This window comes from Jatropha curcas, chromosome 9, assembly GCF_041381405.1.
Source record: "Jatropha curcas cultivar XTBG-Jc1 chromosome 9, XTBG_Jcur_1.0, whole genome shotgun sequence".
Taxonomy (NCBI): domain Eukaryota; kingdom Viridiplantae; phylum Streptophyta; class Magnoliopsida; order Malpighiales; family Euphorbiaceae; genus Jatropha; species Jatropha curcas.
In genome coordinates this window covers 6712509-6784597 of record NC_143159.1, presented here as the reverse complement: position 1 = coordinate 6784597, position 72089 = coordinate 6712509, and the positions used below count along the sequence as shown (strand labels likewise).

The 72089-nt window shown below is 32.7% G+C and overlaps 7 protein-coding genes and 1 long non-coding RNA gene across 12 annotated transcripts in view; 2 read left to right on the top strand and 6 right to left on the bottom strand.

Moving 5' to 3' along the window:
- Positions 1 to 1005, bottom strand: part of LOC105638967 (metal transporter Nramp7.2) — a 4105-nt gene extending 3100 nt beyond the window's left edge. Inside the window, exons 1-3 of the mRNA XM_037636377.2 lie at positions 809 to 1005; positions 593 to 671; positions 118 to 158 (exon numbers count right to left, since the gene is read on the bottom strand). Coding sequence (XP_037492305.1) covers positions 118 to 158; positions 593 to 671; positions 809 to 940 — 252 coding nt within the window. The 5' untranslated portion in view covers positions 941 to 1005. The remainder of the gene's footprint in view (positions 1 to 117; positions 159 to 592; positions 672 to 808) is intronic.
- A 16488-nt stretch (positions 1006 to 17493) lies between these two features.
- LOC105638966 (Pentatricopeptide repeat (PPR) superfamily protein) lies at positions 17494 to 24571 on the bottom strand. Of its 2 annotated transcripts, XM_089725637.1 has the most exons (3): positions 22850 to 24571; positions 22595 to 22741; positions 17494 to 18225 (listed from the first exon to the last, which is right to left on the bottom strand). In XM_089725637.1, exon 1 carries the CDS (start codon positions 24365 to 24367, stop codon positions 23024 to 23026), a length of 1344 nt encoding a protein of 447 aa, XP_089581763.1. In that variant the 5' UTR covers positions 24368 to 24571; the 3' UTR covers positions 17494 to 18225; positions 22595 to 22741; positions 22850 to 23023. The 2 variants fall into 2 exon arrangements, with proteins under 2 accessions (XP_089581763.1, XP_089581762.1); XM_089725636.1 differs by lacking the exon at positions 17494 to 18225 and having other exon boundaries at positions 22316 to 22741.
- A 756-nt stretch (positions 24572 to 25327) lies between these two features.
- LOC105638965 (hydroxyproline-rich glycoprotein family protein) lies at positions 25328 to 26259 on the bottom strand. The gene has a single exon (XM_012222885.4). The coding sequence runs from the start codon at positions 26191 to 26193 to the stop codon at positions 25636 to 25638; it is 558 nt and encodes a 185-aa protein (XP_012078275.1). The 5' UTR covers positions 26194 to 26259; the 3' UTR covers positions 25328 to 25635.
- A 1129-nt stretch (positions 26260 to 27388) lies between these two features.
- On the bottom strand, positions 27389 to 32251 carry EMB1968 (ATPase family associated with various cellular activities (AAA)). Of its 4 annotated transcripts, none has more exons than XM_012222883.4 (11): positions 32103 to 32251; positions 31924 to 32002; positions 31709 to 31788; positions 31178 to 31303; positions 30958 to 31101; positions 29642 to 29762; positions 29488 to 29550; positions 28807 to 28866; positions 28294 to 28419; positions 28127 to 28210; positions 27389 to 27690 (listed from the first exon to the last, which is right to left on the bottom strand). In XM_012222883.4, exons 1-11 carry the CDS (start codon positions 32144 to 32146, stop codon positions 27586 to 27588), a joined length of 1032 nt encoding a protein of 343 aa, XP_012078273.1. In that variant the 5' UTR covers positions 32147 to 32251; the 3' UTR covers positions 27389 to 27585. The 4 variants fall into 4 exon arrangements, with proteins under 4 accessions (XP_012078273.1, XP_037492310.1, XP_012078274.1 ...); XM_037636382.2 differs by having other exon boundaries at positions 28127 to 28197; XM_012222884.4 differs by having other exon boundaries at positions 31178 to 31282.
- Positions 32252 to 49105: 16854 nt separating this feature from the next.
- On the bottom strand, positions 49106 to 50763 carry LOC105639036 (F-box/FBD/LRR-repeat protein At3g26920). The gene is made up of 3 exons (XM_012222973.3): positions 49969 to 50763; positions 49730 to 49870; positions 49106 to 49405 (listed from the first exon to the last, which is right to left on the bottom strand). Exons 1-3 carry the CDS (start codon positions 50761 to 50763, stop codon positions 49106 to 49108), a joined length of 1236 nt encoding a protein of 411 aa, XP_012078363.2.
- Positions 50764 to 60550: 9787 nt separating this feature from the next.
- LOC105638962 (cyclin-A1-1) lies at positions 60551 to 64435 on the top strand. Its single transcript, XM_012222882.4, has 11 exons — positions 60551 to 60972; positions 61770 to 62133; positions 62272 to 62408; positions 62603 to 62695; positions 62782 to 62915; positions 63030 to 63105; positions 63179 to 63255; positions 63346 to 63379; positions 63633 to 63782; positions 63869 to 64003; positions 64088 to 64435. Exons 1-11 carry the CDS (start codon positions 60757 to 60759, stop codon positions 64154 to 64156), a joined length of 1485 nt encoding a protein of 494 aa, XP_012078272.1. The 5' UTR covers positions 60551 to 60756; the 3' UTR covers positions 64157 to 64435.
- Positions 64436 to 69235: 4800 nt separating this feature from the next.
- Positions 69236 to 70841, top strand: LOC110010034 (uncharacterized). Its single transcript, XR_005177209.2, has 6 exons — positions 69236 to 69347; positions 69462 to 69538; positions 69807 to 69843; positions 70147 to 70291; positions 70374 to 70508; positions 70603 to 70841. It is a non-coding gene; the product is annotated as an uncharacterized LOC110010034 (long non-coding RNA).
- Positions 70842 to 71008: 167 nt separating this feature from the next.
- Positions 71009 to 72089, bottom strand: part of LOC105638961 (uncharacterized) — a 2363-nt gene continuing 1282 nt past the window's right edge. The window contains exon 1 of the mRNA XM_012222881.4: positions 71009 to 72089. This exon is cut by the window's right edge and continues 1282 nt beyond it. Coding sequence (XP_012078271.1) covers positions 71131 to 72089 — 959 coding nt within the window. The 3' untranslated portion in view covers positions 71009 to 71130.

The window sequence follows — 72089 nt, the reverse complement described above, 5'->3', positions numbered from 1 at the left end:
TGAAAATTATCAATACTTTAGTCTTTGCATGTATTATTATTAATAATAATTCAAAAAACTATGAAGATATAAAGTCCTTCTTTCTTTTGAAGATTCTACTTTTTATTCTCTTTTTACCTCATATCCATGATTAGCTCCTGCTTGCAGATCAGTTTCCACTGTACATATTATATGTATATATATATATAAAAAGATTAGTAAGCTTTTATTTTAATTATTTTTAAATACCTGTGAGAAAAAGTTTCAATTTTTTGTTGTGTTTGAGAGCATGTGATAAGTAGGTGTTAATTAATTAAGTTAAAAATCAAATTTAATTATTCATGAAAGAAAATAATTTATCTTAAATTGATAAAAAAGGTACTGAAAGAGGTTGACAATAATTTTGTTCATGTTCAGTAAAATTGACTATTTTAATAGTCGATAACTGTTTTAATAATGGTCAATTTTTTTAAAAACTATTATAGACTTTACATGAGATTTGTTATAGATCGAAGGGAAAAAGTTGATAGCAAACCTTATGTTAATTAAATTGAAACTCTAATCAGTTATTTTAATTTTTAAAAATTTGTTATCTACCAAAAGAAATACTTACAGTTGCCAGGGTCAAGATAGGCCAATGAAACCAGAAAACCAGGTCCTACGTATGATAGAAACTTTCTCCATCCAGGTTTCTGATCATCAATATTAATTAATACTGATAAGATCAAAACTGTGTGCATATATATAAAATTAAAACTTCATGTATATATATTAACACCCATGGACAAGAACTACAGAAAACTGTGTGTGTTTATATATATATGTATACCTGGTGGCTTCGATCCTCATTGTCGTTTTGATGACCGGTAGGTTGCGGTTTGCCCTCAATACTAACAGCAGCAATGCGGTTGCTAGGTCCTTCCCATGAAGTTGGGACTATATCAGTCATTTCCCTCTTCATCTTCTTTCTCTGGTTTGTGTATACCTGATAGTGCTCTTGTGTATTTATAGATAGGTCACATGGGTTACGATAGAGGAAGATAAACAATGATCACTCGTCTCTTATTTTGGAGATGAATAATAATTAGCAGTCCATCTAATTACCTACCTAATTGACCCGTACTGAACACGTCACTTTCTCCTTTTCAACTCCCAATAACAATAGTTTTTCCGTGTAAACCAAGCGGTATCTGAATCCTAAGTACAAGGGACCGTATATTCCGACTTGAAATTGAGTCACCGTTAAAACTTTTCACCCCTCTCTGCAGATGTGTTTAGTAGGGATTGAATATGAGAACTCTTCACACATGCTAAGCATGAGTTGTCACTTGAACCACAACACGGAGGTTCTTAATAATAATATTAATAATATAAAAAACATACCATATAGTTTTTTATTCTTTTCTTGCAGAAAGAATTGATATCTTGTTGATTCCTATTTTATATGTTATACAATTAGGAATTTTTTCGGAATTATTACTAATATTATTGGATTGGAAGAATATTATAGGTTATACAAAAGGCTTGGCCTGCTTTTAGCATTTTGACTGGTCAAAATGCTAGTTAAAATACTAAATGTTATTTTTGTAGTGTTCGATAATATAACATTTGAACTAACTTAGGTTAATATAGCATTTTATAAAAAGTTAACTCATGTAACGTTTAATTTTTAACGTGTTATGAAATGCTACTAAAATAGCTAACAGCTATCAAAACAACTAATTTTATTAATTATACCCTACATAAAGATCTATAATTGCTTTTTATAGTAAACAAGATTCAAACCTGATAGCTTCTCACTCTAAACATTTTTTATAGGACATGAAAAAATAAATTTGATCATGACTGATTGGCAAACTGACTGATTCCGTTGCTGCCATGATCATGAGCAACAAAAGAATTTCTGGACATCTCAATTGCATTTAACTGATTCCATTAATGGAAATTCAACGGAGGTTCAAATTAAAACGTCTCACTTCTAAAAATTATATATCCAGATTGGTACTATTGAATTAGAAATTATCAGAGAAATTCAAATGGGAATTTAATTCATATTCCTCTACAAATAATATTTTCAAGATATTTTATAAATAATTGATTATAGGAGCATGGATAAGATTTCCTTTCTTTTTCTAGGTTTTAATTTTTTTTCCCCATAGTACTTTATGTTTGATGGTGCCCATGGTTGGCAATAATACACCTGAAGAATTTATCTGAAGCATTTTCTCCGAACAACTTTAAAAAGAATCAAAATTTTCTTTTCAGGAATTATCTCATCAGTAGAGTTTTATAAGTCTATAAGGGTCAGTTTATTTTTAGAAAATAATTTTTCTATAAAATATTTTTCAGGTTTTCTAATATCTAGGATGCTTAAAAAATTCAATTAAAAGATAAAATTAAGCCAATTTAAAAGAAAATGACATTATATTCAAAACGGAAAAACGTTTCTAAATATTGATATTTTTTTAAAAAGAGAATATATATAAACTTATTATAGATTTCTAAAAACCTATATATCAATTCATTTGATCACTACTAGCCACTACAAGTAGTTGCGACAACCAATTAATGGCACTATCACAACTTGTTATTTTTAATGCAATTTCATTTAAAATTTAATTCACTTTCATATTTTAATAAAAGTTTCTAAGATATAAAATTCCGATATTTTATATATTATTGTAGTTTTATAAATTAAAAATTCTAATGTTTTCTAATATTACAACTAAAAAATAAAAATATATTATTTGAAAAATATTTTTTAACAAAATTAGAACATAAGTTATTAAATCCTCTTGCAAACTGAGCTAATGACATGTTTGGTTTAGCGATTCGTACCAGTTGATAGCTTGTGACTAATAGTCATTAGCATAATGAATATTGATATTTGATAAAATTTTGATAACGATTACTGTTAAAATGTAAAGTGACTATTATGGTTTTTATATATTGCGGCGTATATAATAAATATATATATATTAAATAAATAAAACATAGTAATTAAAATTTTAATAATATTTAATAGAAAGTTATTAATCTGGATGGGTAGCGCAATAATAAAAAACACTCGTGGAGTTGATCATCATAATTTAGGTCATGAACTCGATTTAATGAAGTCTAAATATAAAATAAATACAAGTTAGCTATTAACTGATACGAAAAAGCTTAATATATATTTACCCTTCACAATTATTTTATTATTTAACATATGTCCTATCGGAAAGTGATAATTTTTTTTTTTTTAAAATGATAAGTTGATAATCTCCTGTCAATAATTGATTACAAAAGGATGATATTGATTTGGAGTTTTTTCTTTATCTTTTCTTAGACAGGATCAGAGGTTGTCCAAACAATCTTTTTTTTTTTTTTTTTTTGTTCTAATATAAAAAATTAGTCTAAAGAATATTAAAATCTTATTTTGTAAGACTATAAAAAAGTTTAGAAATATAAAATATAAGAAAATATACATAAAATAATAAATTATAATAGTCAGTTGTAGTGGTGACCAATAATGATTAGAAGTAATATAGCACAGTGATTGTTAGTCATCAACGAGTTCATAAATATAAAATTCATAAATTTTCAATTCTGAATATATTTTTTCTTTTAAAATAACATTTTTTAGTCAAAAAATTAATTTCTATTAACTAATTTTCTCTAACATCTTAAACATCATAGAACGTAAAAAATATAATTTTTCGACTAAGTTAGAAACAAACAGACATATCTAAAAAAAAACATTTAATTTGATTATGAACTTAATTAAAATCTTAAAATGAAATTGCAATTAATTTATGGGAAAAAATTAACATAGAGTCACTTTCATTAAAAAAAAAAAAAACAAACGACTAGGCAAATGTAGACTGACATAACATGAATTGAAGTCAATTAAAATTCAACATTTAAAAAAAAAAAATAAATAGTAAGCAAATGGCATGACGAGGGTGCCATTTGTTTTCTCATCCACAAAAACGACTAAGCAAATAACAAAATTAAGGTGTGGACAGCAATGAATAATGTCACACTCCATAGATGCAATTATTGTCATTCCTCAATTATTTTTTTTTATATTTTTTAATTTTTGTAACACAATGGAATTATTCTTAGAATAATGAAAAGGATTGTTAAGGTTGCACTCCTGATTTAGTAACTATTTCACTATTAAATTACCATTCCAATTCTTCTCCACAAGAAGTTATTGGCTCAAGGGTCAAATTTTAATCTCGGAATTTTGATGATTAAAACAAAATAAATAAATTTAAATTATATTATTTGTGCTAATATTATGCAGAAATCTTATGGAAAGAAAACGAACAAGGCAAGTCCTACATTAAATGTGAAGATATCCGAAGACCCTAGTGATTAGGTATTTAGAATGCATTGTAGGATAGAAAGAAAATTCATCTATAAACACATAAACTAATTTTTCTCTCATTCAAAATATTTTTCGGAAATTAGTTTCTTCAAAATAATTTCTTTCGTAAAAAATTCTGTTTTCGAAAATATGCTTTAAGAATCGAAATGATTTAATTACCTAAAACTAAAGAGATTTTGTCTATAAACAATTTTGGTAATAAATCATACACTTTTTTTCCGGAAATACCTTTTGAAGATCTAAAGAATTTCAACTTATTCTCTTACCTAAAACGAAGGAAGATTGTATCTTTTTCGTTTTTAGCAAGTGGTATCTTATTCGAAAAATATTTTCCAAATAAAAATGCTTTCGAAAATCTTTTCGTTTAAAGGAAAGATCATCTTTTATTCTCTTACCAAAAATGATAAAATAAATTTTTGGTAACTAAGATTTTCGTATCTTCTAAATAAGGAAAGCAAATATTCTGATTTCAAAATGAAATTTCCACTTTCCAAAAGCAAGAGACACGAAGCTCTCTATAAAAATGAGCTTTCACGTTTTGAGTTATGAGGAAGTAAGAGTTTTCGTTTTAAGAGCATTCTTTCATTGATCACATCTTTATCTCTCAAAACTTACTCTTTACCCCCCATTTTTCTTTTCATCTTTACACTTCACGTTTTTATCTTTAAAGAGAAAAGAATTTTTATAACTACTTTCGAAAAACGGTTCTGTGTTCTAAATGATTTTCTAATCTGATAAACTGTTTTTTCTATACTTATATGTGCATTTCTTTCTGTCTATTTAGATTCTGTAATCTTTAGTAGACATGTTTTTATTTGATAAACATTTGTGTAATAGCTTAGGTGAAAAGCTATTGGAAAAGAGGTTATCAAGCAACCTTCTCCGTGAGAGAGATTCTAATGTCTTGAATTGAGTTTCTGTACTCTGCCAAAAACAGAAAGGGTTGAGGTTTACTAAAACCTTTGGAAAATCTAGTGGGATAAAGGGTAGATCTACGTGTTGATCTATTACCTTGTACTGTTGGTTTGTCTCTTACCCTTGAAAAGAGATAACATAGTTGAGGATCTCAAGATGAGTCTTGGGGAGTGGATGTAGGCGAGTTAGTGCCGAACCACTATAAATTACTGTGTTGATCTTTTCTAATTTCTGAAGTTTTGCTTGATACTGCTTTACTTACACTTTTGTTTATATTTTAGAAATGCCAAAGTTGTTAATGATTCTAATATTCTAAAATTGGAATAAGTCTTATCTTCTCTGAATATTAGAACTCTGGAATTCTGATAAGTGAATATACCAAGTTCTAACTGTTCTTCTATTTACAGTATATTTCACTACTTGGGTTTCTAATTAAATTTCTAAACTTTATGAAGAAGTTCTAATTACAATAGCTTGCTATCATAAAGTAGTTCTAATACTTGATTAAGACTTTGTGAAGCAGTTCTAATTTCAATAACTGTCTCTGATACAGTCTTATATGATTTTCTAAACTTTATGAGGAAGTTCTAATTTCAATAGTTTTCCTTCATAAAGCATTCTGATATTGGATAAGACATTGTGAAGCAGTTCTAATCAATAGCTGCACTTTGCATAGTCTTTCTATTTTTCATGAATAGAACATTGTGAGGAAGTTCTAATCTATAACTTATCCTTACAAGTTCTTTGCCTTTCCGCTGCACTTAGAATTCTATATTTTGTTTTAAAATTCTAAAATTTATATCTGTTTTTAGAAAATTCAATTCACCCCGCTCTTGAGTTGTGTCATACATATACAGGACCCACAGAAGTGAGACAGTGTTGGCTCAAGGGTCAAAATGCTTATCTCGGATTTTGATGATTATTACAAAATAAATAAATTTAAATTATATTATTTGTGCTAATTTTATTTTATGCAGAATTTCTTTGGAAAGAAATTATACAAGGCAAGTCCTACATTGAGAGTGAAGATTTCGAAGATCCTAGTAATCTAGGCATTTAGGAAACTTTGTAGGATAGAGAGAAAGTTACATATGAGCACAAAAATCTTTTTCTCTCTCAAAAGTATTTTCGGAAATTAGATTTTTTCAAAATAAATTCTTTTATTTTATTTTTTCGAAAATATTTCTTTAAATCGAAAAGATTTATTTTCCTAAAACTAAAGAGATTTTCTTTCTAATGTTTTGGGTAATAAAATCATTCTCCTTTTCGGAAAATTTTTTGAAAGATCTAAAGTACTTAAAATTATATTTTTTTTCTTACCTAAAAATGAAATATCTTTCGGTTTTAGTAAGAACATCTTTTCCGCAAATAATTCTTTCCAAAATAAACGCTGTCGAAAATCTTTTCTAAAGGAAAGTGAAAATCGGGTTTTATTCTCTTACCAAAAAGGGATAAAATAATTTTTGGTAACAAAGATTTTCACATCTTCTAAAATAAGGAAAGAAGATATTCCGATCTCTTTCCAAAAGGTGACAGCTCCTTTGTTTCCTATATAAAGGAACATTCACGCCTTAAACATTTTGGTGAAGTAAGAGTAATTGTTTTTAAGAGCACTCTCTCTCATTGAACGAATCTTTTTTTCTCAAAACTTACTCTACCCCCATTTTCTTTTCATCTCTATACCTTAACGTTTTCATATTTAAAGAAGAAAAGAATTTTTACAGTTACATTTTGAAAAATAGTTCTGTTTTCTAATCGACCTTCTAATCTGATAAAACTGTTTTTCCTGTGCTTATATGGACGTTTCTTTCTGTCTATTTAGATTGTGTAATCTATAGTAGACAGGCTCTTTATTTGTTAAACTTTTGTGTGTAATAGCTTAGGTTAGAAGCTATTGAGATAGAGGTTATCAAGCGACCTTCTCCATGTGTGCGATAGTAATGTCTTGAATTGAGTTTTCTGCACTCTACCAAAAACAGAAAAGGGTTGAGGTTTACTAGAACCTTTGAAAAATCTAGTGGGACAAAAAGGGTAGATCTAGGTGTTGATCTATTTGCCTTGTACTGTTGGTTTGTCTCTTACCCTTGAAAAGAGATAACATAGTTGAGGATCTCAAGATGCGTCTTGGGGAGTGGATGTAGGCGAGTTAGTGCTGAACCACTATAAATCTCTGTGTTGATCTTTTCTAATTTCTGAAGTTTGCTTGATATTGTCTTCATTGCACTTCTGTTTAATTTAGAAACGCTAAAACTGTTAATGTTTCAGATGTTCTAAAACGATGATAAGCTTTATTTTTTCTGAACATTAGAACTCTGGTATTCTAATAAAGTGAATATACAATGTTCTAACTGTTGTTCTATTCCCAGTATATTTCACTGATTGGGTTTCTAGTTAATGTTCTAAACTTTATGAGGACGTTCTATTCTTGATAGCTCTTCATTATAAAGTTGTTTTGATATTTGATTAAGGCTCTGTGAAGAAGTTCTGAATTCAATAACTTTCTTTCACATAACCTTATATGATTTTCTAAATACTTTATGAGGAAGTTCTAATTTCTATAACTTTCCTTCATAAAGAAGTTCTGATAATGTATAAGTCAGTGAGAAGTTGTTCTAATCAATAGCTGTACTTCGCACAGACTTTCTATCTTTTATAATTAGAACATTGTGAGGATATTCTAATCCATATTCTATTCTCACAAAGTTCTGTGTGTTTTTTTCGCTGTGCTTAAAATTCTAATTCTTGTTTAGAATTTCTAAAATTTATTTCAGTTTTTAGAAAATCCAATTCACCCCCCTCTTGGGTTGTGCCATATATATTCGGGACCCACAGACAGTTAGTAGAAGATGACTGTATTAGGATCAACAAGCCTTCTCAGATTCTATTTAGTTGTTCTGTTTGGAAAGTTATAATCTTATCCCTGTAATTTATCAAAGTTAATTAATCTGTCCTTATTTTTTAAAATACACTACTTTATTAATATATTTTTTACCATTATACTATTGTTCTTTCATAAAAAAAATTTTTTAATTTTTCCATTAAGTGAATTGTGAAAAGATATCAATCTTTCGATTCCTCTTAAATTTGCGTTTGCCGTCAAATTTAAATAAAATTGAAAGAAAATTTTTTAAAAAAAAGGAGTTAATTGCATTTGAAATAACATGTAACTATCATATACAAGACCTAGAAAGAATTTATGAAAATGAAATGAAAAATAACAACAAACATATGCGTTATAAAATGAAAATCATTCTTAATTTATACGGTAATTGAAATAATCTACACATAAAAATTTTAATTTAATTATTTTAATAGAATTGAATTTTTTTAAAAAATATAATTCATTAATATTAATATCAAGAATTACAAATAATCATATAGATCAGACATAGAGCTTTACTATTAATAGCTAGCTAACAGAGCTCGTTGATCTTCTAACAAAGCCAAAGAATTCATATTCTTTGAATAATAAAACTAAAATTAATACAAATGAGTTTTCAACGTTATGCATCAATAACATTAATGTAAAAATATGCCGCATTATCAGGTTCCATTGATCGAAGATTCACACCTATAAATCAATATAAAGTCTCCAATCAAATAAAATCAAATATCATAATTTTATCTAGTAATAAATCCTTACAAAGAAAGGATACAAAAACTCTAAATATGAAGAGAAACCTAATATATATTAGTTTATTAAAGCAAAAAAAAAAGCGGAAGATAGAATAAAAAGTATGAAATATGGCTACTTGAACTGAATTTTTACATATGAATATTTCCAAACCGAGTCTAAGTATTTCCAGTATAATAAACTAGATGTCATTTGCTATTTAATTACCTTCATCTCATTTCAAGTGTCACTTTAGAATTTTTTGTTGTCCCACAGCCATTTAATTTAGAGAATTAATAGACATTCTTGTTGCTATATCTGTTTCAGAATACTTGTCACATTTGAAATTTCATGTCTCTTAAGAAAAGCATTAATTTATCTAGGTTACAATAAATTATTAAGTAAATTGTCTATATTACCCTTAATTTAATACTAATTCTCTAAGAAAATCATTAAATTAAAGTAATATTATCTCTGTTCTATAATATTTGTTATATTTGGAATTTCAGATTCCTTAAGAAACCAATAAATGTGTCTAAGTTACAATAATTATCGAGTAAATTGACTATATTATTCTTAATTTAATAGTAATTTTTCAAAAAAAATCATTAAATTGAAGTAATAATTATTGGTCATATACAAAGGGTAAATATGGAAAAAAACACTTATTACTCCTTGAAATCACAAATGTGACAAGTATTTTAGAATTATTTTCTCAAATGCGACAAGCATTATGGAACAGAAGTAATAATTCTTAGCCATATACAAAGGGTAAATATGAAAAAAAAAATTACTATTTATTGAAACCACAAATGTGATAAATGTTTTGGAACAAACTATTTTCTCAAATGTGACAAGTATTATGGATCGAAGATAGTACTTCTTCCGTTCTATTTTAATAGTAACATTTTACCTTTTCACAAGGATTAAGAAAATGATTAGAATTTATTGATTTTCTAAAAAAACTTGTTACAATGTCTAAATGTAAAGTCGGAAAAAAAACAAATCAATGTAGCCTGCAAATCCTAAATGAGCATTTAGAGTGGAACAAGGTAAAATGTCTATTTCTTGCTATTAAAGTGAAACCGACGGAGTATTTTTTTTTTTTTTTTTTTTTTGAACTTCACTCTTATTACCTCTATTCCATAATACTTATCACATTTGAGAAAATTGTTTGTTACAAAATACTTGTCACATTTGTGGTTTCAAGGAGTAATAAATATTTTTTTATGTTTATCCTTTGTTATTACTAATAATTAATACTTCAATTTAATGGTTTTCTTAGAGAATTAGTATTAAATTAAGAGTAATATAGTTAATATACTCGATAATTAATTGTAACTTAGACAAATTTAATGATTTTTTTAAAGAATGTGAAATTCTAAATGTGACAAGTATTATGAAACGGAGGTAGTATCTCTTTTGGTAGCTCCACTGAATAGAGAATTAAAAAATATAGATCAATTAATTACAACTATAATTTTTAGGAGTGAAATTATTTAAAGATATCTTTTATACTTGTATAATTATGTTAAACGACTGAGTTTGTATACATTGATGGAAGCAAGGGTGATTCGTGAAGCCCATGTCCCTTCTGACTCCAAAATTTTTCAAATCTTTAGGAGTAATAAATAAAGAAGCAATATTCAATTACTCACTTAAGAAAAAGACATTATTAACCCTTGAGGAAAAATATCTTGGATACTTTATATATATATATATATATATATATATAGCTAAAAACGCCTTGAGCTAGCATACAAGAGAACCCAGCTATAAATTGCTTATGTAAACAAATGGGCGGCGAGGAGATCCATGCCTTCTCCAATGCTGCGTTGCATGGACATAGAAATGATTCATGCCTCCTATCTATAGAATTCTCTCCATGTCATCAATCATAATTAAAATTAATTATTAATTATATATATAATATATGATAACATGTTGATGATTGGAAATATTATTATTTTTGATATTTGTCAACATAGAGAGGAAAGTAGTTAAGATATGCTTGATTGCACATGAATGATCATTTAGTTTAATCTATCAATTAGTGTATATAAAATCCAAATAAAATAATTCAGTGGTAAAAAATATTTGCAAAGTTGATCGTCATGACTGAAGTAATAGTCGGCCCTCCGCAATATAAACTTCCTTCAAATTAACCTTTTTGTCTCCGAAAGCGCGAGCGAGTATTAATTGGATTTTCCATATACGGTAAAAATGGTCAAGGGTCTGAACACCTCGTGAAAATATCCAAAAAGATTAGTGTTTATAAATAGTAGTTTTTTTTTTCTTGATTAATGAGGAAGGAGATTTTGAACCTAAATCAATTGTTAAATCGTATATGTATTTACCACTGAATTATGTTTCGGGTGTGCATAAACAGTAGGTTCAATTATTTAGTTAATGTATCTTTAATGTACCAACCATAATTATTTAAAATTGAAAGTGTATTGCGTCGTCAGTTTATGATTTGTTTGGATCTGTTACATTTCCTAGAATTTAGGGATTAGGTACTTACATGTGGAAGCATGAAAGAAAGAAAGTGACTTTGGGTTAATTATAATATTGGATATTGGAGTAAGGCTTAACTAATTAAGGCCGGCTTCATGCATGCCTCAAAGCATGTAAATACTGAGATGTTAAATAGCATAATCCATAACTAGCAGTATGGTTAAAAGTATAAAAAGAAAAGTTAGATCCAATACAGTTTGATTTAATGGTTAGCGCATATTAAATAATGTATTTAATCGGAAAATCGAGTTGTAAATCTTGAACAAAATTTTAATGAAGTTGAATGAATTCTTAGGGGCTATCAAGTTGAATGAATTCTTGGTTAATGTTTTTACTATAGAAATTAAATTTTTTTTTTAAAAGAAAATATTGAAAAAGAGATTAGAAGTTGAGTGTATAAGCACTTATAATAAATGACAAAGGGTTGATGAAACCTGCAATGTCTTGAAGCAAAGCAACCTGTATATATATATAATTAGAAGGTGTAATTTTCTCGAGTCATAGAACGTAAAAGTTTTTTGGCTCTCCCGATAAAGTGCGCTTTCAAGGATCGAACTTGTATTCTTATTCATCGAACTTGTATTCTTAACCTTACGGGGATTGAAGTCGTTAACCATTTCAACCAACACCTCAACCAAAACCTTATTTGCTAAGCCTTACTGTTGCTTTCATTAATTGGGTTTTAAGGCACCTAATCTTGTCTTGTATACACAGTGAAAACAAAACACAAAATGTACAAAGAAATATGTCATAACTTGCTCCTACAGTTGCTTATAAAAGTATTATAAAGGGAAGGGATTTTCTATAATAACTTGAAGTTTGGGTCACTTCATTTTACAAAATAATACGTGTATTTTGGTAATATGTGTGTTTGTTAATATTTTATAATACTTTTTAATAATTTATAGAAAGATGTTTTTTTTTGTAAATTGCTAAATTACAAAATGCTATTCTTTCAAAAAAGATTATACAATACTAACCCAGTTATTCGTATTTTGTAATACTTTCTAATATTTTATGAAAAATAATTTTTTTTTAAATGTTGTGATTTATAAGATAATAGCTCCAATTATCAATATTTTGTAATATTTTATAATATTTATAAAAAGTGGTTGTTTTTATAAAAGTCAGTGGTTTACAAAAAAAATCGAAGTTAGAATGATTTGAATTTCTAAATTCATAAGTTAAGAGACAGAAAGTCCCTCATTGTGCAATGACTATTGCGGACACTTCCACTTTTGTTGGCGGTTCAATTTAAGAATCCACCGACAGGGACTCTATCCTTTATAGTGTGGGGAAGTTGAAAAAGAAAAAATTACATTTATAATGCAGAGCGAGAAATAATTGACGTTTTGATTTACTTATTTTTAATTATTAAATTATCATTATATCATATGCTATATTGTCATATTCAAACTTTTTCCGAGGGGTGTATTCGGATGGTACGAATGCAATAATCAGCGTTCCCATTCTATTTCAAAATATTTTAGAATTTAAAATTTCATTTCATACTATTTTATGAAAACTCAATTTTGAATTCGATAATTCTACATTTTTAAACTGTAAATACAAATCTAGCTTAAAATTAGATATAAGTGTTAAAAATATAATTAAATTATAATGAAATAATAAATTCAAACTTATTGATGAGGAATGAGCATATTAATAAAGTAACAACTATAGAAAATATAAAGTTAGTGCAATCATGAAATAGATATAATAAAATTCAAAAACAAGAAAAATTAAAAAGAGAAATAAGAATTAAAAACAAAAAACAGATCAAGAGAGCAGTTCATATAAAAAAATTTAGAAAATTTTCGATGTAGATAATTAAAAAGAAATTGTCAAGCACAATAAATAAAGGATAACACTTTTTTCCTAATCACTTAACAAGACTCAATAAGATCGATGAACTTATCAGGAAAAAAAGTTATCGTGTGTCCAGTTGAATATACAATAAATTTTTTTTTTTAATGATACAAAAGCATCATTTCCACTTCTCTATTAAAGATGTTGGTGTAAGAGGTACGAGTTGTGATTCAGTTGGCAACGCAGACCGGACATGCGAGAGGAGCTATTGAGTACGATCCCCACTAAATGCACCTATAGGAAAGGGCGAAGAGCTTTAACTGTGACTAAACTCCGAGCCAGATTAGACTGTCTCCAATAATAGGGTGCGAATACCGGTGGTTTACACCAAAAAAAGATGCCCGTGTAAGGACATGTATCTTCATATCTTCTAATATATAATTTCTATAATTTGTGCATTGATGTATTAAATTCTTTGGTAATTATAATATCTCCCTTTTTATTTGAAGAATTTTCTTGTACCAATTTTAATTACAACTTTTATTTTAGGAATTATCTCATTAGTAAAATTTTATAAATAATTATAAAATAAAGGACTAAACCATTTTGAGGATTAAGCTAACTAGATGTTTTATTGATGTTTATTTACCCTTTATAATTATTTTATTATTCAAATCCAATCTTATTTTTATACGTGTCCCAATGTCAATATTTTTTTTATGATAAGTTGATGACCTTTTATCAATAATTGATTGGTCGAATGCATAATTTTCCCCTCAATTTTTACGCTTTAATCATTTGTGACTTTAAACTTAACAAAGGACCTATTGTACTTTTTAAATTGTCAATTTTATAATAATTAAGCACTTGAAAAGTAAAAAACAAATTCCGTTTGAGCGAGAAATACACACAACAACTAAAAAAAATAATTTAATGTCTTTTATACATATTGCAAAATTCCCTTACTAAAACTATTTAAACTATTATTAACATTCTTTTTTTGAAGGACCATTATTAATAGGGATGGTCATCAGTTCTTGTCATAATAGCATTTGGAGCGGTGATCAACAAAAATGACATAATAGCGTCTTGTCAATGGATTCAATAGGAGAGGGTCTCTAGACATCAGTATATACAAGTTCAAAAGGTTTTGTACTTATCAAAGAAGTAACTGAAAAAGGTAATCGAGTACTTTTATTGCAAGAACAAGAATTACATGGAAGAAAATCACTTGATGTACAACACGGTAAGGAAAAAGAATGTAACAAAGATCGAAGAACTTGAAGATTAGGATGTCCTAGACTACAGTGCCACAAAGACAAACTAGGAGAAGAAACAACAAGATTGGTAGTGAAACACAGCCTGGATGGATTAAGTGACCGAGATGGCCAAACATACAAATCATCTTTATTTAGCCCGCGCAGTAGAGGTGCCCCTGTGCTCAATTCCTTCACAAGAAAATAAAATGGAAAAAATTCAATTGATGTATTATTTTGTTTGCAAAATTTTGAGACAGAGATCAAATTTTTTTTAATGTCAGGCACATAAAGAACATGATGCAAAGAAAAATTTTGTTTAGGTGGAGGGAGAGACACAGAACCTATATGTGTTATAAGAATACTGTTACCATTGCCTATAGTGATGCTTTCACTGCCGGTGTAGTCATGGGGAGGCATGAGATTTAATGAATTATCAGTGACATGGTGATTCGCTGCACTGTCCACCACCCAAGGATTAGATTCATTGTAGTTGCTGGCTGCAAACATAGCTTTTGCTTCAAAATGATTATGAGATCGTGAGCAACACTCACTAGCAATATGACCATACTTCCCGTAGAGTTGGCATTGCACTCTATAGTGAGAAAAATTAGGATGTGAGGTTGCCAACTTGGTGAGGACTGCTGATATCCTTGTGAAGATTGCTGGTTATAACAGGATCTTGAGTTGCCATATTGCGAAGAGCAAGTGTGACATCCCGACCCGGCAAAGCGATCTTAGGATGGCAGGCTTGCTAGGGTAGTGGACTGCAGGACACAGGAATGAATCAAATCATATATCGAAAAGGGAGAAACTAATCATTAGAAGCGCCTTTTGGTGGAATGGCTGGAGAGTTGGAAGAACTCCAGGGTTAAGCGTACTCGCTTAACGGAAATCCTAGGATGGGTGACCTCCTGGAAAGTTTCCCATTTCACCTATGGGAAAAAACCGTGAGGGCGGGTGTATGTGTTGGCCGGATTAGGCCGGGGTATAACCCCGTGGCCAAAGCGTACAATTCCTCTGGTGATTAGAGTCGAACATGACAGTTGGTATCAGAGCCGACCCCCTCCAGTAGATGTATGGTTCGAGGACGAACCACGCGGAAGCTGGTGGGCCTGTAACATCCCGACCCGGCAAAGCGATCCTAGGATGGCAGGCTAGCTAGGGTAGTAGAATGCGGGACACAGGAATGAATCGAATCATATATCGAAAATGGGGAAACTAATCATTAGAGGCGCCTTTTGGTGGAATGGCTGGAGAGTTGGAAGAACTCCAGGGTTAAGCGTACTCGCTTAACGGAAATCCTAGGATGGGTGACCTCCTGGGAAGTTTCTCATTTCACCTGTGGGAAAAAACCGTGAGGGCGGGTGTATGTGTTGGCCGGATTAGGCCGGGGTATAACCCCGTGGCCAAATGGTACAATTCCTTTGGTGATTAGAGTCGGGCGTGACAGTTGGTATCAGAGCCGACCCCCTCCAGTAGATTTATGGTTCGAGGACGAACCACGCGGAAGCTGGTGGGCCTGTGACATCCCGACCCGGCAAAGCGATCCTAGGATGGCAGACTAGCTAGGGTAGTAGAATGCGGGACACAGGAATGAATCGAATCATATATCGAAAATGGGGAAACTAATCATTAAAGGCGCCTTTTGGTGGAATGGCTGGAGAGTTGGAAGAACTCTAGGGTTAAGCGTGCTCGCTTAACGAAAATCCTAGGATGGGTGACCTTCTGGGAAGTGTTCCATTTCACCTGCGGGACAAAACCGTGAGGGCGGGTGTATGTGTTGGCCGGATTAGGCCGGGGCACAATCCCGTGGCCAAAGCGGACAATTCCTCTGGTGATTAGAGTCGGGTTTGACAACAAGATTGATTGGAATAAGGTCGTTAAAAAGACTGATTGTTCCAACGACGATTTGCTCATGAACCTGAGTTTGTCAACTGAGTTGTTTGAGCAACCTGAACAGTAATTGGAGCAGTTGGTTTTTTTGCTTCTTCATGCTTAAGGAAAATTGCATGGTCAACCAATTTATCATGCATCTCTTCAAAACTAATGGGAGAGTCTCTGGCATGTATGGCAGCACTTATCTCTTTGTAGTCAGGGCCAAGGCCACTAAGAACTTTGACAATCAACTCAGAGGCATCAATTGGGGATCCAGCAACGGCTAACTCATCAACAATTGTGCGTATATGCTGATAGTAATTTTCGCAAGTGTACGAAATCGCAACAAGTAATATAGAGTGAAAAAGTATCGTATCCACAGGGATTGTATATCAAATACCAAAATTATGTTAACATATTATTATTTTAAACGGCAATAATGGAAATTATTTTAAGAAATTAAATTAAATAGATAAAATAGAACAAAAGAGATCAAGCAACAATATTTGAAGAAAAGAAATCAAGGATTTTAAAACTACTAGGGATTTTGATTTCACTTAATTCTATCCAATTTATTTTATTAGTTTGTTAATAAATTTTAATTGTTCAAGTAGGGAAAACAACCCTAAAATCACTAACAAGCTCTCCTGATGTATTGTTAGTTATTCTAATCCGGTCTAATTACCTATCTTCCATTAGCGCAATCAAACATGAATTAAAACATTAAGTTTTATGGTTTTTTTTGTGAATTCATAACCTAAGGTCATTAACTTATGAAAACCCCCTATGAGTCAAACCATATAGCTTCCACATCAAGTTATTATTCTCATGTAATTTATTACCTTTTTCATATCAAAAATCATTCTTCCGATAGTGATTAATGAAATAAATCAATTCAGGAGAGAAACTCTGCGTGGAAGCTTTAAGTTCAATAATAAATTATATCATGAACAATGAAAAGCAAATCTAATATTATAAATTGGAATCGAATTAAGCTACATCAAATCCCTAGTATGAGGGTTTTAGTTCGACATAGTAATTAAATAAAACTCAATAATACTTGAATAAAACTTCATAATTAATAATGAATAATGAAAAGAAAAACAAAATTAAGAGTTTAGAAATAAAAATTAGACAACAGATACGTGGATGACTTCCTTGAATCTTGGCACAAATCTTGGGTGCTTGAAATCTTTGAGAAAGAGAGAACTATGTAGAAAAATACTAGAACTCGAGATATATCTATAATGAATAGCTCCTCTCTTTATATAGACCTCCTAGAAGAAAAACTGACTCCGTTTAGGAAATAGAATCATTATTAAGTACAAAATTTTCTTAGGAGATCATAAACTGTTTAGGCTTTGGATTTCTTCTTAGTTAGAACTCTTCTCTCTTCCTAAATAGGCTTAGATCTTGTTTTGCATGTTTAGGAAAATATCTGAGGCGGGCCCATATGAGAAAAAAGACTGGCTTGCTTTTTTAGTTCAAGACAGCTTTGCCTTTGTAGCACGGGCGTGCCATCTAGCACGGCTGGGGCGTGCTATCTAGCACGGCTGGGGCGTGCTAGAGTTTGTGTGCTTTTACTGAATAATTTAGCACGGGCCGTGCTCTACAACAGGCTCAAAGAAATACTTTGTGGCACGGGCGTGCTCCATAGCACGGGCAGGGCGTGCTAGGCTCTGGCTTTCCAAGACAAATTGCTTCACGGGCGTGCTAGGCAGGCACGCCCTGAGGTCTTTAAGTCACGGGCATGCAAGATAGCACGAGCTAGCTGTGCTAGAGCTTGAGTCTCCACTTGAATTCGTCTAGTTTAGCACGGGCGTGCTAAGGCGCACGGGCAGGGCGTGCTGGCTTTTGAGTGTTTTGCTTTATAGTACTCTTTTCTGTGCCAAAACCAATTCAATACTCAATTCAAGATTTGATTCATCAAATATTTAACAAAATAGAAAACTTAAAACTCTCATAAATCCAAATGAAAATCAATAGATATTAATACAAAACCACAAAACTTCAAAAAAAAAAAAAGAAAAAAAAAAGAAAGAAAAGAAAAAACACACACAATCTTCACCATTAACGCCATGGCAGAATTTATGACGAATTTGGATAAACAATAGAAATATAGAAAAAGAAGGAGTTATTGAATCACACTACAAGGATAAAAAAATAAATGTTTTGCTCACCCGCAAATGAGAGAAAAATCATAGTTGAAATTACAAGAGAGGGTTGTTAAGGATTGAAGAGAGAGAATCAGTGATATGAGAGAATAGAAAGTACGGTGATAGGTTATTTGGAGAAGAAAAGAAAAGGAACATGCAATATTTGATTTTAAGTGCTTAATTAGGGAAAATTATAATTCGATCCTTGTAGTTATGAAATACAACTAGTCTATCCCTGTAATTATAGTCCTTATTTTGTTGTAGGCTAGTTGTATTTTAAAAATCATTAATTAACTACAGATTTTTATTTTTAAAAAACTCTTCAGTAAAATTGAATTCTAATTATTTTTTACTTGTTTTTTTAAAAATAAATATCAATAGCCAGTTCTTTTAACTTTAAGCCTGAACTTTAAGGTTTTTAAAATGATTTTGTTATTCAATTAAATAATTTATTAATTAACCATAGATATTAAGTGTATAATGGGATTAATCAATTAGAATTCAATTTTACTGAAGAGTATTTTAAAAATGTTATTTTTAAAATTGAATTCTAATTGATTAATCTCATTATACACTTAATATCTATAGTTAATTAATGAAATATTTAATTGAATAAATATCAATAAAACAAAATCATTTGATAGAGATTAATTAGTACGCGGTATTAATTGATAAAATTAAAAGAACTAGCTAGATTTGATAAAAATCTTAAAGTTTAAGCTTTTTTTTTTTTTAATATACGTGGATATATGACTTGGCGCTAACATTGGATGTTATAAGGTCCAATTGTAAGAGATAACTGACACATTAGCATGAAATTAACGGAAGACAAACGGAGACTAGAATTGATAGAGAAAACTAAATATGCAGTATTAATTGATAAAAATTAAAAGAACTGACTATAATCGATAAAAATGTCAAAGTTCAGGCTTTTTTTTTGTCATTAAACCTTTATAAAAAAGGAAACTCGATGCTATTATTTGATTATTTATTTGCTTATCTATTTTACGAATATATAAAATGGATTAGGAACTCTATTTAGAGGATAGGGACATTTTCTTCACATTTTCTTTTATTTAGACTAAATCAAAAGAAAAACAACACACTTAAACTTGATTATGAACTTAAAATCTTAAATTTTAATTGCAGATAATTAAGTAGAAGAAAATTAGAATATGTAACAATTTAAAATGACATCCCTAATTTATTATTCCTATAAATTATAATCACTTAAAAGTAAGACTTATATAGCAATAAATAATATATTCAAGTGTTCTATGATTCAACATAAGAAAATAGTACCGACAATTTATTACGATATGACGACCGGATTGGCAACGGGACATCACTTTCTCAATTGTAACTATAATCTCTTTAGTTGGCTTATTTATTAAATACTATTCAAATTATGAATCGGATACGATTTAATTGATTTTTTCACCAACGTGAGGAGTGAGCTCGAGTTTAAATCTTTTATACTATAAAATATTTTATCAATTTGATTAGTCAATGGAAAGACTACTCCAATTATATAGCGTATATTGTTATTTCGACTTATAGACTTTCGGACGAATAAAAAAAAAATGTCATTCAAATTTAAGATAAAAGATGAGAATCAATTTCGTGTCGGTCTGGCTCTTTTTTTTTTCTTGTATCTAATAAATACAAAATTAAAAGTGACTAGACAAATAAAGGTATGGATAGCAATGAATACAATGACATATTCTGCAGATACGATCATTACTTTTTTTAAAAAAAATTCAATGGAATTTTTATAATGAGAAGTTTGAAATCAAAACTATTTCTTTATTGGATAAGTAAAATGGAGAAGATTTTAATTATTTTGAGAGAAAAATATATGATAAAAAGGCAAATAATTATAATAATGTATATTATGATTATTTATATCATATTCCCAACAGATGATAAGTCAGTTTTCCTATCATCATTTTACTTCACAGGAATAAGAGAGTTAAGTGTGTAAATGTAGGGGAAGAGATGGAAGCTCACTTGTCTCTTGGTCAAGACGTGGGTCCCCAGTCCTTTGATAGGATTTATTAACTAAGGTAAATTCAGACAATGATTTTTAAATATATACATATATGGAAAGAATGTGAGGTAAATAAAACTTAATGTTGTTCAGTTTAAGGGTATCGGAAAGTAATTTTAATAACGAAAATACCAGTTTTCATGAAAGATGTTATTACATATATAAATCAGTTAGAATTATTTTTATTTTTAAAATATTGTTTCTAATGTAGAAATGTGAATAATATTATCAAAACTTATAATTTTATGAGTATAATAGGTGTCTGTAAAATTTGAGATACAGCAGAATTTTTCAAAATATAATATGAATTTAGATATTTGGCCGATTTATTTAAAAAAAATTAAATTTATTGAATTTCACAAAATTAAAATTCATAAAGGTAGTAGAGACCAGAACTGAATCGGCTTGGTGTAATCGGACTTTGGATGCTTTTAGGGTAGTTTAGTTTATTTTTGGACCTAAATGTTTTATCCTCTTGAAGTCAAGAACAAAGCCAAATATATATATATATATATATAATTCAGTTCACCCATTTAAATCGAAAACAAACCTTCTTGTGATAAAATTGACCGAACTAAACCAGTTTGGTTTGGTCAGTTCAAATTGAAATCTGCTCAGCCTACTAGTACCTCTTAATTTACTGCAATTTGCATGAATTACTCCTAACTGCATTGAAACTCGGATGCTCAATGCTCCTCGTAAAAGTACAAGCCAACATTATGATGCAAGAAAACTCTTAGCTATGGGTAATATTTTTGCGTTTCAGAATCGTTTTCGTGCATCCATTTCTTGATATAAAATACCATTTTCCTGTATAAATTATATTTAAAATGTGGTTTTTCCATTTCTATGTTTCCATTTTCATGCAACATAGAGTTAGCACCTTATAATATTTGTATTTGTGCAATGAGGTCCAACTTCCCAACGACTTGTCAAAACAGTATTTATGAATAGGGAATGGAAGTGGAACAGAAGATATGAGTTTGATTGCGGATATTCTACTTTTGGCTTCAAAAAGAGACAGGAAGCACTTTACCATTAAGCTATGTTAGTATTTATGTCAAATATGATGCAAGCAAAATTACACAAATACATATTATCAATGTATAGTTAATTATTAAATGAGTTCTAGTTCAATCAGTTTAAAATTTATGGGTGTGTACCAGCGTAAGGGGGTACTTCAAACATATTTAGAATGAGTATATGTAGTAAGATTATTAATGGGTTTGGGCAGGGATATTTAAATAGGTTTTAGGATGGTTTTCGATAGAAAATTTAAAAGGAATTCGGTACGAATAGTTCAAATTTCGTGAGTATACATACTGCTTTCATCTCTAATTTTGAAGAAACATTGCTATCTATCAACTTGACCTTCTATTCCTCAAAATTTGCTGATCGGATGTCTCGTCAATCATAATTTGACCCAGATTTTTTGAATTTTTCCCAGTACGAGAATTGAATCCGAGTAAAATGTTAAGTTTAATGTTCAAGCATGAATACTGCAACTGTGTGTTAAAACTCAACCAATAGAATAACAATGATCAAAATAGCTCAAACTATCCAATTTCACTTGTGTCTATTTACCTAATCAAGGATAAAATGGCTCAAAATGTGAGAGACAAATTAAAATTTATGTTCCTTTTACTATGTTACAATCATATACTCTGTAGCTATGCCTTATCCTTTTATATTTTTTTTGAATGTCTGGTTGCACTATTTAAGACTAAAATATCAATTACGAGCAGTCAGCAACAAATAAAGAGATAATTGATAGTCAATAACACGCATGTATAGATGCATAGAGGGAAAGAGAAACTTCCTCCAAATGCACATTTGAGGCAAATTTTTTTCATTTCTGCTATATTATATATGCATAAATAAATGCATGCAAGTCATCATTTTATGTTAAATCTTTGTCCCACAATGTTATGCCAAATGGATCAGAATTCTAGCTTCAAAGCTTTTTATCTGTCAAACACATGGCTGGCTCTGAGCTCATATATCAAAGTTCCTTTTAGGATGTTAATTTTGAGTTCAGAATCATACCTGAACTAGAGAAATTAGACTGTCAAGAAGCAGACATGGCATGATAAACTTCACTGTCCCTTTCTGAAGTGTGAATGTGATATGAAAATGCACTAGGATATTTACGATGCTCAGTTGCGACAGCCACATTTTGCAGTGACAGAAAACCTGAAGTAGAGATATGCAAAAATATTTCCATTTTCCAATTATAAGGAAGACGATTATTTGAACCTGAAGAATCTGAAACAATAAAATAATCAGTGTTGTGATCCTTACCAGCAGAGTGGCAGAGTCTACATTCTATCTTTACTCTATTGAGTGTATATTGACCCTTCACTTTATCTTAGACTTGAGCATTACAGAATGGCTATTAGACTTCACATATACTACTGTATTATTTTTGGCTATTAGACTTGAGCATTGCAGAATGGCTATTAGACTTCACATATACTACTGTATTATTTTTGGAACCATTGTTGGTTTCACCTTCATTACTTGTCTATATCTATCTTCAATTCCATCTATAATTATTTTATGGAATTTATCATCTAGCAAATTGCCCTCTCGAACTGACTTCATTGCATCACAAACCAGCTTATATGTATACTCCCTAGGGATTGAGCCTTCATTAACCAACTCAACTAGGAAATCCCAAGCCTCCTGCACTCTTCCGGTTTCACATAAAGCATGTATGATTGGAGTATAAGAACTAGAACTGCCCAATCCATGATTCATCTTCTGCATCCTCCTTAACATCTCAATGGCCTTATCGATCTCATTCACTGTGCTATAATACCTAATGAAAGAATTATAAGTAATACGGTTTGGAGCACAGCCCCTTTTGTTCATATCCTCAAAAAGCTCCAAAGCCCTCTCGATTCTGTAAGTCTTGCAACACCCATTAATCAAACAATTATAAGTAACAACATCAGGCACAAAACCTTTAAACAACATAATCCTAAACATATGGTTAGCCTCCCATAACCTCCTTCTTATAGCTTTTCTACACCCAGTTTGCAAACTGAACTTGCAATAAGAACTAATCATTATAGTGTAAGTAAATGTGTCAGGCGGGCAAATAAAGCCCGGTAACTCCATCTGTTCTAACAAAAATCTTGCCTTTTTAAAATTCCCAATACGACAAAGAGCATTAATAATTGTATTATAAGCATACACATCCGGTTTACAATGGTACTGCTTCATTCTGTAAAACAAAGCCAATGCCTGATTGACTAGCCCTTCTTCTCCTAGGACTTTTATCAAACAGGTAATGGTATTAGTAGTAACAAGTTTTACACCAACACCATTTTCTCTTCTTCCCATATCTTTAAGAAATTGCCACAGCTTGTCTAGTCTATTCCCTCTAGCCAAAACGCAAGCCATCTCTCTACAAGTCATTTCAGTATGTGCAAAGCTAAAATGAGTTTCTAACCAATAGAAGAACTCCATTGCTTTGTTTAAGCCTACATTGACCCTTTTGTGGTCTCTATAAGCAGCTGGGCCAAGAACTAACACTTTGTCACGGTATTTGCAGGATTCTTGCTTGAGGTTGCGCTGTTTTAACGGAGAGCGGTGGCGGGTAGTGTTCTGGCGGCCAATGGAGCGCGTTGATTGAAAGAAGAATCTTGGAATTGATCGGAAAACATCGGAGATTAAATCGACGGTCAATAAAGAAGAGGTAACAGTTGCAGATGCGAGTTGGGAATCGAATGAGCGGTTTTGGATCATAATGGATAGTATTTGATTGATTAGAAGAGAAGAATTGCTAGTGTTTAGAAGCTTTGATGAGACCATTGTTTTTAGTTGGCTATTATTATTTGGTACTAATGGAATGAATGCATAATGGCAAACAGGATTAAAGAGGCAATGCTTTTTTCCATAGGAGAGATCATTTTTTCAGACTAAGCTCAGAATGTGACAGTTGCAGTTAGGAAGTTTCAGAAGGACCTATTTTTCGTTGCCAACCACCAGGAAGACAGACTGAGAATTCGGATTTGGGTTTGAACCTAAGCAAAAAGCATTACTCCACTGGACTGGACACTGTCGGCTGGTGGGCTCTTTTGGTGCAAACCCCGCCAAGGCCTTAGCCCATCTTCTTTGTTTTATGGCGTAGTAATTTCTTTTGTATTTTTTTTTTTTTTTTCATCTTTTGGTGTTTTCGGAGGTTTTTGATGCAGGTGTAAGTTTTGTCATTAAAAGAGAGGGATAATTGAATAATAATGGTTATTTTCCTCATTTGATATTTAAACTTTGGAAGAAAATAATAATAATATATTCAATTTTTAATTTCATCCAGCTATACATTTAATTTATAAAATTACAAGCATTAAACATTTTAAAATGTGTAGTTGCATTTGTTAAATATAAATGTAAACATATTTTATTATCTACAACTGTTAAATAATTTGCTTATTCAAAAAAAGAAAAAGTTAATGTGTAAATTTTTTATGCATTTTCACCTTAAGTTATTAAACGAATGATTTTCACATCAAATAAGAGTTGAATCGATAAATTGAAGTGTTTAAATGATAATTTTATAAATTTAAGTAATTAATAATAAAATTAAAATAAATTAAAGGGTCGAATAGATTAAAATAAGATGTGATATTCAAAAAAGAAATAAAAGAAAAAAAAAGCCCAATTTCTGTTCCACTAATCATGGTCAAGAGTCAAGACAATATGCTTCTGTCTTGAAAAATAGCCTATGGCATTCATACACAGACATCGACTCTTGACTCTATTTCCCTCTTCAAATTTCAAAATCATTCATCTCATTTTCTTGTATTATCTCAACAAACACTCAAGAACAGGAATTACATCCATGGAGTAATACAATACAACTTTTTAATAGTAATTCTACACTTCTTCTATTACTATGACAACAAGAACAACAACTATCCACAGCACAGGTCATCTTCATTCTTTTCAATATCAAAAATGGTAAACATAACAACACTTGTGCCATAGTCTACAAGATCAAACAGCAATCCAAAATCAACTCTTGCTTAACATTCCAAACCAGCAGCAATTATGTATATGGAAAATATATACAATAGGGTTCATCAAAAAAGACCAAACCCAGCCCATTCAGCCTCACTCGGCACTCGAGGAGACGACTGGTAAGACGAGAAAGACGACGCGGATGAGTCACGAAACGGCGAAAATGATTTCCGGCTCGATAGGGACCACCGAGCAAGTGTCTCAAGGTCAGAAGTATAATCGGTTTCGGATTCGGGTAGTTGGACGGTTCTTCTCTTACTGTCTTTCCTCTTTAATAAAGGTGATGGAAAACATCCGGGTGAGACGCATTCAGGTCTTACACGAGTGGGTTGTTCGAACCGCCAACGTTCAGAGCGGGTACGTTGACTTGATCGGAAGGAACGAGTGCGGGGCTCGGGTGGAGGGATGAAAACGAATCCACCAGGAGGAGGTTTAAGTTTTTGTTGTGGCTGCGGAGTAAGCCGGGAAGTGAAAGGCTGTGACGGAGATGGTAAGGTTGGTGGAGAGAGTTTCTTAGGTTGCTGTTTTTGTTGTTGGTGTTGGATCTTGGGTACACCGGGTCGGATCTCCCACTTAAATGGGACAGATCCAGGTTTCCTGAAAGAATCATCGACAGCCATCGTCTAACTGAAAGTAACTAACAAGTGAAAATGGTACACTGACTTATTTATTTCTCTTGTTTTGTAGCTAAGAGATGGCTTATATATAGGAAAGAGGTGTGGTCTCGGCGAGATTAGAGGCATGAAGTGGGGCTTGTGGGCCAGTCTAGAAGTAAATGGGCCTATATACCCAATTGACTAAGGGAAAGAAGACAGGATATAAAAACACCTTTAGCAGAAAATTCAAAGTGTTGTTTTTTTTAGGTTTAGAGACAAATTTGAAATTAAAAAAAATGAAAAGGACTTGTATCGGAGAGCACATGGCTACATCAACCTGCATGTTATATGGTGTTTAGGTCAGTTCTTCAACATGAAAATGTCCAAATCTTTAGGCAGACATTTCAGAGAACCTGTCCCCACCAAATTAGATTTGTCCAAATATTAATGGCTAAATTAATTAACCCAACCTATTTTGACTAGATTTTTCCATTATTTATTTTGACTATATGTTTCCATTACTTGAATATATAAGAAATATATTTCAATAATTACTTTCTATAGTCTTAAAATGAATAATTAACATAATAGACTAGTAATTTTTTTAAAAAAAAAAAAAAAAAAAAAAAAATCTTAACTAGCGTCTCAATTTTTCGAAGATCTAACCTAAGGTGGCTATCTTCACTGTCACAAAGTACAATATTACAGCAGGAAATGAATGATAATTGGGCTCCAGTGGAAGCTACAAGTTTAAAATGAATTTCAAATATACAGACATTATCATTTATTAGATCATGCCCTATGACAAGCCTTCTTGCAACGGTAAAATAACCAATCATGTAGTTTCCTTCATAATGTGAACATTAAAGTGTTATTTCAAATATTTGGACAGCTATAATCATATCAAGTTTCAACTTAAAAAAAAAAATATACGAGTAAAGAAGATTTAACAGCATTTTCATTTAATCAAAGCTTTTATCCATATTTCAACTAAGTTCAGTTTTTCAGGAAGTTGGATAAGATAAACTTATGGAATAATGCTCCATTTGTACCATCAACTTGATCATAATGTATAATTTACTTAAAATTGAACACTTTTGGATTGAATTTTTAACAGCAACTTTTCATTAGAAAACCAATACTTCATTTCTATGCAATTTTGAGAGCTGTAAAATTTTAAATTCAAATAGAATGATAATAGACATGAATGAATCAACAGTTGTAGGTTGAAGCATGCTAATCGCATTTAGCAAGAACCAAAAAGATTGAAGAGAACAAGGCCTCTGGTGTAAATGTATAAGTTAGTAGAACTTCTTCGACGAAAGTTTAAAAAAATAAAAAATAAAAATAAAAAAATAAAAAAAAAAAAGTTTTCTGACAGCTAACTAAGTTAATAGACAACATCTCAGCGTGACACTAACACTCGTAAGAGAATTCTTGTGGCATGTTACACAGTGCTCGCATTGTGTTGCTGGCCACATCCAGCAGCTGTAAGTATTCATCTGCACCATCAACAAGACACTGTACACAGGAGCAGAAAAAATATAAGCATTGTTTCCAATGGAATGTATATGTGCTGTACCTTGAAAATTATTCATGAATTCTGGCCAGAAAATAAAAATAAAAAATTTGGAGATCCAGAAATGAAGAAACTAATTCCAATCATGCATAAATAGAAACAGCCAGGTCAATCAGCCAAAACCATATATATACATATATATATATTTAACAGTATCTTTTCCTCTTCAATAACTCATTTTTATGGGTTACTTTTTTTTATCAGGAACAATAATGATGACTTGAAACAATGACACCTAGCTGGCTTAAGCCTTAAGGATTTTATGATTTGTTGGTTGGAATATCATAGATATAATGGCAGATATCTTTCAACTTTTACTGCGCTCTCATAAACTTAAAGAAGATACTATGTAAAGAAATAAACTTTAGGGAAAGTGACCTTATCAGCTGCAGCCAAACTCTTGCATATTCGAGCTTTTTGTTCATCTGATATATCATCTGCTTCAACCACTAGATCAAACAGCTAGAAGAAATATCATATCAGTTGCATGTTTATCCAGCAACCACTAAAGTAAATGAAAGCATCATGACAAAACAAAAAGGAACCTGAACAAGCATCTGGGAGACTGGATATCCTTCTGCAATTATATTATTGACCTCCTTGTTTGCCAAATCAAAGTCACCACTTTTGCATGCTGCATAAAATGCACCTAAAAACTCCTTTGGAATGACCTGATAAACCAAAAATAAAGGATTCTCAATTCTAAAACATCATGTAATCCAGCAAACTGCCTTTCCTTGTTCTGCTCAGCTTTCTATGTTCCAGGGGTAAGCACCAAGGTTTCTTTGGCCGTATGGCCTTCAAGATATGTTATATATTTTACAGCCAAGACCAGAGTAGTAATTGGTATTCCAACCTAAACTAAACCATAATGACAGAATTGGATCTTACAAACAACATTTTAGATGAAAAGGAACAAATTAAACACGTATAAATGCACAATGGCTGCATGTAAGCACAAATAGGCATATGCATCACACAAGAACAATGAGATACTGAGTAGAAATTTCCAGGAAATAAAATGGGAACGAAAATAGAGTTCAAGGAATTCATATTACCCCAGATACACTTATTAGGTCCTTTGATGAAATTGTTGATCCAAATAAGCGAGCAGCCCCCTGCATAAAATACAATACATGATTGCAACTTTAATTCAGGTAGAGAAGTATGGACAGATCATGATACATAGATTTTGTCATTGAGCATTAAATATTGAACAAATGAAGAAACCAATGTTGGCTAAAAACAGATTTTTAAATAAATGATCAAAACTGCCATACTGGAACAAATTTGAAATCTATTGGTATATTGTTAATCAATTGTTAAATACAAAAACGCCATCTACCATAACAAGATTCAAGCATAATTCGGCGAAACAGTGTTTACAGTCAATTTGAAGCAAAATAAAATGCAAATAATTCCAACCAAACACAAAATTATGAATTGACTCTATGCCAATGCTATTGAGTCTCACTCTATTATTTCAAGTAATTTCCAACATGCAACTAAACATCAACATTTTCATTCGGATACTCTAAATTACAGAGCAAATATCCAAGCCATTCACGGATAACCTCCTTCATGCCTTCATGGTCAGTACTGGGTGCAAATGAAAGCGGAACATAGTGAATTGCTCATTTAACATGCACACATGACATTGCAACATCACTATCTCACAAAAATGCAGGATTATAAACAAAGTGAACCATTAAATGCAGAAAAGTTGAATCATCACTTACTTGCAAATAAGTGATAGCCCGACGAAGATCCCCTTGTGATATAGAGCTTAAGGTGGAAAGGGCCTGCAGGGGAGTAGTTTTGCACAAAGAAATCAGGCCACTGTTAAAATTGGTTATGTGAATAAGACTAGCCCCAACCATTGAATGTGCATACCTCTGCATCTATATTAAGGCCTTCTTCTTTGCAAATGTACAATATACGATCGCTCATGATGTCTTCTGAAAGTGGCTTAAACCTGAATTTCGCACATCTTGAAGCAAGTGGCTCTATGATCCTATGAAAAATGACAATTGCCTAATTTATAAGATATGCAGAACTGTCCTTCAATATTCTAAACATTTAGTAGATATGATGAAGGATAAACTTATTTTCCACAAATTGATTCTATAGCATGTGGATATCCCTGGAAGTCAAATCAATGAAATTCACTACAGAAAAGAACCCACTGATGAACCAGCTGCCACTTATATCAACCAGGTTGAATATTCAATAGCTGGTACTGTATGGTTTTTCACTAAATAAATTATATAGGGCATAATGCATAAATTTGACCATTTACTTTCCGTAATTATCCTGTGACTCCTTAAACTTTGCGGAAAACCCATCATAACCCTGCAATTTCACATTTCAATAATAATTATGCCATTGCCAAAATGAAATGTGAAAGTGCATTATCACGATTGAACTCCCGCAAAGTTATTTCATTCTGACGAGGGGACATAGTTATTACTAAAATGTGAAAATGCAGGATCATGATTGAACCCTAGCAAAGTTCAGGGGCACAAGAGGGGAATTGGTCAAGATTCAGGGTCAAATTTATGTAATAGGCCAATGATCTAGTTTCGTGTTTGTCCAAAAGTTAAATTCAATATCAAAAGAGAAACAAAAAAAGCTGTTGAATGGAAAAACTATGGATGAAAATATTCAGTAGGATTGTCTGCATAGGTCAAAACTGTTGGGTATCATCCAGGAGAAGTTGATTAAAATGGGGGCGAGGCTGGAATAAGAACCATTATGAATATCAAGCACACTTTGTTCTGCCTATCACTTTTCAATTTTTAACTTGATAAAATGTGCAGCACAGCAGGTAAAAATTACTTAGTGAACAGCCAAATGTACCACATTAGATAAGTGTGGTGCTAAACATCATTCATGTCAAAAAACAGCAGTTTAATCATAATATAAAGAAGAGCCTCAAAATATAATTGAATATAGTTATGACACACCACTCTGGAACATACTAACAGATAGCGTTCAACTATTTAATTAGACGGCACCTAAAAGATGCATGATATCCCAACACATCCAAAAAGAAAGAGGAGGAAAAAAGAAGCAATCAAATATATCCTTGCCCCTATATTGGAAAATAGAAAGAAAAAGGCTGATCATGCAAAATCTTTGATTACTTCAAGAATATGCAACACAGAAATTCAGGTTTCACAGCAACAAAGCAAAGTAGAAAGGAGCACCTGCTGATATAGTTGCATAAGAAAAAGAATCTTGTAACTTTGGAGTAGGTTTCCATTGTACGTCTCAAGGCATTCTGAGCATCTTCAGTCATTGAATCTGCTTCATCTAGGATAATGATTTTATATGGCGGACAAGGGTAACCCCTGAAATGTCAGACAACAGGTAAAGCAACCATCACATTCAGCAATAAATGTTATTGCACGACGGAAGTATATGTACCCTGCATGCGAACCAGAAGATCCTACAGCCACAGCAGCAAAATCTTTGATCTTAGTACGAACAACATTGATTCCACGATCATCACTTGCATTTAGCTCCATGACCCTGGACTTGTAGAGTTCAGGTCTGTAAAATATTGCTACTAATTTAGGATTAAGGAATACAGCACAATGTACACGTTCACTTTAAACAATTTATAACTAAAGCACAAGAAAATAATTAAGTGCATCCAAATTACAAGAGAGAAGAAAAGATCGATAGTGAATGGCGCAGCTAAAGTGACCAAGAATCATTGCATATTTCTTCGCAACTTCTGAGGAAAAAGAAATCTTAAATTCTAAACCCTAACAGTCTTTGTCCACTCTATTTCAAACAATTTACACCATAAAAGAAATCAAATTAAGCAAAAAAAGTTCGAACCATTGAAATAGTAAAAAATTTTAAATATTCTTCTTAATTGGCTTAAAACATTAACCACACAACACAAATGCAAGCAGCCAGAAATAATACTGCTACAAAATTAAGAAGTACCCAAAAAGCTGGCGAGCGATGGCCAGAGCGGAGGTGGTTTTTCCGGTACCAGGTGGGCCATAAAACAGCATGTGTGGGCACTACAGAAACCACAAAATTAGTAAAAACTATCAGTACAGTGATGAACCTAGGGTTTGAAAATCAAATAAAGTTAATTATAAATATAAATTAGTAAAAACAATAAACTGTAAATTTGGAAGCTGCATATATCTCACATCACCGGTTTCAATGGTGTTGGTGAGGACCCGAACCACCTCCTCCTGATGAGCCACATCTTTAACTTGCTTTGGTCGACTGAAAACGAAACCAAAACCAGTGTTTCAAACTTTAACTTGCATAAAGATGCATAAAATGTGTGTCAAACACAAAATAGCGAGAAAAGAAGGGTCATTACTATTTCTCAACCCATGGTTGGGAATTCGGCAATACTGGCGCCATAGCTCTACGCCTCTCTGAATAGAATTATGACAGGAATAATTAAATGGTATAAGAAGACTTAGGCTCAAGGACGGACTCAACAGTGGGCCAACAGTGGGCCAAGGGGGGGCAAACCCCCGGCCCCGAAGTTAAAAAAAAAAAAAATTAAATACTCAATTTTTTTGGGTAAAATGCGTAAATTAGTCCCTGAATTCATAAAATTTCAGCAATTATGCCCTTAAATTTTTATTTATCAGTTTTAATTTTAAGCTCTATAACTTTAATTTTGGTAAAAAGTTAGCATTTTCTAATGGAAATTTAATGGCATTGACGGAAAAAATAGACTAATTATGAATTTACATGTGAAATTCTATTTTTTAAAATAAGTGAACTTTTATTTTGATGTATGGAATAATAAAAAGGAAGGAGAAAAACAAACAAGGAACATGTTATAAAAATTTATTTAATAAATTTTAGACTCCATGGTTCCTAAGTTTTTACCTTCCAAAATTTTCTCGACAATAAAATATGTTGTGAATTCTATATGAAATATTTTTATAATTAAGGTCCTTAATTTTTATGGTATTAGCAGCAAAAAGTTTGAAATGAATAGAATATTACAAATTTTCAATAAATTCTTATACTTTTTTGTTTGCTCTAATAATATTCTTTAATTTGTAATTGGACCCTCCTAACCAATTTTCTAAGTCCGTTCATGCTTGAATTTCATTTGTTTTTAAAAAATAACTTATAAGAAAATATTTTTTATGTTGTCTAGAAAAAATACATTATTTTCTAATGTTTGGCTGGTATATGAAAAATAAGTTGAAAACCATTTTCCAGTGTTTGGTACAACATTAAAAAAAATTAATTTTTAAATAATGCCTTTACACCTATTACATTGCACATAAATCTAATTAAGTACATGAAAATTCATAAGAAAATCCAATAAAAAGGTTGAACATTGTAATAAAAAAAAAAATCTAATTCATGTTAGTAGTAGGATGCATATAAAATAACCTAATTAATTATGGTATCTATGCATAACTTTCGTTTAAAAGAAAGAAGGGTAAATGCTCGAAAACCCAAATAATAGACTTTAGAAAATAATAATAACAGCCATCAAAGCAGCCACACCTGAAACCAAAGAATGCGCAGCAAAAACAAGATTATATTCTCTTTTAGCGTCTTCTCTTCTTGAACCAATATCCAAAAAGTGCAAAAAATGGAGAATCTTCAAATTAGAGAGAAAGAGAAAAAAACGAAAGGAAATTGTACAAGAGGCATTACAAATTGTTTCAAAACCCATTCACATTTCAGAAATTTCTACTACCAAATTGAACTGCAGAAAGAGTACCCATCAAAGAAAAATAAAAGAATGCAAAAAAGAAAGAGAGATAGACGCAGACCATCTGTATATAGCTAAGGTTGGCAGCAGTGCAGAGTACCCACTAGAAATAAATTACCCGAATCCAAATCTGCTATTAAATCAATAATACTCAAACCCGTCTCAAATTCCTTTTAGAATTTCTCATTTAATCACAAATGTTTCAATACATGTAACCTGAATCCAAACCCGAAGTGCAACAAAAAAATACATAAAAAATGCATTAAAATTCAATTTCAAAATAATAAAACATGTAAAATTCTAAAACAAAAGTAAACAGTAATATTAAAATAGAATAAAAGAATTGAAAGTCAACCTAAATAAATAATTCAAACCAATATCTACAATTTGACAATCAAACATCTATTAAAATTCAATAAGAATAATATCAATAACAAACTAAAAATCAATTAAAATATAATAATACTAAACTATAATAAATTATCATAGAATGAGAACTAAATCCATTAAAAACATAATAAAAAGTATTTACTGCCTGCTTTTGTACTCAACTCCTGGTGGCTTGGACATGATTAAGCTGAAGACGTTTCCTGGAAGAACATACGCCTGTGGAGATCAAGTGATTCTTATTAATTTTCATTCTTACGAAATAAATAAACCATCAATATTTTTACTGAATAATGCTTTGATATATATACATAAGACTTCTAAGTATAATTATACTAATTTATATGATGATACTAATAAAAAAAACATTTAAACTAAAATTCAATTATAATTATGTTTATAAGTTTATTGGTGATATTTTAAACGAGTCATATTCTAATTTACTAAAAGTATATCTAGATTTCATATTCCACACAAATCATTTTAAATTAAGATCTAATTATGTCACGACTAAAACCGTGGACCGGACCGGCATTAGGGCCTAGGTAAATATAAGCCCTCCAAGGCCCGTATTAAGTATGAACTACTAAATTCAAACACATCAAATTGGATCACAGAAATAGTAAACCCATATTATTTATTTATATATATATATAAAATATATTATAATCATACTATATCCTGGCCCAAATCTAGTATTCCAAATATTTCACAACTCGGACCTAATTACATTACACAATATCTATAATATGGGTTAACGGGTACGTACATACATATATAGACCTGTAAGTCATCAACCTAAAGTTATCAGTTAATATGATCACACTCATACATAATTGAAATTATCATAATCCTATAATAAGAATTATCATAATTCTATAACTGCGGAGTTCAATATTAAAAAGAAATAAATAAGTTCTTATACATAACGCTTACAATTTAAATAATTACTAGAATTAGAAAATTACTTTTCTAGTTTTGCAGTGAAGAAACCAAAGCTTTAGCCGAGACAAAGAAGAATATACTCCTTTGAAAAATTAACCAAAAGAAACGTGAGTTTTATAATAATAATAATTATTGCATAACATGGATATTTACACGAAACGCTTCCTAAAATACTAAAATGAACACAACCAATCAAGCATACAGCACAACATCAGCACTCATAAGTAATTATACTTTCAAATAATCAAACAAGTGGAAATTGGTCAATGGCGTCATAGAAATCTGATGAGCTGTCCTCACACATGGCCCATCCCCTCATGACGTGTGCACCAAGAAGCCGATCCCATACATGGCCAACCGGTTTAATCCTTACTTGACCAACCATCTCAATTTTTTTTTTATACTCTCTTTTCTTTTCCATACCAACAGGAGGCAACCTTAGTTTTCCCATATCATTCATATCATTAGATATACACGGGGCGCGATCTCCCCATACATGGCTAACGGTATCATAGACCGCCCTCACAAATCCAATGGTGACCCACTTCATCCCAATCCCACACAAACAGGGAATATTATCAGCACAACACATCTAATCAAACATTGCATTTTAATGCAAACACATTAAATAAACAAAGATTGTTATGCAAATGAACAAACATGCAAATATGTATAAATAAATATAAAAGTAATTAATATTTATGCTATAAATTAGATAAGTGATAAATAATTAAATAGGTAATTAGAACATTATGTAGTATTATCTATATGCATGAAGCAGGTAGTAATGCACTATTTATTATAGAGAACAAAAAGCTCTAGCTCTGGTTTTTGATTTAGGAGTAGCAGACGAGCTCGATTGATCTATAAAAAGCTAAATTAAGAGGAGAGAAAGGAATAGAGTAAGAAATCTCTTTAAATAAATCTAACAACTAATTTACTAACTATAATTATAAGTAATTAAGATTTTGTCAAAATTTTGGCAGAACTTCCCCTAAAAATAAAATTTTCTATCTGTTTAGACAATATCAAATATCTAACATTTATCAATCAAATTCACACGACTCATCCATTGGGCAATCAACCAAATCAAATACTCATCCTCCTTTTCATACAAGCTTCAACATTCAACGATTCTCATTTATTAGTGTTTGCTTACAAGTTCACAATCAAAGTCTCAAACTAAAGTCTTGAATCTCATATTAATAATAACATTCACTACTCAAATTCCATATTTAAGGAGAAGTAGAATTCATAACTCATCTGTCAAAGTTTTAATTAATCACACCAAATAATTAAACATCAATAACTGTGCAATTTACATTCTTTTCTCATATTACAACTTTAGAAAGCCAAGTAATTTGGCAACTGCATAGAAAATTTCTGGAATCCAATTATTCGATACATAAAATCAACTAACATATGAGAGTTGGCAAATAGCTGAGGTAGACTGTCCATTCACAAGTTGTTCTAACCTAAATTATAACATAATTGTTGCCGAATGAAGAGAACTTATTTACAACATCAATATAAGTTCAATTCAAGTAAAATTCGTGGAACTTCTCTAATTTGTTACTGCCAATCAAAGGAACTGCTATTATCTAATCAAAACTCATTTTCCATATGCAAATGAATTCATTTTTCCATCTATGGTAAACGTACAACTTTCCTTTCAAATCTAAGTATTGTCAAATTCATGAAAACAAACAGTGTAGCTGCTACCTTTTTCGTGATTCTCTCATTTTCTAAATTCCATTATTAAATATTAATAAAATTGCTACCATGCACCTACAAACCTCAAATCCCAAACCAAAGCTAACCATAAAGACGTCAATTCCTTTAGTATCTTGCAAGAAATTGGTTTATAATTTTATTTCTTAACTTGTTTCAAATAAAAACCATGGAGATTCCCATGCAGCTTCTGCCATTACAATAAAAAAATATATAAAACAAAATCAATTTCCTTTACCCAAAATTTATAGCGGTCATATAACTCTTCTCATTCAATAACATGAATTCAATTTATGAAATTAGCTACCGATTAAATCTAAATTCAGTCGCATCTAATTGCATGAACAGGGCCCCATGAGCCATAACTTCCACACATCTAAGATTCAAGCTTCAAACCCATCAAACTAAAGGAAATCGTATTTTGGTTTCTAATAGGTTACAGCTTTATCACTTCTCATATAGCAAGATTAAACGAATATCTCCTAAAATTTCCACATGAATAGTAAATTAAAACCTAGTTAGCTTATTAAAAAAAAAAAAAAAAAAAATACCCCCAATTCCTTTATGTCCTATTAAGGACATAAATATAGCATTCATTCTCTATCCAGTACAATAACTGATTTTCAAAAATGCACTTAATAATAAGAATTCCTTATTTTGATTACTTTACATCAAAAAATTACATTTAATCATAATGGTTGCCATCTCAAACTATAACCAATGTTTCTGTCTTAATCTCATCCTTTGTTATTATCAACAATACTTATTACTTGTACATAGTACATCTATAGGCTCAATATATAGATTCAACTGACATAACTCATAAAATTTTACTAACTAAATGCTGCCAGGGATGGTCCCAAGCCTATGGTGGGAGGGGCCCTGGCCCCTGGCCCCAGGCCCCTTAATTTTTTTTTTTGAAATTTTAATTTTAGTTTTATTAAATATTATTTTATTCTTATATTTTGCCCCCCTCAAAATAGTTGAGTTCTTAGGCCCACATTTTATAACCCATGAAGTTAATAAGCTAATAGCCCAAGTACAATAGTTTAAATCAAAATTAAAAAGCCCTTAAACATATTCTCTAAACTTAAGGAATAAGGTATCAAAAAAGAAAAGAAAACCTTTTCAACTTTCAAGCCGTCACTGGTCTTTCTTTGCTTTGTTTTGCCATTTGTTCTATCTACACCTAGCAATTCAATTCTACAAATAATTTATTGGCTTCACGTAATTAATTATAAATTTATAATTATAGTAATAATTGATTGAATATTTATATTATTTTCTTTGTTTTTTTAGTATTTATTAGCATAATTTGTTTGTATTTTTATTCAAATTCCTGCGATTTGTTCTTTATGAGAAAAAAAGAAAAACTTGATTATGGATTGCAACCACACAAATTCTACACTTTAAGTATATTGTTTGGGTAGGAAAGATTGAGAGAATTGATGAGAGTAGACCTTTTTCTTTTAGAGAAGATGACAATGAATTAATGATGGTGTAGCTAGTTTGTATCTTAGAAGTAGAGTCCTGTTGTTAGAAAGAAATCTTAACTAGGTTTTTATTAGTGTCAGTGTGTAATTTTAAGTTCATTAAGAAGCTGCAATTAGAATGTATATTGTGTTTGACAATTTTGTAATATAAGAATGGTTATGTCATTTGCAATTTTACAAAATTTAGTATAAATAAATAATACTAAAATTTTATGAAATTCTTTTGTTGAAAGTTTATATTTTTATGCTTGATAGAGATGAAAAGAAAAATTCAATTTAATCTTAAAATAAAAAAATCTATGAAATTTAAAATAATTAAATCAAATTCCCTTATTTATTTTACAATTCAGCTTTATTTATATCAAATTGTGATTAATATGTTGCTTAAACATCTAAAATTATAAGTTAGCTCAATAAAACACATAAATTAATTATTACATTTACCATTATTTTCTGATTATATGCCAAAAGAAATTTACTTCTTTAGAGTTTACTCAACTCACTACCAAATCTTTTCAATAAACATATGCTTAATATATAATTGGAAACGAACATATATGCAAAACAGAAATAATTATTTTCCTGTAGTTAGGCAAGATTTTACTACTCTCACTTTCAAGCTCCTCACGAGGAGCTCTATTGATTCATGACTATGCATAACTTCAAAAAAACATGAACATCCTCCATTATGACCCCGTATCAACTGCGATCACTTCCTCCTCTTCTTCCTCCTCTTTCACTTTCCCTTCTTCCTTCTTTACCACATTTCATCATCTACCTCAAGAAAGATATCAACTCAAGAAAGAGCAAAGCCCCACATAGCAAAGAGATCAATTACATTAACAATCAGGGTATGAAAAGGATACTAACATATAAACTCAAAAGACTTCATAATTGTCAAAGTTCAACAGTTAAATTAACAAAAATACTAAAATCAACTATTCTCCTAAATAGCAGAAACAATATTAAGGTCCAGTAATCAATTTTTAAAGAAAGCATAAAAAAAGTGAAGTTAAGGTACAGTAATCAACCAATATAAATATTTCCACCTATCAAAAATCTATAAAAGGTACAAATTGCCAAAACAACAAAACATACTAAAAAACAATTTATATCAACATAGAGTCAAGTGAAATTACCGTAACCTAAGGATTGCAGAAACCCTTAATTGCTTGTGATTATGACTTCACCGGAAGATGACTGACAGTGGTGGCCGCGGTGGTCGTTGACTTGGATGAGGGTTTGTTGTGTTTTTGTATTTTCTTTGTTTTTTGTTTTTGAGATCGTAAAGTTAACTAATGTTTTTACAACATTTACTGTACTAGTTCTTTATATTCATATTCGTTTTAATTTCTAGTTTAATTTTTTTATTTATATAAATATTAAAGCATAAATTTCTATTTAGGTTAAAATAAATATAATATTTATTTACATCATAAGTGCATTAAAAACTACTTATAATATTAATTCTATATATTTAATTCTATTTTTTTAAGTAATGTCAAAATAAAATTTAATCCAACTCCTAAACCTAATTTCAGCGCATAATTTACACATATAAATTTTTAAAACATGTGTTCAAAGATTAAATCAGTACATCATTCAATTTCAACCTCTATTCCCTCAACCCTAAATCAATAAATAAATAAAAATAAAAAATATTTCCAAAACTCAATATGTAATAATAAAAAAAAAAATACTTTAAAAAAATTTGCAATTGAATCTTAAAAATCAGTACTTCTTTAACTGGGAAGGCTATAATTTAATGAAATTTGATTTTGATGGATAAAAAAGATGGAGCAATTAATCCATAGTATGAATTCAAAATAACCAAATTCAATCCCGAGCACATTTAGAATTAGAATTCAATTATGTTCTAAATCATCACAATATGGTTTGGATTTCAGAAATGTAATTATTCTTCCCTAAAAAAACAACAAAAATAAAATATTAAAAAAATATTCTTATGCAGTAATTTTTCATTTGTTTCATCTCCCATTGAAGAACTTTTTTTATTTGCTTGTCACTTTTCATGAGATTCCACCTAACTCAAATGTCACTTTCTTCGAACTTAAAAACACTTTGGTAGAAATCACAGATTGCATGGGATTGATTTCTCAATTCTCACCATGATTTATCGATAGTTTATATTTTATCATGAACAAAAACCTAATTTTAACATAAAGGAAAGAACAAGAACTTGTTGGGTCCCGGCAATAAGATTACAAGAAAAATAACACAGCGGAAAAATAAAAATATGACACAGATATTTACGTGGTTCACCCTTTAACTGTTAGGGCTACGTCCACGGGACAAAAACCGAATAATTCTTCCACTATTAAAAATAGTAGGCTTACAAAGAGAGTAATACAAAATAGTGGCACTCACACAGTGTTTCCCAAATTATCCTCACTATTCTCTCTACCCGAGTTTTAGAACCCAATTCTAAAACTCAAATTTTCTCAAAAAAAACTCTCTTCGCTCTTTTGGTCTGTGTGTTATGAAGCGTTGTGCCATCTCCTATTTATAGGAGGGATGGACGCGGGATTAGGAGAGGTGGACGCGTTAATTACGCGTCCACCGAAAAACGGATCACCTACCAAGAAGAAAATTCTTATTTCCTTATTTCCATTTTCAACTACATGTGGGTCCTACCACGTTTTCTTTTTTTTTTTTGTTTCAAATGTGGGTCCCATTGAGTGGGCACCGCACAACAAACCTCCCCCTGCACACTCAAGTGGGGACGTTAGCCATACCAGCTATCTTTCTGCAAGTGACAAGTTTCTCCGTAGGTAAAGCTTTAGTCATCATATCAGCGCCATTATCATCAGTGTGAATCTTTTCAATCTGAAATAACTTCATCTCCAGCGCATCGCGTATCCAATGATACCTCACATCAATGTGCTTTGACCTTGAATGAAAGGTCGAATTCTTGCTGAGATGTATCGCGCTTTGACTATCACATAGCAGAATGTACTTCTCTTGTTCTACACCCAATTCTTGTAGGAATTTCTTCATCCATAAGAGTTCTTTGCTAGCTTCTGTAATGGCGATCTGCAAGTGGTGCCTTGTGTCGAAAGTCTTCCCGACAAGAGGAGGTCGGGCGGCGTGTCCCGCAAAGTTGTAGCGGCGGTACAAGATGGTGGGCAGATTATCCTTAGAGGGGAGGTCACGATTTGTGTGGTCCTTGGTTGGAGGGGAGGTTTGTTGGGATATCCTCCCAAGTCCCACATCGGAAAAATGTGAGAAGAGGAACCAAAATATAATGGTTCAAACCCAACCCATTAGTATGAGGCCTTTTGGGAGGTGCCCAAAAATAAATCCGTGAGGGCTTGGCCCAAAGCGGACAATATCATACTAATTCGGGGTTGGATCAATGGGACCCACATTTGAAACAAAAAAAAAAAAGAAAATGTGGTAGGACCCACACGTAGTTGAAAATGGAAATAAGGAAATAAGAATTTTCTTCTTGGTAGGTGATCCGTTTTTCGGTGGACGCGTAATTAACGCGTCCACCTCTCCTAATCCCGCGTCCATCCCTCCTATAAATAGGAGATGGCACAACGCTTCATAACACACAGACCAAAAGAGCGAAGAGAGTTTTTTTTTGAGAAAATTTGAGTTTTAGAATTGGGTTCTAAAACTCGGGTCGAGAGAATAGTGAGGATAATTTGGGAAATACTGTGTGAGTGCCACTATTTTGTATTACTCTCTTTGTAAGCCTACTATTTTTAATAGTGGAAGAATTATTCGGTTTTTGTCCCGTGGACGTAGCCCTAACAGTTAAAGGGTGAACCACGTAAATATCTGTGTCATATTTTTATTTTTCGCTGTGTTATTTTTCTCGTAATCTTATTGCCGGGACCCAACAAGTGGTATCAGAGCCGAAGGTTTACCGGATCCGTGGATATATTTTAAAAATAAATATACCACGACGACGAGAAAATTACGCCGAGTCCATTAGTGCAGTCCGTTCGAAAAGACGTTGCAGAATCGACTTAGTGATGAATAGTAAAATAGTAACTCAAAGTTGATGGTGAACAGTACTACTGGCGTTACTGTTGCTGAGTCCGTTTCAAATAAGCCCAGCACTATTCACGCATAGTACTATTCACATATACAGTTACTATTCACGCATACAGGTACTGTTTACGTATACTGTTACTATTCAATTATACGGTCACTATTCACGTATACTACTATTCACGTATACGGTTTTGCTGGTGATAATATTCTGCACAAGTTAAAAATGGACGACAGAACAACAGGCACAATGGTTAGACTCAACTCATCAAACTATGCAGTATGGAAGATATTAATGGAAGATCTTCTATGCTGTAAAGATCTGTTTGAAACGATTGAGTTGAAGGGGGTCAGGCCAGCTTCAATAAATGAAAGCGATTGGAAGTCAATTAACAGAAAAGCAGTCGCAACTATTAGGCAGTCTGTTGAAATGAGCGTCATAAATCATATCGCTCATGAGAAAGATGCCTATTCAATTTGGAAGAAGTTGGAGGACATGTACGAGCGGAAGAATGCCCAGAACAAAGCCTTTTTAATTAAAAAGCTTGTAAATCTAAAGTACAAAGATGGCGAAAGTGCTTCAGATCACTTGGGCAAATTTCAAGAAATAGTGAACCAACTGACGACGTCAAAGATAGTGTTTGACGACCAGGTGCAGGCACTATTCTTATTGAGTTCCTTGCCAGACAGTTGGGAGACACTGACTGTTACGCTCAGTAATGTGTCGGAGGGGAATCTGACCTTAACCACAGTCAAGGAAAGCATTCTGAATGAAGAAACCAGACGTAAGGAGAATGCTACGAGTAGCAACTCAGATGCACTCGTTACAATTACAGAAAGGAGGGGGAGAAGCAGAACAAGATACCCCCAAAATCCAGACAAACGTGACAATTCACGGAGAAGATCCAAGTCAAGAAAAGGTGTCACTTGCTATCATTGTGGCAAGCCCGGTCACATCCAAAGGCATTGTAGAAAGTGGAAGAAGGAACGAGCCAAAGAAAGTGATGAAGAAAAAGACGATACGGAGGTAGCTTCAGTAGCTATTGATGCTGACGCACTTGGTGATGGTAGTGCGCTGATTTCTCATGCTGGTCTTAGTGAGTGTTCCACTAGTCAACAATCTTTATGGATTATTGACTCTGCATGTTCTTATCATATTTCTTCAAATAAGGAATATTTCTCATCACTTACCCTCGGAGATTATGGCCATGTCAAGACTTTGAATGGCACATATGTGGAAAATTGCGGCATTGGAACAGTATGCATCAAAACCAATGCTGGATATGATCTCTGGTTGGAAGATGTGAGATACACTCCTACAGCAAACTTCAATCTGATCTCAGTTCACTGTCTAGATGAATTGGGCTATACAAATCTGTTTGTCAACAGAACGTGGAAGCTTTCCAAAGGTAACTTGGTGTTCGGTCGAGGAAGAAAGATTACGAGAAAAATAACACAGCGAAAAATAAAAATATGACACAGATATTTACGTGGTTCACCCTTTAACTGTTAGGGCTACGTCCACGGGACAAAAACCGAATAATTCTTCCACTATTAAAAATAGTAGGCTTACAAAGAGAGTAATACAAAATAGTGGCACTCACACAGTGTTTCCCAAATTATCCTCACTATTCTCTCGACCCGAGTTTTAGAACCCAATTCTAAAACTCAAATTTTCTCAAAAAAAAACTCTCTTCGCTCTTTTGGTCTGTGTGTTATGAAGCGTTGTGCCATCTCCTATTTATAGGAGGGATGGACGCGGGATTAGGAGAGGTGGACGCGTTAATTACGCGTCCACCGAAAAACGGATCACCTACCAAGAAGAAAATTCTTATTTCCTTATTTCCATTTTCAACTACGTGTGGGTCCTACCACGTTTTCTTTTTTTTTTTTTGTTTCAAATGTGGGTCCCATTGAGTGGGCACCGCACAACAAACCTCCCCCTGCACACTCAAGTGGGGACGTTAGCCATACCAGCTATCTTTCTGCAAGTGACAAGTTTCTCCGTAGGTAAAGCTTTAGTCATCATATCAGCGCCATTATCATCAGTGTGAATCTTTTCAATCTGAAATAACTTCATCTCCAGCGCATCGCGTATCCAATGATACCTCACATCAATGTGCTTTGACCTTGAATGAAAGGTCGAATTCTTGCTGAGATGTATCGCGCTTTGACTATCACATAGCAGAATGTACTTCTCTTGTTCTACACCCAATTCTTGTAGGAATTTCTTCATCCATAAGAGTTCTTTGCTAGCTTCTGTAATGGCGATATATTCCGCCTCAGTGGATGAGAGTGCAACGCATTTTTGCAATTTTGATTGCCAAGAAACTGCTGCTCCTGCAAAAGTCATCAGATATCCAGAAGTTGATTTGCGCGAATCAACATCACCACCCATATCTGCATCTGTGTAACCATCTAACACAGGTCTATTATCACCAAAACATAAGCACATTTTGGAAGTGCCCTTAAGATACCTGAGAATCCACTTCACTGCATTCCAGTGTTCTTTACCTGGATTTGAAAGAAATCGGCTAACAACACCAACAGCATGAGCAATATCTGGTCTTGTGCATACCATGGCGTACATCAAGCTGCCAACGGCGGATGCATAAGGAATTTTCTTCAGTTCTTCTTTTTCTTTCTCACTTGAAGGACATTGACTAAGACTTAATTTGAAATGACCTGCAAGCGGAGTAGAAACTGGTTTTGCATTGCTCATATTGAATCTGCTGAGAACTTTCTCGATGTACTTCTCTTGAGACAGCCACAACTTTCTCTTTTTCCTGTCTCTGGAGATCTTCATTCCGAGTATCTGTTTTGCCGATCCCAAATCCTTCATGGCAAAGGATTTTCCAAGTTCCTTTTTCAAGCTCTCAATTTTCTTAGCATCTTGGCCCACAATAAGCATATCATCCACATATAACAAGAGAATAATAAAGTCGCCTTCTATGAACTTTTTCACAAATACACAGTGATCAGAAGTAGTTTTCTCATACCCGTGATTTACCATGAAAGAGTCAAACTTTTTGTACCATTGTCTTGGAGCTTGTTTGAGGCCATACAAGCTTTTCTGCAATTTACACACCAAGTGTTCTTTGCCTTTGACTCTGAACCCTTCTGGTTGCTCCATATAAATTTCCTCCTCTAAGTCACCATGGAGAAAAGCGGTCTTTACATCAAGTTGCTCGATCTCCAAATTCAGGCTAGCTGCTAAACCGAGCACAACTCTAATAGAAGACATCTTGACTACGGGTGAGAAAATTTCTTCAAAGTCAACTCCTTTCTTCTGACCGAATCCCTTCACAACCAGTCTCGCCTTGTACCTTGGCTGTGAGTTGTTCTGTTCAGTCTTCAACCTGAACACCCATTTGTTCTTCAATGCTTTCTTACCTTGAGGCAGTTTCACCAACTCATAAGTCTGGTTCTCATGCAAGGACTCCATCTCATCTTGCATGGCTTTCAGCCACTCATTCTTTTTACAATCTTCCATTGCCTCCTGGTAGTTCTCTGGTTCTCCCCCTTGAGTCAACAAGTCATATTCATTAGGAGAATATCTTTGGGAAGGTATCCTGCCTCTCGCAGATCTTCTCAATTGAGGCAGTTCTTCTATTGGAGCTGGTTCAGCATCATTCTGAACAGGTTCATCATCATCTTCTTCATCATTTTGTGGTTCTATATGAGGTTCTGCATCAAGACTAACAGGAAACTCATTGATAGACTTTGGCTTTTCATTTTTCTCAAAGTTTTCAATGGTTTGGTCTTCCAGGAATACTACATCTCTGCTTCTGATGAGCTTCTTTTCAACTGGATCCCATAATCTGTACCCAAAATCATCATTTCCATAACCCAAGAAGATACACTGTTTTGACTTCGAATCAAGCTTGGATCTTTCATCTTTTGGAACATGAGCAAAAGCCCTGCAGCCAAATATTCTAAGATGATCGTAAGAAATATTTTTCCTTGACCACACCTTTTCTGGAACATCTCCTTTGAGGGAGGTTGAAGGTGAAAGGTTGATCAAGTAAACTGCAGTATTCATTGCTTCAGCCCAAAAGGTTTTAGGAAGTTTAGCATGAGAGAGCATGCATCGAACCCTTTCAACAATGGTCCTGTTCATTCTCTCTGCAACTCCATTCTGCTGTGGAGTTTTGGGAACTGTCTTCTGAAGTCTGATGCCGTGTTCTGAGCAATACTTCACAAATGGACCTCTGTACTCACCACCATTATCAGCTCTAACACATTTTAGCTTTCTTCCCGTTTGTCTTTCAACACTGACATGAAAGACTTTAAACATATCCAGCACCTGGTCTTTTGACTTTATTGGGAAAGCCCACACCTTTCTAGAATGGTCATCAATAAAGCTAACATAATATAAGCAGCCACTCAAAGATTTGTCACCCATTGAGCAAACATCAGTGTGTACCAATTCTAGAATACCAGGTTTTCTAGATGGAGAAGGAGATCTTTGAAAGGAAACTCTATGTTGTTTACCAGACAAACAATCAGTGCATATTTTCAGAGGCAAACCTTTCAAAGATAGCATTTTCTTCTTAGTGAGAGTCTCCATTCCTTTCTCACTCAAATGCCCAAGTCGTTTGTGCCATAACTCAGCAGATGAATCTTCAACTGCATTCACTACTCCTGTGCAAACTTTAGCCTGGGTGTAGTAGAGGGTGTTGAACTTTCTTCCTCGACCGAACACCAAGTTACCTTTGGAAAGCTTCCACGTTCTGTTGACAAACAGATTTGTATAGCCCAATTCATCTAGACAGTGAACTGAGATCAGATTGAAGTTTGCTGTAGGAGTGTATCTCACATCTTCCAACCAGAGATCATATCCAGCATTGGTTTTGATGCATACTGTTCCAATGCCGCAATTTTCCACATATGTGCCATTCAAAGTCTTGACATGGCCATAATCTCCGAGGGTAAGTGATGAGAAATATTCCTTATTTGAAGAAATATGATAAGAACATGCAGAGTCAATAATCCATAAAGATTGTTGACTAGTGGAACACTCACTAAGACCAGCATGAGAAATCAGCGCACTACCATCACCAAGTGCGTCAGCATCAATAGCTACTGAAGCTACCTCCGTATCGTCTTTTTCTTCATCACTTTCTTTGGCTCGTTCCTTCTTCCACTTTCTACAATGCCTTTGGATGTGACCGGGCTTGCCACAATGATAGCAAGTGACACCTTTTCTTGACTTGGATCTTCTCCGTGAATTGTCACGTTTGTCTGGATTTTGGGGGTATCTTGTTCTGCTTCTCCCCCTCCTTTCTGTAATTGTAACGAGTGCATCTGAGTTGCTACTCGTAGCATTCTCCTTACGTCTGGTTTCTTCATTCAGAATGCTTTCCTTGACTGTGGTTAAGGTCAGATTCCCCTCCGACACATTACTGAGCGTAACAGTCAGTGTCTCCCAACTGTCTGGCAAGGAACTCAATAAGAATAGTGCCTGCACCTGGTCGTCAAACACTATCTTTGACGTCGTCAGTTGGTTCACTATTTCTTGAAATTTGCCCAAGTGATCTGAAGCACTTTCGCCATCTTTGTACTTTAGATTTACAAGCTTTTTAATTAAAAAGGCTTTGTTCTGGGCATTCTTCCGCTCGTACATGTCCTCCAACTTCTTCCAAATTGAATAGGCATCTTTCTCATGAGCGATATGATTTATGACGCTCATTTCAACAGACTGCCTAATAGTTGCGACTGCTTTTCTGTTAATTGACTTCCAATCGCTTTCATTTATTGAAGCTGGCCTGACCCCCTTCAACTCAATCGTTTCAAACAGATCTTTACAGCATAGAAGATCTTCCATTAATATCTTCCATACTGCATAGTTTGATGAGTTGAGTCTAACCATTGTGCCTGTTGTTCTGTCGTCCATTTTTAACTTGTGCAGAATATTATCACCAGCAAAACCGTATACGTGAATAGTAGTATACGTGAATAGTGACCGTATAATTGAATAGTAACAGTATACGTAAACAGTACCTGTATGCGTGAATAGTAACTGTATATGTGAATAGTACTATGCGTGAATAGTGCTGGGCTTATTTGAAACGGACTCAGCAACAGTAACGCCAGTAGTACTGTTCACCATCAACTTTGAGTTACTATTTTACTATTCATCACTAAGTCGATTCTGCAACGTCTTTTCGAACGGACTGCACTAATGGACTCGGCGTAATTTTCTCGTCGTCGTGGTATATTTATTTTTAAAATATATCCACGGATCCGGTAAACCTTCGGCTCTGATACCACTTGTTGGGTCCCGGCAATAAGATTACGAGAAAAATAACACAGCGAAAAATAAAAATATGACACAGATATTTACGTGGTTCACCCTTTAACTGTTAGGGCTACGTCCACGGGACAAAAACCGAATAATTCTTCCACTATTAAAAATAGTAGGCTTACAAAGAGAGTAATACAAAATAGTGGCACTCACACAGTGTTTCCCAAATTATCCTCACTATTCTCTCTACCCGAGTTTTAGAACCCAATTCTAAAACTCAAATTTTCTCAAAAAAATACTCTCTTCGCTCTTTTGGTCTGTGTGTTATGAAGCGTTGTGCCATCTCCTATTTATAGGAGGGATGGACGCGGGATTAGGAGAGGTGGACGCGTTAATTACGCGTCCACCGAAAAACGGATCACCTACCAAGAAGAAAATTCTTATTTCCTTATTTCCATTTTCAACTACGTGTGGGTCCTACCACGTTTTCTTTTTTTTGTTTCAAATGTGGGTCCCATTGAGTGGGCACCGCACAACAAGGAAAGAACAAGAACTTGATGAATCCCATATGCTCCTCCAAAGTGAAATCATAAGACTTTGAAAACGTCCTTCAAATTAACATCTACGTATTTGTACAACGAACCCACCAAAACCTTAAAGCAGCACCCTTTGGATATCAAACTCCTTAGGTAAAGTCACACATATTTGGTGATTACTGCCAACTAAAATCATATTAAATTAAAGGACTACAAAATCAAAACTAGGATGTAGTTTTGATCGTAATCACCAACTAAAATCATATTAAATTAAACGACTACAAAATCAAAATTAGGATGTAGTTTTGATAGTAAGCGTTGGGCGCGCCTCCTAGCCAATCGTTTTTCCTTTGTTTCTTCGAACTCCCATGGGCTTCCAATCATATGTGGTTTACGAGTGTCAAAAACAAACCTCTCAAGCCTGACAGCATTCTCAATGATGTACATTGCAAGCTCGACATCAATGATTTCCCCCACAAAACCAATGAATTCTACCTCTTTGAGGTGTTGATGAGGACATCTTTTAGGCTCTTCAGCTTCTCGTTGTATGTAACTAGCATACCAATGGAACTAAAACATGTAAAAACTAAATTAAAATGTTTCTTTCGAAAAGAAACTATGAAAATATACAATTTCTACATTATCACGCGGTAAAACACACAAATTCTTCAATATGAGACATTGACATTGGTCGTGACCATGGGGAGTGATGCTTCTTGAAGGAACCAGACACAATGTAATGGATGCATCGATTTAAAGACATTCAAAAATAAATTGAAACACGTAACAAGCAAATGAGTGACAATCAACTATTCATCTGTGGGTCAGTTTTTTCTCAGCGCAAGTCAACGAGTCCCTACTTGGCAATCTTTAAGTTCACAACTAAATAATTACCTTTAAAGTAAATTTGTGCAAGAAAGGCGATGCCTCGATCAAAAAAGTGAAGCCAAGAAGGCTTTCTTCATCATTTGTATTTGTTATTAGCTCCAATCGTCTGAGATTGGTCAATACTGGAAATTGAAGATCCTTTGTTACCTGCATACAGCAATCAAATTTAGGACCAACAAACCCGTTATATTTAATCAGTAAGAGAAAACAAAAAGAATGCACAAACATGGTTTTCACATACAAACCTTACTATAACAAACATCTAAAGAAAGTGTCTCTAATTGATAAAGGTAGTGTGAAAGTTCATAATAATTATGAATTAGGTAATGAGAATAACTCCCTCCTATCAGCATTTCAGCAAGCCGGGGAGCACATTTCAAAGGCATGCTTATCTTCGGTCCGAAGTATTTGAATGATATAAGATTGACTGCAGAAATTTCAACATTCTTAATGGAAAAGCAATATTTTATGTCCAAATATTTCAACCGAAGTGATGGACCATCAACTTTTAGATTCACCAGAAGATCCGAGGCTGCTATATATAAGCATTCTAGAAGCAAGCAATTAGATAAGAAGTATTCAACAACTTCTCCAGTTACATTTACATTAGCCAATTGAAGACTAGTAAGGCAACTACAGCCAGGAAAACCAATATTTCGTGATCGCAACTGCTTTTGATAATACTTGAATGGAAAAGTGTATTTCTTCTTAAATATGGTATCAAAATAATCTCGCAAGTCCAACTCAATTATCTCAGCTTTCTTTTCAATTGCGAATGTTACCCATCTATCAATGTCGCATCCAAAACTTTTATCCAAATCAAAACGAATTCTGAATTTATGCATTTTTGGAGTACCTTTACACGAACTCAGAACTTGATTCACCCAATTGACATAACTTGTCCTTTCAGTTTCAAGAGTTTTTGTTTCCAATTGCACATCATTTAATGTTTGTTGTGCATCAAAATTCAATACAGGAATTAGCGTCCACACCTTCAACCACCTACGTGAAAGAATACTAGTTCTTGTTGCTTCTTTCATTGTCAAGAGAGAGAGAATGAAAACAAGAATATCTTCTGCTAATTGACTTATCCAATCCAAGCCATTGTATCTCTGATCACTCAGTTATTTACAAGTGAAACAAACAAGGGAAATATGTTAGGGTGAAAAACTATAATTAACCAAAAACATAGCATGCAATAAAATGGAATAATGTGATTTTCAATAAAATATAAAGTATTTTGCCAATTCAGAACCACAAATGCATGTTCCTTTTGTTTTTTCACAATTAGAACTTGATCAACGTGCCAATCCAATAACAGAGGTGAGTAGTAACTGAAAAAATATTGTCCAATTTGATGACCATATCTATAATTGAATATTTATTCTATTTTGGGTTAATTAGGGTTTGACCCAAGTTTGAACTACCAAACTCTTAGCCATTGAGCTAACTCTAGCATCATTGAGCCAAAACTGATTAGTTGTAATTGGTTCTGTAACGTATTTTTATTTATATCCATTATCCACTGAACCTCCCCTTTTGATGCTAGATTAGCTCATGAATTACATTCTATGAAGAACAAATATGAAGAAAAGTGCAACCAAACAGGTTATATGAGATTGTAGTTTCATAAAATTTCAGTAATAAAACCTCAAATATCCTATTCTAATTTGACAAATTGAATTCCACTTGCAAAAACTGGGCTGTGGCATATATATTTTGGTATAAAATTAGATTCATTACCTTGTGCTTCTTAACACATAGAGAATTTCGATAAACTCTTTTAGCCATTTGACTTATGGTGTCCTCAGACAGAAAGTACTGCATAAAATAGATAATAAGATAAGAACTAAATAAAAGGCAGCTGCTTGAACTATAACAGAAGCTTTGAAACACAAGGGTAAACACAAAGCAAATTACCTCATAAACTACTCTCTACACAAGTGAATTATATAAGTTACGATGAATACTCGAATCATTGATTCAATGCTCTCTTATTCATGCAAAATTATAAGCTTTTCTCAAAAAAAATTCAAGTGGTTCACGAATTTTGTTAAGCAAAAGAGCATAGGAGGCTCAATATTCGGAATTGCCTTTTTAATTTTAAAAAGAAAAAACCTTAGTTTCTGATTTTTTTTTTTCTTCTGAATTTGGATAATAAACAAGTTTGCAAATTAAACTAGCAAATTCAAAGACTAACAATATGACTAAAACAGTTACATGTTTAAGCTATCAGCCCTATAGCCTTCTCAAAAAGAAAAATTCAGCACTACATAAAATCACAAAATAATAAAAAAAGAAAAAGAAAAAAGAAAAAAAGAAAATTCAGCCCCATACAAAATACAAAATATTAAACCCTGTGTAAAAATAAAAATAATTTTTATTTTAATTTGATTTATTAGATTAGTTTCTTATTCTATTGTTAAATACATTTATTTACTAAAAGAGATTATTGTGAAATTTATTAACAAAATATGTAAATTAATTATAAAAACGTAAAATAAAAGCTTTATGATGATTTTTATAAATCAATTTAGTACTTAAACAAAAAATAAAAGAAATAACGTATAATAAAAACTATATGAATTAGCATGTTTAAGAGAATATAAATAACATATTTTATATTTAAATTGCTATTTTAAAGAGAGAAATAAATATATTAATTTTTTTAATGATATATTATAGTGCAAGATATATAACTAAAAAGAATATTTTACCATATGTATAAAAATCACTATATTTATTACAATCTAAATAAAATTTTATAATTTAATTATATAAATAAAAAAACTAAATAAATATAAAAAATTAGCATATGGTACATCATAAAAACAACTAGTTTCAATTAAAAAGTGCAGAGAACTGGTTACACCATGGTTAAAAACTCGATGTAACAATGAACCATAACAAATTGTAACGATTGTAAAATTACATTTGGCGGTACACGTGTCGAAATCTTATGCATTTTCCTTCAAAAAGTTCAAAACAAACGCAATAAATACAGTACTCTGTTCATACGAACTCCCTCCATAAAATGAGCAATTTCCCACTCATTTTTTCTACTGATTTTTTACATCTTTTTGCGCTCTCTCTCTCCGAATCTCTCATTTTGCTCTCGAAAATGGCAAAGCGAGCCAAATCTAATGAGAAACCTCAATCACTTGAAAAGCTTGTGGGTCCCGTATATGTATGGCACAACCCAAGAGAGAAGGTGAATTAGATTTTCTAAAAATATAAATTTTAGCTTTAAAAACAAAACTCAGAATTCTAAGTGCAGTGGAAATGTAATAAACTTGTGAAAATAAGTTATTGATTAGAACTACTTCACAATGTCTTATTTAATATTAGAATAGCTTTATGATGGCAAGCTATTGTGATTAGAACTTCCTCATAAAATTTAGAAAATCATATAAGACTGTGTTAGAGACAGTTATCGAAATCAGAACTGCTTCACAAAGCTTTAATCAAGTTTAGAAAACTGATTAGAAACTCAAGTAGTGAAATATACTGTAAATATAAGAACAGTTTAAAACTTGGTATATTCACTTATCAAAATTCCAGAGTTCTAATGTTCAGAGAAGATAAAACTTATTTCAGTTTTAGAACATCAAAACCATTAACAATTTTAGCATTTCTAGAGTATAAACAGGAGAATGAGTAAAATAGTATCAAGCAAAACTTCAAAAATTAAAAAGATCAACACAGTGATTTATAGTGGTTCGGCACTAACTCGCATACATCCACTCCCCAAGACTCATCTTGAGATCCTCAACTATGTTATCTCTTTTCAAGGGTAAGAGACAAACCAACAATACAATACAATAGATCAACACCTAGATCTACCCTTTATCCCACTAGATTTTCCAAAGGTTCTAGTTAACCTCAACCCTTTCTGTTTTTGGCAGAGTAGAGAAACTCAATTCAAGACATTAGAATCTCTCTCACGGAGAAGGTCGCTTGATAACCTCTTTCACAATAGCTTCTCACCTAAGCTATTACACAAATGTTTATCAAATGAAAAACATGTCTACTAAAGATTACAGAATCTAAATAGACAGATAGAAATGCAAATATAAGCACAAAAAAAACAGTTTTTCAGATTAGAAAATCGTTTAGAGAACAAAACTGTTTTTCAAAAGAAGTTGTTATAAAATTTCTTTTCTCATTTAAAGATAAAAACGTAAAGTATAAAGATGAAAAGAAATAAGAGGGTAGAAAGTAAGTTTTGAGAGATAAAGGATATGATCAATGGATGAATACTCTTAAAACGAAAACTCTTTCTTCCACATTTTTCAAGACTGAAAATGTCTTTTTATAGAGAGATCTGTGACTCTCGTTTTTAGAAAGTAAAAATCTCTTTTTTAAATCTGAATATTGTCTTTCTTTATTTCGAAGATACGGAAATCCTTGTTACCAAAACTTTTTGAGTCAATATTTTTTCTTTTTGGTAAGTAAATAAGAGACAATCTTTCTTTCCTTAAAATAAAATATTTCGAAAGTGAATACTTGAATAAATATTTTCCGAAAATATTTTTCTTGCTAAAACGAAAATAAGATCTTTCTTCATTTTAGGTAAGAAAATAAATCAAGATTCTTAGATCTTCAAAAAGGTTTTATTTCCAAAAATGAAGTGCATAAGATCTTTATTCGATTTATTCTTATTACCAAAATTGTTTAAACACAAAGTCTCTTTAATTTAGGTAATTCAAATATTTCGAATCTTAAGAGTATTCGAAAAACAATTTTTAACAAAAAATCAAGGAACAAATATTTCGAAAGTGAATACTCGAAAGTTTCTCTCCTTAAAATAAAGTATTTCGAAAGTGAATACTTGAATAAATATTTTCCGAAAAGATTTTTCTTGCTAAAATGAAAATAAGATCTTTCTTCATTTTAAGTAAGAAAATAAATCAAGATTCTTAGATCTTCAAAAAGGTTTTGTTTCCGAAAATAAAGTGCATAAGATCTTTATTCGATTTATTCTTATTACCAAAATTGTTTAGAGACAAAGTCTCTTTAATTTAGGTAATTCAAATATTTCGAATCTTAAGAGTATTCGAAAAACAATTTTTAACGAAAAATCAAGGAACAAATATTTCGAAAGTGAATCCTCGAAATTTTCTTTCCTTAAAATAAAGTATTTCGAAAGTGAATACTTGCAGAAATATTTTCCGAAATGATTTTTCTTACTAAAATGAAAATAAAATCTTTCTTCATTTTAGGTAAGAAAATAAATCAAGATTCTTAGATCTTCAAAAAGGTTTTGTTTCCGAAAATGAAGTGCATAAGATCTTTATTCGATTTATTCTTATTACCAAAATTGTTTAGAGATAAAGTCTCTTTAATTTAGGTAATTCAAATATTTCGAATCTTAAGAGTATTCGAAAAACAATTTTTAACGAAAAATCAAGGAACAAAAAGATTTATTTTGAAGAACTATTTTTGAAAAATAATTTTGATGAGAAAAAATTGGTTTTTGTGCTTATAATTGAATGTTCTCTCTATCCTACAATGAATCCTAAAAATCTAACCACTAGGGTCTTCGAATGTCTTCATAATCTTTGGATATGTAGAACTTGCCTTGTTCATTTATTTATTTTTCATATGTATTCTGCATAAAACATTACTAGCACAAATAATATAATTTAAATTTATTTGTTTTGTTTGAATCATCAAAATTTCGAGATTAATATTTGACCCTTGAGCCAACAAAGCTTGATAAGTGGGAGAACTGGTGACAATCTATATAAAAATCACTATATTTATTACAATCTAAATAAAAATTTATAATTTAATTATATAAATAAAAAAAAACTAAATAAATATAAAAAATTAGCATATGGTACATCATAAAAACAACTAGTTTCAATTCAAAAGTGCAGAGAATTGGTTACACCATGGTTAAAAGCTCGATGTAACAATTAACCTTAACAAATTGTCACGGTTGTAAAATTACATCTGGCAGTACACGTGTCGAAATCTTATGCATTTTGCTTCAAAAAGTTCAAAACAAACGCAATCAATACAGTACTCTGTTCATATGAACTCTCTCCATAAACAGAGCAATTTCCCACTCATTTTTTCTACTCATTTTCTACATCTCTTTGTGCTCTCTCTCTCTCTCTGAATCTCTCATTTTGCTCTCGAAACTGGCAAAGGGAGCCAAATCTGATCAAAAACCTCAATCACTTGAAAAGCTTCAATAATTCATCTTGTTGAAGGCACAAACACAGCAGAGTACTCACGAGTACCACAAATCAAAATTTCAAGCTGAATCAACCAATTAAGGAAAAAGAAAAGGAAAATCTGCTTGTCTCAAAAAGAAGAGGAAGAGGAATGATAAGGAGGAGCAGAAATTGGAGAATGTGAGAGCAAAACTACTTCAAATGACTGTAATAGTAGTTTCTACCATGAAGGAGACTGAGTTGTGGCTGAACTGAAAAAGGAGTATGGATGGACTGGTTCGATGGAGATATTCTCTGAAACAAAGAAATCTGCTGATCGAAATATCAAGAGGATCACCCGTAGTAAAGGTATTAATTTGATTGTTTATAGCTCTTTTTAGATAATAAATCCATTGTGTTGACAGTTGATAGATCTCGTATCTTTTTTTTTTTTTCTTTTTGTGGCTTAATTGCATGTCTTGCTTGGTGTATTGTTCGGATATGATTGGCTTTTATGTTGTTTGGATATGTCATATTGTGATACTTTGATTCCAAGTCAGTAAATGTTTGTTGTGCTGATCAAAATTTCAAGCTCAATCACCCTAGCTTAAATAATAAAATGAAGAACTCGATAATAAATTAGAGCATTGCATATAAATTTTCACTTCATCTGATGATATAAAATCATAATTTCTTTGATTTACGTTGATATTTAAATACGATTTATTTATTAATAATAGTTGCAGTCTAATATTGCTTGCAATATCATTATCAAAGACAAAAGACCTATTCTGTCATTTTTTATATATAATATCTATTTTATTATTTCTAAATTTATTTATTTATTTTTCCATAGTTTACTGCTAAACAACTGTTGGTTCAAGGGTCAATTTCTAATCTCAGATTTTGATGATTAATACAAAATAAATAAATTTAAAATTATATTATTTGTGCTAATATTTTTTATGCAGAATGTGTATGGAAAGAAATCGTACAATGCAAGTCCTACATTGAGTGTGAAGATATTCGAAGAACCTAGTAGCTAGGTATTTAGGATACTTTGTAGGATAGAAAGAAAATCCATATATGAGCACAAAAATTATTTCTCTCTCAAAAATATTTTTCAGAAAATTAGACTTCTTCAAAATATTTTCTTTCGTAAAAATATTTTATTTTTCGAAAATATTCTTTAAATCGAAATGATTTATTTTCCTAAAACTAAAGAGATTTATTCTCTAATGTTTTTGGTAATAAAATCATACACTTTTTCGGGAATATATTTTGAAAGATCTAAAGTATTTAAATCTATTTTCTTACCTTAAAAACGAAGGGGAATCTTTTTCGTTTTTAGTAAGATCATCCTTCCACAAAAATATTTTTCAAATAATGCTGCCGAAAATCTTTTGATTAAAGGAAAGTAAAAATCGTGTTTTATTCTCTTACCAAAAAGGATAAAATAAACTTTTGGTAACAAAGATTTTCATATCTTCTAAATAAGGAAAGAAGATATTATGATTTCAAAATAAAATATATTTCCAAAGGTGACAGCTTCTTAGCACTCTATATAAAGGAGCTTTCACGTCTTAAACAGTGGTGAAGTAAGAGTTTTTGTTTTAAGAGCATTCTCTCATTGATCAAATCTTTATCTCTCAAAACTTACTCTCTACCCCCATTTTCTTTTCATCTCTACACTTAACGTGTTCAATATTTAAAGTGAAAAGAATTTTTACAATTACTTTTGAAAAACAGTTCTGTGTTCTAATCGATCTTCTAATATGATAAAATTGTTTTTCCTGTGCTTATATAGGCGTTTCTTTCTGTCTGTTTAGATTTTGTAATCTATAGTAGACAGGCTCTTTATTTGTTAAACTTTTGTGTGTAATAGCTTAGGATAGAAGCTATTGAGATAGAAGTTATCAAGCGACCTTCTCCATGTATGGGATATTAATATCTTGAATTGAGTTTTTTGTACTCTGCCAAAAACAGAAAGGGTTGAGGTTAACTAGAACCTTTGGAAAATCTAGTGGGACAAAAGGGTAGATCTAGGTGTTGATCTATTGCCTTGTACTGTTGGTTTGTCTCTTACCCTTTAAAAGAGATAACATAGTTGAGGATCTCAAGATGCGTCTTGGGGAGTGGATGTAGGCGAGTTAGTGCCGAACCACTATAATTTTCTGTGTTGTTCTTTTATTTCTGAAGTTTGCTTGATACTGTCTTTATAACACTTTTGTTTAATTTTTAGAAACGCTAAAATTGTTAATGATTTAGATGTTCTAAAACGATAATAAGTCTTATCTATTCTGAACATTAGAACTCTGGTATTCTAATAAAGTGAATATACCATGGTCTAACTGTTGTTCTATTCACAGTATATTTCACTGATTGAGTTTCTAATTAATGTTTTAAACTTTATGAGGATGTTCTAATCCTGATAGCTTTCCATCATAAAGTCATTCTGATATTTGATTAAGACTCTATGAAGAAGTTCTGAATTTAATAATTGTCTTTCACAAAGCTTTATATGTTTTCTCAAACTTTATGAGGAAGTTCCAATTTCAATAACTTTCCTTCATAAAGAAGTTCTGATAGTGTATGAGTCAGTGTGAAGCTGTTCTAATCAATAGCTGCACTTCGCACAGAATTTCTATCTTTTATAATTAGAACATTGTGAGGTGATTCTAATCCATATTCTATTCTCACAAAGTTCTGTGTGTTTTCTGCTGCACTTAGAATTCTATATTTTGTTTAAAATTTCTAAAATTTATTTCAATTTTTAGAAAACCCAATTCACCTCCCTCTTGGGTTGTGTCATTCATATACGGGACCCACAACAACTTGAAATACTATAAAATAAGGATAGCCTCTTTATTTTCATAACACTCGTAAAATTGATAAAAAGCGATTAGTAAATTTTGATAAATTGTGATTAATAAATATTTAAATTGACAGAGTTTAATATTTTAGAGGCACCATTTTTATATTTTCAAGATAAATGTAAGTAAATTGTTAAAGTTAAGGGTTTGGGGCTCCTAAATCGACTCAACTGTATATCCATTTTGCATTCTACGTAACAGGCTGAGTTTTAATATAAAAAAAATTGCAAAAGCTTAAAGATTTATATTTAGCCTGAGACTTTATTTTAAACTTTGACTCGGATGAATTAGTAACCAATGATTGAATGTAATGTAAATCAAATGCAATTTAATTTATTTTTAGATTAAAAATATATTATATTAAATTGCATTTTATTACAGTTTAACAAAATGGGTTCAAATAAATTTAAAACTGAATCTAAATTTGAAAGTATAATATAATTTAATCCACTAAAAGTAATATATTTAGAAATAATATATTAGTATGCTTTAATTTAAGGTGGTGTTAATTGTTTCCAAAATGAAGTGTAAATTTTGTTATTTAAACAAATGTGCCCTTTTATTCATTGTTTTAATAGATTATCCTTTCTTAATAGTTTATAATTATATGCCCAATTCAATACACAGTTTGTATACCGACTTTACTTATATTGGGTGCAACTTTAGATTGAATCCATTCGTGAAAATTACTTTTCTAAATTTGCCACTGCTTAAAGAGATGTAGATGGCTGAAGAATTCTAAAATCAAAATATTGATGACCATGTACAACGAACCATATTGAAAAGATCTTGTTCGCATCGTGAAACAATCGACGTTGACTAATATTTTGAGCGTGATAGGTATTAAAATCTATCAACTATATAAATAATTGTGATATCTGAACTCCTAATTAAAAAATTGAATGAGTTTAGATACACTATACAATGCTTTACTAACTACTAGAATTAAATTAATAATTAATAAAATAAATTGTAGAAAAGCTTTATAAACGGGAGAGATAGCTTGAATTGAAATAGTTTCTTAACAATGATTATTGATTGTACATAGAAAGAAAAACTACAATGAACATAAAAGAAATTTAAAATTGAAATTATAATTGAATTGTTTTTTAGTTTGATTTTCGGAGTCGATTGTTCTATCCTCCTCTAGCTTTTGAATTTTGCTTTTATAAGAAAAAGGGAAATGTTAAGTTTATTTATTGTTCTAAGATTATAACATGTTTAAACATTTACACGGTAAATGAATTTGATTTTTTCGCAAAGTTATATTCGTAGCATCACTAATTAGATGATTTGGGCATGTTGTCAAAAAACCTATTAACCTAAGCAACACAAATCTAATACATAATCCCTAATGATATAACCTAATTGTAATTTGAAAGCATTAATTAAACTTCCATTTTCTACTAGTGTGACTGACCAGCTCTATTATTCAGAAACATGTCTCTGTTGGTGAATGGACTAAAAAAGACAGATCCAGTGACCGTTTAAATTTCGAATTCAAAAAACTTTGAACCACTCTGACAGCTCTGTGACTTTCGAACCAATAACAGATCCACTCAAATATGCCAAAACGATAGAAGCTGACATGTCTTGTCCAGGTGGCATTACTGGGTTTGTCGTTCATAAAGAAAGTCCAAACGCAAAGCACAGGGTAACTATTCAGTGGGCCCCACTCCCCTACGCTCCTAACGAATGACGAGCTAGAATCGACGGTCCAGATCTTCCTTCAATTCAAATCAACCCCTTCCCCGCCTCAAAAGCATTAAACAAATATTAAATAGCAAAACACACGATCACACTCTCCCCCCCTCTCACTTGAACAGACTCTCCTCCTCTCTTTTTCAGCCCCTGCAAGGAAACCTCAACCCCTTTACGTTTTGCCTTTCAAAGTCCAAACAAGAATTTTGCTTTTAAAGCCTCTGTTTCTCTCTTTATATTGAACTGTTTTCCAGTTAGTAATAGAGGGAGAGGGTTTCTTCAGGGTTTGTTCGAAATGTCGACGCAGACTCGCCGCCCTTCTTTTTCTTCTTCCACAACGTCGTCTCTAGCGAAGCGGCACGCTTCGTCTTCATCCGCGTCGGAGAATATAGGGAAGCCCACGGTCGCAACAACTCACATTGCAAGAAAGCGAGCGCCTCTTGGTGACATCACGAATCATAAGAATGTTCCTCAAAAGGGGTCAAGAACTTCGATTCCATCTTCTACTTTGGTGGGTTTTTGTTCTCTTTTTTAATGGGTTTTCTCTTTGTTTAATTACTGAGAATTGATGAAACTGAAAGTATTCTAAGTGGGTCTGAGTTTTTGTTGTCAATTAGTTTCTTAATGCGTGTGGCTTCGTTATATATTGACCAATTCAGGTTCCAAGGAGTCGTCATTCTTTTTTTTTCTTTAATCTCCAAAGGGTTTTTCCATTTCATAATCTTTTGAAGAACAAAAGAGCCGTCTTATTTGTGGTTATTATAGACGAGAAACTTGGAACGGTATAAACTGTATGAAGAAAATAGAAACAAAACGATCATCATTTTTCTTTCAAAGGTTTTGTTAGTTTATTGGCTCGAAATTACTAAATATGGGTGTTTTTCTGTGTCCTGTTAAGCATAAAAGTTTGGTACCTTGACGACCAGGGCCTGATATCAGTAATTACCTAATCTAAGTGGAAAGTTGTCAATTGCCAAGGATATGTATGTTTTCACCTTTTTTTTTTTTTGTCTTTAATTTAATGGGGGGTTTTAATCATTCTGAATATCTTAAGAGAATTTGATGAAACTTCTGGAATCATGATTACATTTCATGAAGTGTAAAGATTCTTGGATATTTGCTTGTGATTGATGTAGTAGAAAGCTCATAGACATTAGCAAGCTATTAATGTGGGAATTTTTCGAATGTTCTTTTATCTAAATTATTATAATCAGACTTTATTTTGGTGTTGTTCTTAAATTGCAATTAAGATTTTGCTCCTCATTTCCTGTGAACTTGATGTTCCTAACTGAATTAAAATATGTATAGGCACCATGCTCAAATAAAATTGCTAAGGTGAAAAAGGGACCTCCCGCTTGCACCAGCAATACAGGCTTCTCAGCGAGCAATTTAGCTCCATTAAATTCAAAATCAAGCGCGATTGGTGCATGTAAGGTTACATCTGTTCCAAGAAGTGATCAGGCGGTCCCTAGTATTGTTGTTGATCCTGCTCCATGCAACATGGATGTCTCTCCTAGTAAATCAATTTCCTTGGATGAAACAATGTCAACTTGTGATTCTTTCAAGAGCCCTGAAGTTGAGTATCTGGACCACAACGATATTCCAGCAATTGATTCTATCAATAAGAAGACTCTCAGCAATCTCTATATCTCAGACCATGTGCAAACAGAAGGTATAGTCTTAGTTTTTCAACCCTTTTCATCAATTATTTAAGCATAAATGGAATGCATTATTAATCTTCTATTCCATTGCCAAACTTCTTAAGATTTAATTTGCTATTCCCTAATTTCGTTTGACTTAATGCTTGCAGAAAATGTGTGCTGCAGAGATATGCTTGTTGATATGGAAACAGATGATAAAATTGTTAATCTTGATGACAATTATGAGGACCCTCAGCTTTGCGCTACCATTGCTTGTGATATTTACAAGCATTTACGAGCATCAGAGGTTTGTCTTTCTTTTCCAATGTTGAATGCACTTCCGGATTGCTGGCACTAAATGGGTCCTATATATGCTTTAATGAGGCTAAAGAAATCACTTCTTCCATAAATTATAAGCCATCTCCTGGAATGCTATTCGAAATTATGGCACTTGGTTTTCACATTATTTGCTCTGTCTTTATTCAATTTGTTTGCTTTCAGACAAAGAAAAGGCCATCCACAGATTTTATGGAAAGAATTCAGAAAGACATAAATGCCAGCATGCGTGCAATTCTGATTGATTGGCTTGTGGAGGTAATTTTGTTTCTATTTGTGCATTACAGATTTGTAACACGTCTGCTTAGTATCACCTCACTTACCATGTCTAATTCATACTGCAGGTGGCTGAAGAGTACAGACTTGTACCTGATACATTATATTTGACTGTGAACTACATTGATAGATATCTTTCAGGAAATGCCATGAACAGACAAAGACTGCAGCTGCTTGGTGTTGCCTGCATGATGATTGCTTCGTAAGGAAACATTCTTTGCTTATGTCTTTCTTTATTCTTATGTGCGGAACCTCCTTTTTCCTCTAAAATTTTCACCAACTCATATATTAACAAGGAAAATGTTTGCTGCGGCAGAAAATACGAGGAAATTTGTGCGCCCCAGGTGGAAGAGTTTTGCTACATCACAGATAACACCTACTTTAGGGATGAGGTATATGTCTTACCATCCAATTCTCAAATTATAACAATGATATGCTTCCTCACACAAGCATTCATGTGAATAGGTTCTAGAAATGGAATCAGCCGTTTTGAATTTCTTGAAGTTTGAAATGACAGCCCCAACAGCAAAATGTTTCCTTAGGTAATGTCTAAGTAATGACTATCTCCATTTTTTATTTTCTGCATGCTTCACTGCATATTTTGATTTCTTGTATATTCCCATGATATGCAGGCGATTTGTCCGTGCTTCTCAAGGAGCCAATGAGGTACCTATCCCTAATTGCTTAGACCATTGGCTCTGCATAGTAATGCATCTTGAACAACTGGCTGACTGTTTTTATTATATGCTAATAAATAAGAATACTAGCATTATTTTTCTCAAACAGTTAGAAATGTTCAAATGAAAAGGTTAATAATCATTCTAACATTTTGTACAATCTCATGGTTACAAAGTAGTTTTATATATGATTTCTGCCATCTCTATCCCTAAAATATGAATGGATTTTATGTGGTACCCAGGTTCCATCAATGCATCTAGAGTGCTTGGCCAACTACATTGCAGAATTATCTCTCCTAGAGTACAATATGCTTTCCTATGCTCCATCACTTATTGCTGCCTCTGCAATTTTCTTGGCAAAATACATACTTCTTCCTTCAAGAAGACCGTGGGTATGTGTGTGATAAAAGTCTTTTCGCTCTGTTGCTTTAGCTAAACTCTGCTCTAATGCCCTGAAAATCCTTTCGTTTTGGAACAGAATTCCACCTTGCAGCATTACACACTTTACCAGCCTTCTGATTTGTGTGAATGTGTCAAGGAACTCCACTGCCTCTGCTGCGGCAGCCACAATTCTACCTTACCAGCAATCAGGGAGAAATATAGTCAGCATAAGGTAAGCAAGATTTCCATTGTAATACAAAGCTCAAAACTTCAATATTTCTCCTTGTCTAATTGGAGTTGTTTATTTTTGTCTCAGTACAAATTTGTAGCAAAGAAGTACTGTCCACCTTCAATACCTCAAGAATACTTCAACAACCAAAGTTAGCTAGGATAGTATCCTTAGTTTTTTCCAATGCTCTGTTGGATAAAGTTGCCGAGTGAATCATTTTTCCAAGCAATGGAATACATGTGTTCTTCTTCAATGTATCATTTTTCTCCCCCTTTAATTGTTGATTGTAGTAGTTTGATGCTTAATTGATTTAGATTGTGGTGAGTACTGCTGATAGATAAATCTTGTATGATATATCTTTTTTCTTGTTTCCTAGATTTTTAGCAGTGTTACTAGTGCAATTGTATCAAATAACATTGACTAAACAATTCTCAAGTCTTACCACCAACTTAAAAAAATTTTCTCAAGTCTTTTTGTTTTTTTTTTTTCTTTTTTGGTCTGAGATAAGAATTTATACATAGCCAACATGCCTTTGGAAACAATTATGCATTTTAATTATGTGATTATTATCCATTAGTACAAATAGAAAAACGAAAAGTGAGCGTATATTTTAGCATTTAATTAATACCCAAGGATACCCGAATTAAGTTGGAGTTCCTAAATTAAAATCCTATTAGGAGCAAGAATTGATAATTTCATATATAAAAGCTAAATTCTTCGTTGGACCAAGCAAAGGAAAGGATAAGCAAACATGTTTGCTACTAACACAAAGGAAATTTATTTGCATCTGCGTCAATCTGAGGTTTATCCAGTGATAATGATAATGATCAGACTGCCACTTCTATTTTTGCAACCAAGGATATAGAAGTGGGTACAACTAATAACAGAACGGTCGAACCTTCCAAGCTGAAGGTCGATTGACGCCACTTCTAATATGGAACTGCCGAGGAGCGGGTAATCCTTGGGCAGTTAGTGCGTTGAAGGACTTGGTTTCACGGTATTGGTCAGCAGTGGTTTTTCTATCTGAAACAAAAGTTCATGGCATTAAAATGGAAGTTGTCCATTCTTTTTTACGGTTTAATTACTGCTTTTCAGTTGACAGTATTGGAATTGGTGGTGGACGTTCTATTTTGTGGAATAATTCTTTCCGGTTATCAATTCAGAACTATTCTCATAATTTCATTGACCGCGAAATATAGGGTCAGAATGGTATGAGGACATTCACGAGGTTTTATGGGTATCCTGAAAGTACAAGACGAAGGGACTCGGAATTTATTACGTTCTCTTGCAGCTCATAGTAGTTTGCCTTGGCTGTGTGTAGGAGACTATAATGATGTTGCAGCAGATTATGACAAAGATGGCGGGCCGCCTCATGCATCTAGTTTGATCAATGGGTTCCGGGAGGCTTTGATGGATGCTAACTTATCTGATATCCTTACAACTGGATCTTTGTTTACTTATGTGTACAGGGAGAACTCTCCTGATTGTGTGCGAGAGAAGTTAGATAGGGCCTATGCTACGCCATCATGAGTGGTATGTTCCAGAATGAGGTTTGTAATAATTTGGTGGCTCCTGTATACGATCATTCCCCACTTTTGGTTGATACGGTTGGTTCGTTGGGCTACACAAATCGTATTTTTTAGGTTTGATAATGCTTGGTTGTTGGATGATGGACTTTATGGTGTGGTCTCACACTCTTGGCGAGGTTCGGCTAGTGAGGACTTTGTGGTGCGGAGGGATAAATTAATTGAGGACATTCGGCTTTGGGGGCAGAAGCATTTTGTGCGGCAGAAGCTTGAATGGGAGATTGACACATTGGACATGCTAACTATTAAATGATTAAAGGAAGAGTGGAATAGATTGTTGGCAGAAGATGAAGTCCGCTTAAAGCAGCAAGCTAAAGTGTTCTTGTTGAGAAATGGGGACAAGAATTCGAAATTTTTTCAAAATAGTATCAGAGCTAGACGTCGCTGATCGCATTGAAAGGTTATAGGATGTTTTGGGTGCATGAGTCTGCAATGATGATGGTATTCAAGCTCAGGTGAAGGATTACTTTGATGATCTTTTCCAAGGAGTAGCCGCTCCAAATCGCAGCTAAATTATTAGACTGGTTCAGCCTTTGGTCGACCATAATGATAATGCAGAGCTTACCAAGCCTTTTCTGGATGAGGAATTTCGGACTGCTGTTTTTCAAATGAACCCAGATATAGCACCTGGATCGGATGAATTGAACCTGGCTTTCTTTCAGAAGAATTGGAGTTTATTGGGCGGGGATATCTCCAATAGTTGCCGATTATGGCTTACCCGAGGTACTCTTCCTCAATCTTTAACTGAAACTTTAATTGTTTTAATCCCGAAGTGTGATAATCCAGTGTTAGTTAAAGATGTTAGGCTAAAAGCTCTTTGCAATGTGTTGTATAAAATTGTGTCGAAAGCATTAGCTATCAGATTGAAACACATTCTGCATAAATTGATTTCTAAAAATCAGTCTGCTTTTATTCCGGGTTGTTTGATTACAAATAACTTTATGGTGGCTTATGAGACTATCCACAGTTTGTGGAGTAGAGTTAGGGGTCAGAATGGTGCTTGTGCCCTTAAAATCGACATTGCAAAGGCTTATGATCGGGTTAATTAGGAATATTTGTGTGATATGATTACTGCTTTGGGGTTTGATGCTATGTGGTTGAACTGGATGAAAATGTGTTTCATGGATATTGAGTACAAAGTGTGTGTGAATGATAAGCAAGTGGGCCCCATCATTCCTTCTAGGGGGTTGCAGCAAGGGGATCCAATTTCCCCATATGTGTTTTTGTTTGTAGCAGAATGCTTATCAGTGCTACTTAAAGATACGGAACATCATGGTCTAATTCATGGGGTTTGGGCAGGAACTGGGTGTCCTAGGATATCCCATTTATTCTTTGCAGATGACTCTTTGCTCTTTTTTGGGGGTAATGTTCAGGAGGCTATAGAAATCAAGGCTCTTCTGGGTAATTATAAAGCTGCTTCCGGTCAGTCTGTTAATCTTAATAAGTCTGGCATTCTCTTTAGTCCTGTTGTTTCTAGAAATGTTAGTGGGGCTATTTCTAGGCTTCTGAATGTTTCTTTACCTATTGGGTATAGTAATTATTTGGGGTTGCCATTGTTGATAGGGCGGAATAAAAAAACATATTTTTTTTCTTTTCTTAAGGATAGGATGAGGAAGAGAATGAATAACTGGAATAGTCGTTGTCTTTCTAGAGCTGGACGCGAAGTTTTAATTCAATCTGTAGCGTAGGCAATACCAGCTTATTGTATGAATGTATTTTTGCTTCCAGTATCTGTGTGCAATGAGATGTAGGTGATGTTTAATAAATATTGACGGAATGGTACGAAGGAACATAGGGCTATTAATTGGATTGCTTGGGATCGCATGTGTAGTAAGAAGTCTGTTGGTGGGATGGTGTTCAGGGATTTAAGATGTTTCAACACTGCTTTCCCTGTGGGGGATTTTCTATCTGCTACTCTTAGATCGAGTTGTAGCTTTGTCTGGAAGAGTGTCTTGTTCTCTAAACCAGGTGTTGCAGCAGGGAGTGAGATGGAGGATAGGACATGGGAGGAATATATATGTGAATAGAGATCCTTGGATTCCCCGTGAGAACAATGCCTATGTGGAGGATGGTGCTCTTTTTATTCTTGATGCTTTAAGGGTGTGTGATCTCTTTATTACAGGCGAGAGGAGATGGGATATCTCAAAGATTATTCATCTTTTTACAGTTAATGATATGAGGAAGATTTTGAGTATCCCATTAAGCCTTTATACCCATCATGATAAATTAATATGGCATTTTGATCGGAAAGGCTTTTATACGGTCAAAACTGCTTATCGTGTAGCTTACCGTTTGGTTAGAAATGGTGGTGGTGGTGAAGATGCGTTATGAAAGCAGATATGGAAGCTTGATGTTTCCCCCAAAGTCCGAGATTTTATGTGGCGTATGGGTCGTAATGTGCTCTACACTAGAGATAATTTATCACAGAGGGGTGTTAATACTTCACTTCAATCTTTTGCCAAGAATCTAAGAATGGGGATCATGTGCTGGTCAAGTGTTCTGTTGTGAAAGAGGTGTGGAGGCAAGCTAGTTTTATTTTTGCTAATATAAATTTGTCTTTTCAGGAATTGTTCCATCATATCATCTCTTCGAAAGGAAAGCAACGTGCCGAGCTGAAGGCTACAGTTGCATGCAATTTATGGGCTGCTCGGAACGCTATGTTGTGGTCCAATGCCTGGCCGAATCCTTGGCAAATTTCTCATGCGGCTCGCCTGCTTCTAGATGATTATTGGGCTGCATCAGCTTCATCACAAGCAGCAAAGGCAGTAATACACGCTACAGTTGCTCCTGCCCAACCAACCCATATTGAGCATCCAGCTACTTGGCTCGCCTATGTTGATGGTGCAGTGTTTCGGGCAATGGATTTTGTGGGTTTTGGCTTGGCTATTGAGGATGCTGAAGGTCATTTTTAGTTAGCTATTTCAGGCTTTAAGGAAGGTGGTGATGATCCGTTGATTGCGGAAGCTCTTGCTTTGAGGCAGTGTTTGCATTATGTCTCTGTTTCTTTACTTGATCGTGGTTGCATTTTTACTGATTGTCAATCTTTATATTTGCCTTTGAACTCAATGAGCAAGGATAATTCTGATTTTGGATTGATTGTGTCTGATTATAAGGCCTTACTCCTTACTAGACCAGATATTAAAGTTTTTTGGATTAAATGACTGGAGAATGAGTGTCCATCTACTGGTGCGTAATTCTATTCGCCATAGTAGGTTTCAACTGTAGAATGATATTCCGGATGTACTGATTGAGTTCTATTCTCAAAGATAATATACGAATTCTCTTGTTTTCAAATATATATATATATATATTCGCATGACTGACCATATTTTAATTTAAATCACAGTTTGGTGATGTATATCTCAACCTCCAATGAGAAACAGTATACATGTCTATCAACTACATGGATCGGTATCTTTCAGGGAATGTAATTTCAAAGGATAAATTTCAGCTAGTTGGTCTCGCCTGCTTGTTCTTTTTTGATAGGATCAGGAGGTATTAATTCCCTGCAGAGCTGACAGCATAAGGGTTTTTTTTCCCTCCGAACAAGTGTGATTTTCGGGTGTATATGCCCATCTAATGCTACACGGAAACAAAGAAAATTCTATTCTTTTATTAACTTGGTCTAAGGAACAATTTTCTATACATACTGACAAGAAAAAAAATATCTCATCTCACCTACTGACAGAAAATATGAGGAATTAGAGTTACCTGAGGTTAAGGTTTATTGTGACCTTGTTGATAACTTGTACGAGGAGGAGGTACGAGTGTCATCCTCGCTTTCATGCTTATTTTTGCTTTATTTTGCTTTATTTTTTATAATTTCTACTTTCTATTACAAAACAATCTGTCATTTAAGCTTGCATTTTTGGCAGATTGAACAAATGGAATTGGAGGTTTTGAAGTAATTGAATTTTGAGATGACAGTCCCAACAGCTTAATATTTTCTTGGGTACGTTTAACTAATTTATTATGGTTATCGACTTTACCGGTTAATTATTTTGATTAATGACAAAAAAACTCAATTTTTTTCTAATAATTCCAATTATGATCAAACGGGTTGCAATTACAAGAATTTTTTAAAAATTAGGATATAATAGTCTATTTTGAAATATGATATAATAATTTTAATTTTCTGGAAAAGTTTTGAGTTTTTGTTTTTTAATCAATAGGCCAATTAATTTCTATATTCTCTTACAATTCATTGCCATGACATGCAGATTATTTGTTTATGCTACTGCTGATGGAACAAATCAGGTATATCTTATTTGTCTTTAACTCGAAAGAAAAAAGAAAGAAAAGAAAGTTTTATCTTTACATTTTAATTTAGACTTTAAGTTCAATTCAGTTAAAATTGAGTCGAATTCAAATATTTTTCAAACTAAATTTAAAATTTCCAACCAAACAACTATAGTCAAAATTAATTTTTAAAATATAAAATTTTGAATTTATGATCAATTTACTCTAAAGAATAACATATAAAGTTAATTTTAGTTCAAATTGAGTATTTATTCTTTAGTATTATACTTATAATTTATTTTCAATGCCCTTCATACATAGGATCCATCATTGGAGTACTTGGCTGAATACATAATTGAGCTATCTCTCCTAGACTACAAAATTCTTTGCTATGCTCCATCACTTACAGCTGCCTCTGCAATTTTCTTGGCTAATTATATACTTTTCCCCTTCAAGAACAACATGGGTGTGCCCTATATGGCTCTCTTTATATATTTATGGTTTCTTTTTTATTTTTAGGGATTTATGGGTTCTTTTTCATTAAACAGAACTTTGCTTTGCAAAATTATACACTTGACAAGGCTTCTGATATGAGCGACTGTGTTAAAGATCTTCACCGGCGGTTATTTGACATTTATAATACTGATTTATTTGCAAGCAGAGACAAGTACAGACGAGACGAAGTAAGCAAATATTCAATATCTTGTTGGTAAAATTTTATCTATTTTATGTCCTAATTTATTTAACCTCAGTTGTTTTATTTGTTCTCTGTGTCAGTATAAATCTGTCGCAAACAATAACTTCACTCCATCTATTCCTCCGGCAATTTTTCACGACCGAAGCTACCATTACCATTCTTCTTCTTCTTCTTCTTTTTCTCTTTTTTATGGCAGTCATTGATAGATTTTTGGAACAAAATCAAGATGTAAATCCTTAAAAAAATTCATGTATTCATTTGGTACAAAAATTATACTATTGTTTGAAGTTTAAAGGAGTTAATATACGATGAAACGTTAATAAAACAGTCGTCATCTGAATAATAACTATTTAAAGAAAAAAAAAATTAATTCTTTGATTCTGAAATCAAAAATATATATTTTTATAAAATCCAATTCTAGTGCCTTGGATTAAAATATTTCATTTTTTAATCTGCTATTGAACTTGCTAATTAAAGAAACAGATATAAATAATAACACCCATATTATTTTTTAATTACAATCTTTCCACAAAAACCACATAAAATATACAGTCATTATGCCTTTATATGATCTTTCTCTCATTTACAGTGCAGAAAATAAATATAAACTATGCTTTGCATTGATTCTTACTCAAAACCCCAACATCTCGGCTTGGCATTCCATTAAGCCAATGACAGTCCTCAAACTGGCACTGTGGTCTCTCGTTTGGCCACTCCACGTCGTTTGGCTCAATATATATAGGACCCCATGCTGGGGTCCCATCTTCAAACGAATTATGTGTCAACCTCTTCAAATCAGAGCCGTCTAATTTAATCGTGTAGATTTCCCCGTACGGTTGATAATGATGTGGGTTCGAGATCGGCTCAGCTGATATTCCAGCATAATCTGTTGTGAATACTACACTCTTTCCATCCGGGCTGAAATACGGGTGGTTAGTTCTACCACCCAACCCGCTTTGAACCAACTTCCTTAATCCGGTTCCGTTTGGGTGGATCAAATACAACTCGAAGCTTCCTGAACCAGGGTCTTCCCTGTCTGATGCAAACGCAATCCATTCACCGTCTGGTGACCAGTTGCACATCGTGTCACTCCATGGACCCTCTGTTAACCTATGGATACCACCTTTCTCTCCTTCTTCCGCGTCCATTGCATACAAATTCTTATGACCCGCTCGACCCGATCGGAACACGACCCATTTCCCATCCGGCGAAACTGAAGGAAATGCATTATTTTCACCATTAATGGTCAACTTCTTGACATTACCCTTATCAACATCAATAGAGATAATATCAACCTGAGTGCTTTCACTGGCAAATTCGGGACCAGCACTAGTGTATACAATTCCTGGACGAACCGGATCCCAAACGGTCGAGAATGCGGATTTCGGATAAACCTGTCGCCGGTTTGAACCGTCCCGGTTGACAACAAAAACACCCGGAAATTCAACAAAAGCGACGCGATCACCTTTCGGTGACCAAGAAGGAAATGATCCGTCAATTCTAAATAGCGATATCTCAGGCACTGGGCTATTGAGATTCTCTAACACAAAATGCTTACTCTTTTTAT

Coding starts and splice junctions, on each gene's coding strand:
- LOC105639036 (XM_012222973.3), bottom strand. CDS start 50,763: ATGAAAGAAGCAACAAGAACTAGTATTCTTTCACGTAGGTGGTTGAAG. Junction 49,871..49,968: donor TAGATGTTTGTTATAGTAAG/GTTTGTATGTGA, acceptor TGCTGTATGCAG/GTAACAAAGGATCTTCAATT. Junction 49,406..49,729: donor TGCACAAATTTACTTTAAAG/GTAATTATTTAG, acceptor TACATGTTTTAG/TTCCATTGGTATGCTAGTTA.
- LOC105638966 (XM_089725637.1), bottom strand. CDS start 24,367: ATGGTCTCATCAAAGCTTCTAAACACTAGCAATTCTTCTCTTCTAATC.
- LOC105638965 (XM_012222885.4), bottom strand. CDS start 26,193: ATGGCTGTCGATGATTCTTTCAGGAAACCTGGATCTGTCCCATTTAAG.
- LOC105638962 (XM_012222882.4), top strand. CDS start 60,757: ATGTCGACGCAGACTCGCCGCCCTTCTTTTTCTTCTTCCACAACGTCG. Junction 62,696..62,781: donor TGATTGATTGGCTTGTGGAG/GTAATTTTGTTT, acceptor TTCATACTGCAG/GTGGCTGAAGAGTACAGACT. Junction 63,106..63,178: donor ACACCTACTTTAGGGATGAG/GTATATGTCTTA, acceptor TCATGTGAATAG/GTTCTAGAAATGGAATCAGC.
- EMB1968 (XM_037636382.2), bottom strand. CDS start 32,146: ATGGCGCCAGTATTGCCGAATTCCCAACCATGGGTTGAGAAATA. Junction 31,102..31,177: donor TCTTCTGGTTCGCATGCAGG/GTACATATACTT, acceptor CTGACATTTCAG/GGGTTACCCTTGTCCGCCAT. Junction 28,420..28,806: donor ACCTAATAAGTGTATCTGGG/GTAATATGAATT, acceptor TTGGTTTATCAG/GTCATTCCAAAGGAGTTTTT.